Source organism: Danio aesculapii, chromosome 8 (assembly GCF_903798145.1).
Source record: "Danio aesculapii chromosome 8, fDanAes4.1, whole genome shotgun sequence".
NCBI lineage: Eukaryota > Metazoa > Chordata > Actinopteri > Cypriniformes > Danionidae > Danio > Danio aesculapii.
The window spans coordinates 21,987,282-22,059,370 of record NC_079442.1 but is presented as its reverse complement, the minus strand read 5'-3'; the positions used below and the strand labels follow the sequence as shown (position 1 = coordinate 22,059,370).

General features: G+C 34.3%; 4 protein-coding genes across 5 annotated transcripts; 2 read left to right on the top strand and 2 right to left on the bottom strand.

Moving 5' to 3' along the window:
- The first annotated feature begins 1,745 nt into the window (after nucleotides 1-1,745).
- On the top strand, nucleotides 1,746-27,520 carry c7a (complement component 7a). 2 transcript variants are annotated; one of them, XM_056463408.1, is made up of 18 exons: nucleotides 1,746-1,851; nucleotides 2,027-2,085; nucleotides 3,721-3,823; nucleotides 3,931-4,072; nucleotides 5,744-5,897; nucleotides 6,016-6,154; nucleotides 7,809-7,952; nucleotides 10,315-10,558; nucleotides 10,642-10,758; nucleotides 10,934-11,100; nucleotides 12,739-12,967; nucleotides 15,068-15,239; nucleotides 18,744-18,831; nucleotides 18,925-19,057; nucleotides 20,638-20,826; nucleotides 20,944-21,034; nucleotides 22,809-22,993; nucleotides 24,580-27,520. In XM_056463408.1, exons 1-18 carry the CDS (start codon nucleotides 1,846-1,848, stop codon nucleotides 24,762-24,764), a joined length of 2,547 nt encoding a protein of 848 aa, XP_056319383.1. In that variant the 5' UTR covers nucleotides 1,746-1,845; the 3' UTR covers nucleotides 24,765-27,520. The 2 variants fall into 2 exon arrangements, with proteins under 2 accessions (XP_056319383.1, XP_056319382.1); XM_056463407.1 differs by having other exon boundaries at nucleotides 20,941-21,034.
- A 615-nt stretch (nucleotides 27,521-28,135) lies between these two features.
- On the bottom strand, nucleotides 28,136-46,716 carry rgs7bpa (regulator of G protein signaling 7 binding protein a). Its single transcript, XM_056464353.1, is given in 7 exon segments — nucleotides 28,136-29,106; nucleotides 32,478-32,548; nucleotides 32,622-32,766; nucleotides 36,647-36,777; nucleotides 42,936-43,102; nucleotides 46,102-46,214; nucleotides 46,217-46,716. Coding segments are annotated over 7 exon segments (744 nt in total). The 5' UTR covers nucleotides 46,242-46,716; the 3' UTR covers nucleotides 28,136-29,014.
- Nucleotides 46,717-52,714: 5,998 nt separating this feature from the next.
- On the bottom strand, nucleotides 52,715-67,383 carry rnf180a (ring finger protein 180a). The gene is given in 9 exon segments (XM_056464320.1): nucleotides 52,715-52,917; nucleotides 54,834-54,932; nucleotides 54,935-54,958; nucleotides 57,595-57,802; nucleotides 62,516-62,545; nucleotides 64,446-64,675; nucleotides 66,797-67,057; nucleotides 67,152-67,235; nucleotides 67,314-67,383. Coding segments are annotated over 9 exon segments (1,209 nt in total).
- A 2,538-nt stretch (nucleotides 67,384-69,921) lies between these two features.
- On the top strand, nucleotides 69,922-71,643 carry htr1aa (5-hydroxytryptamine (serotonin) receptor 1A a). The gene has a single exon (XM_056464351.1). The coding sequence runs from the start codon at nucleotides 69,991-69,993 to the stop codon at nucleotides 71,185-71,187; it is 1,197 nt and encodes a 398-aa protein (XP_056320326.1). The 5' UTR covers nucleotides 69,922-69,990; the 3' UTR covers nucleotides 71,188-71,643.
- The last annotated feature ends 446 nt before the right edge of the window (nucleotides 71,644-72,089 follow it).

Below are 72,089 nucleotides of genomic sequence, written 5' to 3'. Positions count from 1 at the left end.
GGGTGGAGCTAATTATGAAGTGATGTAGAAGCATTTCTGTCAACATTGGGATGTGAAAATAAGAGATATGCCCACCATAACCCACCCAAACCCCCCTCCAAAAAAAAATTACTAAATATGTTCATCTGGAGCTGTTTCATTGTAAATAAACAGGTTAAATAGTCAGTAATGTGTTTTATTATTATTATTATTATTTACAAAAGAAAAAAAATATATAGTATATGCTACATTAGCAGCAAATAAATTAGCAAACAGTTTAGCTTATTAAAATTAATAGTTATTATAAAGAATGAGAATCAACTTAATAAATCTCATTAATCTTTTCTTCAATGTACAATTTATACATTCTTATTAAAGAGCCATGAATGAATTTCTCATTTATTTAGATTTTTCGTTTGATTACATTAAATAACAGAGCTGTCACTTTAAAAATACTATTACACAATAAAGAAGTGCATTACACGATCTTTCACTTTGACAGATTGGCTTCAATATAAGCTGTTTTTAGACTAACAAAAACATTTTAAGTTCATTAATTTATTTTCTTTTCGGCTTAGTCCCTTTATTAATTCGGGGTCACCACAGCGGAATGAACCGCCAACTTATCCAGCACATTTTTACGCAGCAGATGCCCTTCCAGCTGCAACCCATACACTCACTCACACTCATACACTACAGAAAATTTAGCCGTCCCAGTTCACCTATACCACATGTCTTTCGACTGGGGGGGGGAAATAGAGCACCCAGAGGAAACCCACGCAAACGCAGGGACAACATGCAAACTCCACACAGAAATGCCAACTGACCCAGCCAAGGCTCGAACCAGCGACCTTCTTGCTGTGAGGCAACAGCACTACCTACTGTGCCACTGCATTGCCATTTTGAGTTACAAAACTTAGTATAATGCCCAATTATATGTCAAATGATTGAGGGAATACTGATTTCTTCGTTCCTTAGCACCTTAAATGTTATAAAAACATATTAATAATTTCAAATACAGAACAAACATGGATGAATAAAAATAAACATAAATAAAGTCTCCAATATTACACATTTCATGATGACTTTAAGAGGTTTTCACGTACACATTTCAGTGTTTGTAAACATGTGAATGACTCTGTGACCACACAAATGGATTTTTGATGCATTATTACCTGCCCGCAGTACATGCTGCTAATAACAGCTTGGCAATAAGGGGCTCGCTGAGAAACTCAATTACCTTTTAATTATGCAAATGAGATCCTCAGAGGACTGTGGATCCTGAGGTCTAAGCAGCAGAAAAGCCTGCTGATTAACCCCTGACCCTGAGACAATGTATAGCATTATTATTCACAAATGCATGAGCATTTGCAGGATATTCACAAGAAACTTCGACTTTAAAATACAAAGATCCTTCCAGTTAACATTTAAATTTCAAATAAAGCTTTTATATAGTTCTTAATGGTGGACTTTGACTAAAATTGTGCTTCGTCTCCATCAAGTGTTTATTGTGAATTTAAACTTCAATGTAGATGTCGGATTCGTATTCAATACGTGACAAGCTAACATCTATTTACTCAACTGGACATCCATAACTGGCGGTTTAATTCTCGACATGCTCCATAAATCCTCTAGAGTCATTAGAGAGATTTATGTGCTCTTTCTCTCTCCTGGGTCTCGCTCACATTCCAGTGAAATGAGGATTGTGTTGTTACAGGCATTCTTTGGCAGAGAAATGATCATTTCCCGCTCACAGCTTGTTTTAGTGAGATAAGACTCGGATTGGGAGGGTTTCTCCGATTATGTTGTGGACTGTATAGACAGACAGCTTGCAGAGAAATGTGCGTGCTGCTTTAGATTGCTACAATGAAGGTAAGTACTCTTAATTTTTTAACCGGTATCTAAAAAGTTGTGCATTATTTGAACATGCATTGATTATAACGCAAATGATGCCCTTTAGTGAAAGTGTCGAGTTTAATGCAGTTTTACTTAAATGCTATTTTCATTCAGAACTGACTTATTAGGAGAAAAACTTGTTTGTTCTCAGTGTGTGTTTCTGCATGGAGTTTTTCTTCTCTCACTGTTGTCTTCAGCATCAATTACACAGTAAGTAACATTTTTGCATTTATTTTTCAAAGTCTGTTGCATTATCTGTCCTTTCACAGTAGCTTTTCATAGCATATTATGAAGTGTAAATATTGAAGTTGAGGCTTGCATGAATCTGGTTGACAGCAGAGAGCACAGGCTTTCATTGAGGAATAGGTTACATAAAAAAGTACTCATAGTGTAAACTTTAATTTGAACACACTTACAGGTGCCCTAGAATGCATTGATACAATATGTTAAATTGTTCTCTGCTACAGTGCATCTGGAAAGTATTCATAGCACTTCACTTTTTCCACATTTTTTTATGTTACAGCCTTATTCCTAAATGGATTAAATTCATTTATTTCCTTAAAATTCTACACACAATACCCCATAATGACAATGTGAAAAAAGGATTTTTTTTAAACTGTTGCAAATTAATTAAAAATAAAAACCTGAAAAATCACATGTACACAAGTTATCACAGCCTTTGCTCAATACTTTGTTGATATACCTTTGCAATGCATTCTGGTCGTGGTAGTTTGTGTGGTGTGTGTGAATTTTTTCCCGCGATCTCTGGTTTTAGGTCACTGGTGATCATGACAATATCAGTTTGAGCCCAAATCAGTCAGAAAATGATAGCTGAACCTCACGCCTGCTTCTCTAAAATAAAACCTGACAAGTGTCTTTCACATATATTCAGAATTAGCATGTGTAAGTAATATGAATCGTTCACATATCTTTTGCAAGTTATTTGAGATGTAGAATGCAGGGAAAGCGTCCGCATAGAGACACTTGCATCGCTGCTGAAGATTGTGGGTGTTTACAGCGGTTTGACGGAAAAATATGAATTTGTAGCTAAACTGTTAACAGTGCCAAACAGCATTTCCTGTTGTTTACATCCTTGTTTACGTCCTCGGTACAACATATTGCTAACGTTAGAAACTGTGCATGTAATAGATCAATTTTAACAAATAAAAATACTTACAGGTTGTGGCTCACAGTCCACAGCTTCTTTTATTATGGTTGGAGCTGCTCCTTTGAGGAATTTTAGCTGAATTCAGCACTGAACTGGGAGAGATTCTTTAAGCTGTTCTTTGTCAAATGCTAGCTGTATATTTTTTTTACAATTATCTGGAACTAAAATTATAATTAAATTGTAAGCACATCTCTCTTAGTGTTGTGGCCTTTGGAAACCCAAATACAGAAACAGAAGAAGCTCTGTGGAAATAGCAGCATTTGGACAGCATTTTAGCTTTCTCTGCTATAACATTATAGCACCTCTGGCCACGCCCCTTTGTTGCGCTTGGTTTATGCACAGAGTGGATGCGTGTAACTTGAAGCATTTATGATCTCATTCAGAGATGTTGTTTATGTTCACAGTTGCATTACACATCAACTAAAGTTTAAATTATGATATCGTAGTGGACCACCCCTTTAATTACAGGAGAATGAGGAAACAATTGTGTTCGAGGCTCATTATATGTCATTTCCACGTACTAAATTCTAAATTCAGCTAGGTAAATCACGATTTTTATTTTATGGCACCTTTAAAGTTGTCTGAATGTTTTGGGTAAATATAATCAATTGCGTAATTTTTGGCTTGACTGTATTCTACTGCTAATAACATGATTCATTGAGTTGCTCCTGAATCAGTGCAGGGTCAGTGAGGTCCATCAGGTCACCGTCTGAACCTGTGCATTGCCTGTGGGGCTCCTGGTCCAGCTGGTCAGCCTGTGATCGCTGCTCCAAAACACAGGTGGGGCTGGTGTTGATTTTTGATCTGCTATTGGATAACATTGTTTATCAGTTTTCATCAGTCTTGTGCAACTCCAATGTGTGTAATGATATGTGTGGTGACTGCAGACACAGATCCGCTTCATAGCAGTCTTCTCTCAGTTTGGCGGTCAGCCTTGCACTGGAAGCTCAACTCGCACACAGACATGCATTTCGACTCAGGTCTGTCCCCTAGAGGAGGGATGCGGAGGACGTTTCCGATGCCAGTCTGGTAATTGTTTTGATGTTTTTCTGTTTTTTTTTTTTGTTTTTTTTTGTGTGTTTGTGAAAGTGATTAAAAAATAAAAAGTTAAAAAATAATAATAATAGACTTCCCCATACAATACTTGCTTAGTTGACGGATTACATATAATCTTCTTCATTAAAAATGTAACACTTAAGTCCTTAAAGGAAAAAAAAATCCTGTCAAAAAATAAATAAATAAAAGGTCATAAAACGGTCATATATTATTTTGTTCCTACCAAACATATAACGACTTTTATTATATAAATCGCAGCTTGTTTACATAAACAGTGGTGTTTTTTCCATGCACTAATTGTATGGTTTTAAATCTTACATCAGTGATTAGAAACAACATTTGAACAATATTTAATTCACATTACAAAATCTACCTCTCACATACAGATTTTTTAGTATCTACATTCAAAACAAACTCTGATATCAATACCATTGCACTCACATGATCATAACTACATAATCTGAATTAATTTGGCTTACACTGCTCAAAATCAGAAAACAGGCATTTGGTCCATAAGTCAAACAAGAGAAAATGAAAACAAAATAGTAGAAGTAAAATAAAATTAAATAATTAAATTAAATTAAATTAAATTAAATTAAATTAAATTAAATTAAATTTAATTTAATTTAATTTAATTTAATTTAATTTAATTTAATTTAATTTAATTTAATTTAACATTTAATTAAATTAGCTCCTGTTTCTCCCACAGTCCAAAGACATGCAGTATAGGTGAATTGAATAAGTTAAATTGGATATTTCCCAGTTCTGTGTTGCACCTGTAAGGGCATTCGCTGTATAAATTGCTAGATATTGCTGGATAATTGCTGAACCTATGCAGGATAAATTGGCAGTTCGTTCCGCTGTGACAACCCCTGATGAATAAAGGGACTAAGCTAAAGGAAAATGAGAGAATATAATGAATAAAGGAATGAATATTTTTCTAACAAAATGGAAGCCCACTAACCCTTTAACTGCCCCTCCAAGAAAAAAGCTATTAAAAAAATGTTTGGATTGCAATTTCTAACTCCTAATGTCGCTAGTTAACGCAATCAATAATTTTTTTTCAACACATCCTATAATTTCTAAAATATCAACATCTACCTACATGATATGAAAACATTAGTTTTGCTTTTCTACGTTTACCATGAAGTGACAAATCCACCATTTGGTTGAGCATGTTTTTGAAAGAATATTACAAACATACTAAATATTTACCAAGTAGGCACCAAGTAACATCTTAGAGGGTAATATGTCAAAAAAAAAAATGCTAACCATGCCAATTTTCCTCAAAAAGAGTTCACATGTCAGGAGTGATTTCCTTGTTTTTTCCTTCAATGGTAGAAGCAATGTTTTGACAAGTGCTGTTGATTGAGTTAGTGACAGCTAGTGGATATTTTGTTATAACATACTTCAACTAGATGGTAGAGATGGCTTAATCAGGTTTAGTTAAGTTAGATACTCCTCTCAATAAGATATAGTCAGTCAAAATATGGTCAACCAGTGGTCGAGCAGGCAGTTAAAGGGTTAATAAGGGATGATTTTTTCTTCTTCTTCTTAAATGTTACAGATTAAGTACATTTGCAAATGTATTTTACCTTTAAAATAGGCACTGAATAGTTTATTTTTTTCTCTTTTTCTTTCAAGGGAAATGTATCAGCCTATCTTTAGTGTGCAATGGTGATCAGGATTGTGAGGATGGTTCAGATGAGCAGAGATGTGACAGGAAACCGATCTGTAAAATCTCTGAAAAGTCTATTCTGGAAAAGCCTCCACCGAATGTAGAGATCACTGGTCAAGGGTGATAAGACCCAATGATATTATTTGTTTCCCTCATATTCAATACAATTATACATTCATATACACTCTAGACTCCTGTGTATAAAGCCACTATTAGCGTGTGTATGTTTGCACTACAGGTTTGACGCAGTGAAGAGAGAAGCCAGAGGAACTGTCATCAACACTAAGAGCTTTGGGGGTCTGTGCCAAAAGACCTTCAGTGGAGACCACAAAGACTTTTATAGACTTCCTCAAAGTGTTCTCAGATATTCTTTCCAAGCAAGTGAAATTTGATCCTTTACTGTAATAAAGAAAGAGTTACATAATAATAAGAACAATTAATAATTTTAAATACTAATTTTGACTTCAACTGTATACACTCGCCGGCCACTATATTAGGTACACCTGTCCAACTGCTTGTTAATGCAAATTTCTAATTAGCCGATCACATGGCAGCAACTCAATGCATTTAGGCATGTAGACATGGTCAGGACGATCTGCCGCAGTTCAAACTGAGCATCACAATGGGGAAGAAAGGTGATTTAAGTGACTTTGAACGTGGCATGGTTGTTAGACGGGCTGGTTCTATTTCAGAAACTGCTGATGTTCTGGGATTTTCACACCGCAACGTACAATCTCTAGGGTTTACAGAGAATGATCTGAAAAAAAGAAAATATCCAGTGAGCGGCAGTTCTGTGGGCGCACATGCCTTGTTGATGCCAGAGGTCAGAGGAGAATGGCCAGACTGGTTCTAGCTGATAGAAAGGCAACAGTAACTCAAATAACCACTTGTTACAACCGAGGTATGCAGAAGGGCATCTCTGAATGCCCAATACTTAAGGCGGATGGGCTACAGCAGCAGAAGACCACACCGGGTGCCACTCCTGTCAGCTAAGAACAGGAAACTGAGGCCACAATTCACACAGGCTCAGCAAAATTAGACAAAAAGGATTGGAAAAATGTTGTCTAGTCTGCTGCAACATTCGTATGGTAGAGTCAGAATTTGGCATCAACAATATGAAAGCATGGATCCATCCTGCCTTGTATCAATGGTTCAGGCTGGTGGTGGTAGCGTAGTGGTGTGGGAGATATTTTCTTTGCACACTTTGGGCCCATTAGTACCAATTGAGCATCATGTCAATGCCACAGTCTACCTGAGGATTGTTGCTGATCATGTCCATCCCTTTATGACCACACTGGACCTACCTTCTCATGGCTACTCCCAACAGGATAACACGCCATTCCATAAAGTGCGAATTATCTCAGAGCAGTTCCTTGAACATGACAATGTACTGTACTCAAATGGCCTCCACAATCACCAGATCTCAATCCAATAGAGCACCTTTGGAATGTGGTGGAATGGGAGATTCACATCATGGATGAGCAGCTGACAAATCTGCAGCAACTGCATGATGCTATCATGTCAATATGGACCAAAATTTCTGAGGAATATTACCTTGTTGAATCTATGCCACAAAGGATTAAGGCAGTTCTGAAGGCAAAAGGGGGTCCAACCTGGTACTAATAAGGTGTACCTAATAGTGGCCGGTCAGTATATATATATATATATATATATATATATATATATATATATATATATATATATATATATATATATATATATATATATATATATATATATATATATTGGAAAAACTATTTTCTATCACAATTTTAAGTTACCATCTTGCAATTTATACAAAGTATTATGAGTTTTTATTTTTTATTTTGTTGTTTTTAGTATTCTGTTTACATTTACCAATTTGCTTTCCAGAAATATAAGTTTATTTCATACAACTTCAAATTAACGTCTCACTATTCTGACAAAGCCATCAATAAGTGAAAACATGTTACCAATTTTAGAGCAGAACCTTTCTATAAACTTTTTTGTCAGTTAGTTTATCTTTAGTTTAACTTGTTTTGTGTTTCCCAGGTAACAGCAAAAAACGATTTTACAGATGAGTCCTTTGCCAGTTCTTGGCACTACTTATATCACTATGAAAAACATGAAAAAACAACAGGCACAGACTATGGGCACGATGATTATGTCTTCCATGATGAACTATCACAGTCTAAGGTACTGTATACTACAGATTTGTACTTTCATGCATTACATTATTACCTTATGTTGCTTTATTCATTATCTCACAATACATCCTGAGTTAGGACTGAGCTCTGGTTATTTAACTACAATCCCAAGTCAGAAAAAGTTGGGACAGTATGTAATACACAAATAAAAAAAGAAAGTAGTGATTTCTAAATTTACTTTGACTTGTATTTCATTGCAGTTAATACAACAAACATTGTTTAATGTGTTCCTTATGATTTTTTTCATTTTTAATTGTCAAAATAAACACATATTCCAATTTTGGTTCTTGCAACACATTTTTAAAAAGTTGGAACAGTAAAGCATTTACCACGTATGTTGCCATTCCTTTTCACAATACTTAAAAGACTTTTATGGACTGAATACACCAAGTGATGTGGTTTCATGTGTAATTTTTGTCCCATTCTTCCTACAAACAAGTCTTAAGGTGGGCAACAGTATGGGGTATCTATGACAGACCCTGGCTTTTGGACTTGTTGCTGGTAACAGTCTGAATGATCATTTTCTTCTTTGGTTCAGAGCACACAGCATCCATTTCTCCCCAAAAAATCCTGAAATACTGATTCTTCTGTCCAGAGTACACATTTCCACTGTGTGATGGTCCATCCCTGATACCTCTGAGCCCAGAGAAGTCGATGGGGCTTCTGGACACTGTTAACATAGGACCTTCTTTTTGGCACAGTACCGTTTCAACTGGCATTTGTGGATGTAACTAAGTATTGTAGTACTTGACAAAGGTTTGCCAAATTAGTTCTGAGCCCATGTGGTGATGTCGCTTATAGACGAATGACAATTCTTGATGCAGTGCTGCCTGAGTGATCATGGTTGTTGATCAAAAAATCATGGTTGTTCAGCTTAGGCTTGCGCCCTTGTCCTTTAAGCATTGAAATTCCTCCAGATTCCTTGAAACTTTTAATTATGTTATGCACAGTTGAAGGTGAAATATCCAAAAGTCTCCCATACCTTTCTTTGAGTAGCATTGTTTTTAAAGATTACAATACTTTTCATCCTCAGCCCATCTTTGCTCCTAAAGGACTAGACTTTTCTTGAATGCTGCTTTTGTACCAAATAATAATTGCAATTATCTGTTGACATCATCTGTTTCAAATCACAACGTTATTCAACAAATTTACCTGATTACTAGCCCTAAATTGCTCCTGTCTCAACTTTGTTTGGATTGTGTTGCATTTTAAAACAAAACAGCTTTATAACAATACAACAATACAACAATAATTTTGAAGTGAATTGACAGAAGTGCTGAGAGATAATGCAAACATACAGTATTCACATAATTATGATTAGATGATTCTTTACTGCTTATTGTTTGAGAGTGTTTGGTTCTGTTTATTTTGTTATTAAATGGGGTGTGACTTTGAGAAAAATTTCACCAACTTGCTTTTTGCTTTTGTTTTTTTGATCAAACATACTTCAGTACTAACAGTCTACATAACAAAGTTAAGTCAAAATTAATTTGAATGTAATTAATTCATAGAGCGAAACAGAATTTTGATTGCATATAGCTTAATTCTTTGCTAAATCAGTTTGCTCTCCTTCCTTGTTATTAATTTAAACATTTACTGTGAATTTCAGTTAACTGTGGCCAAACGTTCATTAAAAAAAATCATGTTTGCTGCTTGTTTAAACTGCTTATTTAATATGAGTTGAAACAACATAATTCTTAAGTTGTTTTTGAGACAACCTAATTGTTTTATTCTCAATCCATTTACATTTCAAAAAACAATTAAGTTACTTAATCTATTTGTGTTGGGACAACATCAAGGAATTGAAACCCAGCATTTAACAGTGTACTGTATAAAAAGTCCAAATCACATTATTAAATAGTTGCTTACTTAAATCTAAACAGCTATTTTTTGTTTACAGTACAATAATAACAATAAAATGGCTTAGAGATTAATTATATGTAATGCATTAGCAAGTCTGAAAATTAAAAGTCATATACTTTTTAAAAGTCATTAAAAGTCATATACATGTGTGCATATAACCCATTGTTTTTAAATCTTAAAATTATAACTTTTTTTTTTTAAGAATTTTTAGTTTGCATCTTACAATCCTGACTTTTTTCTCTCTCCATTAGACAGAAGTTAAAGCATGATCTCTAAGTTATAAAATATTCTGAATATTCTGAGTCTGAATAATTTTTAGGTATTTTTAAGTACCCACAATATTAGTATTGTGCATACTTATCATCACATCATATTGTATTACAGACTAGAATTTCTGTATTTGTGGTGGCTTTGAATTATTTTGATATCATCGAGAGCAACACAAGCCAACACATTGAAATAAATGTGAGACTTTGTTCACTTTTCAGTCCAAAAATCTGATGATTTTAAAGAGTGATGTGGAAGTGGGCCAGTTCAAGAATCAGGACCCAGAATATCTGCCACTTTCAGAAGACTTCTGGAAAGCTCTGGTGGCACTGCCTGTTGTATATGATTACGCTGCCTACCGCAATGTGCTGGACAGATTTGGCACCCACTATATTTCAGAAGGCACTCTTGGGGGCCATTTTAAATTATACCTGATGGCCAGCGAAGATGTTATTTCTAAACTGAGTAAGTGTCGCACATGTTCGATTAACTTTAGATAAGTGTTTGATATTCTAAATCTGCCCAATGATTTATTACTTTCTACACAGAATCTGAGAAAAGAGACTATGAGGATTGTGTCGTAACGAGCCATTCAGTCATGTTTTTTATTCGGTGGTCCACAACATCTTGCACGATAGACACTCTTGATAAAAGCGAACCATTTTGTAAGTTTTGTAGGACAAATAAAGCTAAATAAAACCATCAATTCTTGCTTCCAGTTTTAGGAAACTATGACTTAATAGAATTATTATTATATATAGAATTTTATTACAATTATGCAATATATACTCTATAGAGCAATGTGTTGTACAGTGACATACAATTCTGTGTCCCAAACAGATAGAAGCATACCAGAAAATGATATGAAAACAGATATCATTGGTGGAGATCCTGGATTTATTGCAAAACTGTCAATGTTTAACAAATACGCTGAAAAAGAGAATGCCAGGACCTTTTCCCAGTGGTCTGGTTCACTGAAGTACTATCCACGCATCATCAAATCCAAGGTTGGTTTGGAAACAAATGTTAATATTTGGTCATTTTATACATAAGAGGTTGTTAACAAAATAGAGAGTCTAATCTTTAATAATCAAGAGATATAATGCTAATGAAATACAGCCTTTTCAGGATTTTTTTTTAAACAGTTTAAAATTATAGTGACGCATTGGAAGATCTCATTAAAAAATATTCATGCTTTTTTAGAATCACACACTGTGTGTACACTATACATTTTGCAGATATCAGAATGATTGTTTGGGAAATTATAGGCATGTTGGTACAATTGGCCATATGAGTTTATTTGCAAAAATATATATATAACTCAATGTTACTTTCAGATATTGTGTTTTTTATGTTGTGTATTGAAGAGTACAATAGCAAAATAAATAAATAAATAAATAAATAAATAAATAAATAAATAAATAAATAAATAAACATGAATGATGTAAATTATTGGAACTGAACTTGCATGGTAATTTCCAGAAAATTAAATTGAGTATTGAAGCTTTGAATTACCTCGACCGTCAGTGAATATGTTCAAATCCATACTTACATCCACATTCATATCTGCTTGTCTGTCACGACGTGGTTTGTCCGTTTTGTGAATGAAAAAGGGTTAGTATGCTTCATAAAAAGGGTGTAGTTTCTGTCAGCTTAGCGTTTTTGATAATATATTATTATATGATAATAATAACGCGCAGGTTATTGTATGCTTCATCAGCTCTCCTTACGCAGGTTATTGTATGCTTAATCAGCTCACTTTACGTTTACGTCAGCTTAATATACTAAGCTAGAAAAAGCGAATGATAAACTATTACACTAATAATAAACTTTTAGTTAATAATAAGTCATCCCAGGCACAGCTCAGAACAATGTTTTGTCTAATTTTTATAGTTTGTGTCAACTATAGTCGTGTAATAAGCAGGATACAGTATCATCAGCCCGACTCAAAGTGATGGTATTGAATACTATCTTATTCGACAGTATCTAGCAAACAAGTAGGCTACTATTTGCTAAAAATAAATGGTGACACTTTAGGTCACAATTGATGCTATTAACTACTGGCTTATATTATCTGCCTATTAATAAGATATGAACTGTTCATTAGCAGTTATAAAGTATATTCTTATTTCGTGGCCCTAATCCTACCTAAAACCTAAACCAAAATTCTACCTTACTATCAATAAACAGCTGATTAGTAGTTCGTTTAGCTAGAAGTCTTAATTAATGGTTTGTTAATACGCTGAATTGTGACCTTAACTAAAGTGTTACCAAATAAATAAATAAATAAGCAGAAGTAGCCAATGATAAGTACCACTGGAATAGTATCTAGCATAAAAAATAGACGTCGCTGTGTCTTATAAATTAAATGTTAAAACAGCTTGCCACAATTTCGGTATACGCTATATCAGAGGATGAAGTCATCTTGAGTATTGTGGATCCATATTTAAGAAAAAGCGCATACTGAAAGCCTGAAAGAAGTAATGTGACCTATTTTCCAGAATACATTTAAATAAAGAACCATGGATTTGATAAAACAATTGACTATTAACAAGCATACGGTAGAAACAGGAATTATGATTTGCATGAGAATGTTGTATGAGAGTTGTTATGAGACTGAATGTGTAAATTTGTGATTTGTGCAGCTCAGATCTCTACATGAGCTGGTGAAAGAAGTGCCGTGTGCAGGGCTGAAAAGGTTTCTCTTAAAGCGTGCAATTGAGACATACCTCACAGAGAAACACTCATGTCAATGCAGAGAATGCCGGAATAATGGGCTGCGTGTGCTGGATGAAAACGTCTGCAAGTGTGTGTGTAAACCGGGAACTAGAGGCCAAGCCTGTGAACATGGGACGCCATATGATGAACAGCCAGGTATTGAAGTTAGGAACTAATAATATTTATTGAATACATATCAGCTGGATTAAGTAATCAGATTCCAAAAATGTCATACCTGCGATTACTTTTGATAACATCTATCATTTTAAGGCAATTCACTGCAGGTACATAGGGTGAAACAAAAAAAAAAAGTTATGACCATATTTCCGCTGTTGATTTATTACATTAATAATTGCAAATAATTGTCTGCAACATTCATTTTGATGGTCCATTTGAGTATTAGTAGAGTGTCTGCGTAATATCTGTTGATATCGCTCCTTCAACAGGCATTTAACTGACTATAAGAAACTTTGCAAGTGCATGTCAACTTACACTAACCCTAACCCCAACCCCAACCTAACAATCTATTTATAATCTAATGAGAATTAGTTGGCATGTAGATGCAATGTAACTAAATTCAACAAACGGACCATCAAAATAAGGTGTGACCCAATTTTCTTTGTGGTATTTCTAGTTTTTTTTTTACTTGTATGTTTAAATCTGCAAATGAGGCATTCTTTAATTAAACGTGTGCTTATTTGCACCGATCAACACAATCTGAACATTGTATAAAGTCAAACTCTTGTTTCATAGTTTTCATATTATTGTCATGTCATGCTTTTACAATTTTTCAGAATATACTATATGAATATAAAATAATACAAAATAAAAAAGTTAAGTGTAAAGTTAAGTTAAATGAATGTATACCATAAAGCAAATTATAATAATAATTATTCCTTACATTTACATTTTCTGGACACTCAAAGCACTTTACACAAAAACGCTTTACACATAACAGTTTAAGATTATAGATATGATCACATCTTTAATATTGGCATGAAATAGATGTTAAGATAGCCCTTTTTTCCCATATCATGACGTACATCGGATTGAAACGGTCCTGAAATACGGAAAAAAAATAGGACAGTGTATGATTTCATTCTTTGGATCATTGCAAGATGGGCGTTACTAACAAAATGGAGGAAGACTGATAAATGTCGGAAATCCAGGCAAAAACTAGACCTTATAGCCCCTCCTTAAAGTACTGATAGCCCCACCTTAAATGCTTTCCATGTGACCAGAAGTGAAGAAAAGGGAAGGTTATGGTATATGGTCAAAGTTCATGAGGACAAATACATTTTTACTAAATAATAGACTACACAGTTACGTCCTTTATAACATAAACTACTATATACATCTCAAAATAAGAAAAGTATTTTGATTTTATCTTGGCTTTAATGTTTAATGCGGCTGAAAGGGAGACTTATAGTTTAGAGCAGGAAAAATAAACTCTATTTGAGAAAACAGCTTTTTAATATATGCACTGCAATTGAAATTTACAGACACAAACTGCATTAAAATAAACACAATTTTATTTTGAATGTTTTCTTTTCATAGACTTCAATGACACCTTATTTAAAAACCAAAAAAAAAAATGTTTGCCTGCAATGTCTTGTCTTAAAAATCTTAAATTATATCTTTAGTTAACTACATGAGGGCAAATTATTTACACATTAGTGGTGAATTACTTATCTTTCTTTCTTTCTTTCTTTCTTTCTTTCTTTCTTTCTTTCTTTCTTTCTTTCTTTCTTTCTTTCTTTCTTTCTTTCTTTCTTTCTTTCTTTCTTTCTTTCTTTCTTTCTTTTGTTGTTCGTTTCTTTCTTTCTTTTGTTTGTTCGTTTCTTTCTTTTTTTCTTTCTTTCTTTCTTTCTTTCGTTTTGCTTTAAATATTTACACGACATTTAAATGACCTTGTGAATGTCTTCATTCTTGATTTTACCATTAATACTTTGGGAACAAAGTCGTGCCTAAAACATTTTATTTTAATTAACTGAACTTTTATAGTCATCTCAACTTCACCTAATCAATCAAACTGACCTAAAATAATAATTAAATTTTTATATAAACAAAAAAGTTGAAACTTGAAATGAATTGAAATGACTGAGTAAATTAGTTAAAGTAACAAACCGTGTTGACCTTTTGAAATACCTTTTTTTTACAGTGTCAATAAATTTTAATAATGAATAAGGACAATAATTATGCAAGTTACTAAACACACAACCAATTGTCTGTAAAATTGAACTTGTTGTGTTTCAGGAGTGATTCACGGAGACTGGGCCTGCTGGTCTTCATGGAGCAGCTGCAGTGGAGGACAGAAGAGCCGCAGACGCTTATGCACCCGTCCTGCTCCTTCAGGCGGCCGCGACTGCCTTGGGAACACTGAAGAGAGGACAGCCTGTGAAGATGAAGAGGAATTAAACCACCTGCGGTGAGGAGGGTCTACAACCACTTCAACATGAATATAATGTAGGCCTATAACATCCTTAACATTATTAGTGGGGTATTATGTGTAAACAAGGGGTGACAGCAACGTAAAAAAAAAAAAAAACAATAAAACTTTAAAAAATAAAGAATTATGCGGTTATTAGCAACATAGGCGCATTTTGAAAACATAGCCCTATATACGTTTTTGGAGATCGTGAATTATGTAGCCTGAGCTACGTAAGGCTGCATTTCATTTTTAAAATGAACGCTATTGGGCGGTATGATGCCATTCCTTTATGCGCTTACCAGCTGACCGCTTACCTCCGCATGAACAGCTTTCCCGCTGTTACCAGTTTGTCCCATTAGATCGGCGGACTTGATACGCAGAGAGGAAGGAGTTGACCATGACAAAGGGGTTCGAGTCAGGTGAAGAACAGTTCCAGAAAGCGGGTAAGACCAAAACAGAATCCAAAAAATATTATAAACAAGTAAATAACAGGGTGATAAAGTTGTAAAATTTGAAATCGTGGTAAAAAATCAGATGAGGGCTTTTCTTTTTCTGGATTGCTTTTGAAAACTTGTTGGTTGGGGTAAGGGAAGTGGGTGGGTAGGTCAGTCAAAACAATTGGTTGGGTTTAGAGAAAGAGGAGGGTTTGTCAGTCATTCAATCATTCAAACAGTCAGTCGACAGCCGCCTCTGGTGGGTTTACGTGAGAACAGCAGGCACGAATGGAACTTGCAAGAAAAATTTTAGATCTCAAAAAATGTACACAGTGGCCTCTGGTGGATTCGCGAAAACAAAACTGCAAAAAAATGTAGCTCCTGGGATGTATTTGGTGCTCTCCAGAAACGCTTATAGAGGTATGTTTTCAGAATCAGCCACCAAATGGGTTGGTTATTAGGGTATTGCTGTTGACAACAGTCGTTATTTGGCAAGAGCAGACCTGGAATGTTGCAACTGACCAATCAGATTAGAGCATTTTAGGGAGCTATGCAAAATACAAATACTTTTCAGATTTTGTGATAAGGTTTTTACAAATATAAGTGTGTGGAATCATTCTGCAAATTACTAAATATAAGAGAATGTAAAAATGGCATGCTTTTTCAAATATTTCCCAAGTGATGTTTAACAGAGCAAGGACATTTAAAAAAATACTTGCTATTATATTCTTTCACTTCTTATTTCTGTTAGTTTTACTGTAAATACTTTTTAAAATATTTTTAGAAATAATAATTTTGAAGGTCAGTATTATGAGCCACCTAACAGCTGTTGTCCAATGACTTGCTAACGTAATAAAACGAAATAATGTCTCTAAATCTACTGTAATGTACTGCCATCATGGCAAAATAGTTATTAGAATTGGTTATTATATAGGTAAACTATTGTGTTTAAAAATATTCTCTTTCTTTTTTATTTCTGTTAAACATCATTTTGGAATTATCTGAGAAAGAATTTAAACTTCACAGAAGGACTAATAATTTTTATAACAATTAATAAAAAATAATTATGGTAACATTATTATAATAAGTATAATGAATATGGTTAGCAACGTCGCCTCACAGCAAGTGAGTTGCTGGTTTGAGTCTGGCCTGGGCCAGTTGGCATTTCTTCCTCAAGTTTGTATGTTCTCCCTGTGTTCACGTGTTTTTCCCACACAGTACGTGGGTGCTCCGGTTTCCCCTACAGTTCAGACATGCACAATAAGTGAATTGGGTGAACAAAATTGGCCGTAGTGCATAAGGGTGTGTGAATGAGAGAGTGTATATGTGTTTCCCTGTACTGAATTGCATATGCCAGAATAGTTGTCAGTTCATTCCGCTGTGGCGACCTCTGATAAAAAAACAGACTAAGCCGAAGGAAAATTAATGAATAAATGTATTTTGATTAAATATAAGTAATTAGAAGCTCAGTACTGTAATGTTAAAACATGTTGTCCTTGCTTAATGGTTTTGTAGAAACAGATACATTTTACTTTGTAGGATTATTTGATTTAAAATAACATGTATTTGAAATAAAATAACAACAAATCAACTAAGTCCCTTGATTATTATGCCGGAATGAAAGTATACTTCCTAGTGATATCGACCTAGAAAACAGAAATTTTTCATTTTCCATCCGATTTTGTACACAAAGTAACAACAGAAGTGTCAAGATTTAAATAGGAAAATGATCTAAATCAGATGTACTAATGCCAAAATGAATGTACATATTTATTTATTTATTTATTTATTTATTTATTTATTTATTTATTTATTTATTTATTTATTTATTTATTTATTTATCTAAACACTCCATATGATTGTGTATTTTAAATAGGCATTAATTTTATAATTATTTATATTTAATATATTTTTATACATAATATAAACATATTATTTTTATATATTTATGTTTTATTTAAAACTCTTATTTTTTTACTTTCATTTGTTTTGTTTTAACTGTATGTAAAAATATAAGAGTGGTTGCTTATATATTTATAGGTAAAGTCAAACTCTAAACTTCCAGTTCTCATTCTGTGTGACATCAAACAATTTCCCTTCGCAAAGGATCATGGGTGCCTGAAGTGTTCATCAGTTGTACCCTTCAAAATGTTTCATTCCGAAGGGCCCTTCGAAGTGACGATATACAGTTGAAGTCAGAATTATAAGCCCTTTGAATTTTTTTTTCTTTTTAAAATATTTCTAAAATGATGTTTAACAAAGCAAGGAAATTTTCACAGTATGTCTGACAATATTTTTTCTTCAGGAGAAAGTCTTATTTGTTTTATTTTGGCTAGAATAAAAGCAGTTTTTAATTTTTAGAAACCATTTTAAGGTCAAAATTATTAGCCCCTTTAAGCTATATATTTTTTCGATAGTCTACAGAACAAACCATCACTATACAATGACTTGCCTAATTAACCTAATTAACCTAGTTGAGCCTTTAAATGTCACTTTAAGTTGTATAGAAATGTCTTGAAAAATATCTAGTAAAATATTATGTACTGTCATCATAGCAAAGATAAAATAAAATATAATCAAATAAATCAGTTCATAGAAATGAGTTATTAAAACTATTGTGTTTAGAAATGTGTTGAAAAAAATATTCTCTTCGTTAAACAGAAATTGAGAAAAGCTAAACAGGGGGCTAATAATTTTGATCTTAACTGTATATTCCATTTGGAATGCACTGTGAATGTGCATGGGATCCTGCATGCACATAATTTCATACACCTGAATTATTTTGCGCGCACACACATTTACAGCTTTGTTCGTATGCATGAACTAAATGCAAGTCTTTGTACACTAGACCCCTGGAGATTGGCTAATTGGATTTAAAATGGTAAAACTCAACTGTTTAACTCTAGAAGATTTGTAAAATGAGCCTATTTCCAAAATAAAGTGGTGTTTCTTTAAGGCTATTTTTAAGAGCAATTCTGAGACGTTTTATATACCGTGAATGTTACAGTGCATCAACACTGCCACTGTGTGGAAACTCACTGACTTACTGATTCTGGCCTGTTTTCAGCTCAATGGAGCCTCACTGCTTTGATGATTCAATTAAACCCAGGGAAAGCTGTAAAACGCCGCCCTACCTTCCTAATGGCTTTGTTTTGGTAATAATGATTATATGAAACGTTCTCTATTCTGATGTTGTTAAATGTGTTTTTGTGATGTGTTACAATGTTATTCTCTTGTGTCAATTGCAGTATCCTAAAGATGTGTATCCGGTGGGAAGTAAGATTGAGTATACTTGTATCGAAGGCTATCATTTGATTGGTAATGCTATAGCTAAATGTCAAGAAGATCTGAACTGGCTGCAGTACCCAGTGGAGTGCAAAAGTAAGTGTGGAAATGAGGTTTTTGTGCTGACGTTTTCGGCTACTCCTGATTTTAATTTAATTTAATTATTTTTTTTTTTTTTGGTGGTGTGTTTATTCAGTCGGTCAGTATTGAGGATGTTGAAAATTTTAATTCTTAATTTATTATAAATCACATAAAAATTAAATATTGGATAATACAGATGATTATCAGTATTATCACTTAATATTGTATCTGAAATATTAGATTACCTTAGATTACTGAAATATTAGATTAAATTGTTTATAATAATCATGTTATAAATTTAACTCTATGCATATAATTATTTGAAATAATTAAACATTTTAGAGAAACCATGTTTTTTGTGAAAAACTTTCAGATGTTTTTAATTCAGAGGAATATTATTTAAAAATAAGTATAATAATCATAGTTTTGTAAGATGTGTTTTATCATATATTAATCTTTTTGTTTATTTGTGTTGTTTTAATGTTTTAAAAATGAGAACACATTCAGTTTATAAATATTAAAAAAAGTTAGTATTACATCAAACATTTTAATATAGCAATGTATATTATCACAGAACTGTTTATAGACATACAATATATAGATTCGGTATATATTTGAAATACTATTTTTTATTAGAGCATCATGGTGGCGCAGTGGGTAGCATGATCGCCTCACAGCAAGAAGGTCGCTGGTTCGAGCCCTGGCTGGATCAGTTGGCATTTCTGTGTGGAGTTTGCATGTTCTACCCGAGTTCGGGTGGGTTTGTTCTGGGTGCTCCAGTTTCCCCCACAGTGCAAAGACATGTGCTATAGGTGAATTGAATAAGTTAAATTGGCTGTAGTGTATATGTGTGAAAGAGTGTGTATGGGTGTTTTCCAGTGTTTGGTTACGGCTGGAAGGGCATCCGCAGTGTAAAACATTTGCTGGATAAGTTGGCAGTTCATTCTGCTGTGGCGACCCCTGATTAATAAAGGGACTAAGCCGAAAAGAAAATGAATGAATGAATGAATGATTGTTCATTAGTGAGAAACTTATTTGAGATCATATATTAATCTAAATAAGGAATTATATATATGTATATATATATATATATATATATATATATATATATATATATATATATATATATATATATATATATATATATATATATATATATATATATATATATATCACTTTTTATTGTTATAAAATGTACAAAACATTTCAATTATGTAATATAAAATATATAAAATAAAATGATAAACAATATTTTATGTTTATCATTTTATTTTATATATTTTATATTACATAATTGAAATGTTTTGTACATTTTATAACAATAAAAAGTGATATATATATATTGAAATTGTATTTATTGTTATTTTTATATAAAAAAATCTTGCTGCCTTAAATTTTTTAATTGAATTAAATAAGCTTTTCTGGTCATCTCAACTTAACTTTACATAACATAAAAAATCTAGTTGACATTCGATTATCTTATTAAGTTAAGGTACAGTAACATAAGGTAAAAACAAAAATATTTGTTGTCATGACTTTTTGGCATATCATTTTTTTTGCAGTGTATAAAACATATTGCTTTTTAATGTCTGCAGAAACACAATGTGATCCTCCTCAGCTTCCTCCAGATGTCACCGCAAACCCCTGGAAACTGAACTATAACATCGGTGAAGCCATCGCTCTCTCCTGTCCTGAAGGCAAAGTCAAAGAAGGTCTGGATGAGATTCAGTGCAATGCTGGCCTTTCCTGGTCACCACAACCAAAAAACATCAAGTGTCTCACAGGTACAAAACTCACCCTCACCCTAATCCATTTCTACAGCATTTACTCAACTGTAATAGGAAGTGGAAAATCATTGATGCTTAATAATAATTAAAATAAAATGATGTTGTTCACAGCAGTATTAAGGCCGACGGTTGCGACAGTAAAATGCCAGCCATGGGAGAACCTGGCAAAGGACAAATGTGTGTGTAAAGTTCCTCACCAGTGCAAGTATGTTCACTAATGCTCCACAGAGAAACATTCATTCATTCATTCATTCATTTTCTTTTCGGCTTACTCCCTTTATTAATCTGGGGAGTTAGAATGCAGAATCACAGCAGAATGAACCGCCAACTTATCCAGCACATGTTTTACGCAGCGGATGCCCTTCCAGCTGCAACTCATGTCTGGGAAACAACCATCCACACTCATACACCAGAGACAATTTAGCCTACCCAACAGAGAAACATCTTTCACTTAATTTTCTTTTATCTGATTGGATAGTTAACCTAAAATAATAAAACTTCTGTCATTATTTACTTTAAAAACTTATGTGAGAGTCTTCCCTCTGTTGAATACAAAAGAAGCTATTTGAAAAATGCTGGTAGCTGGGACCCATTGACTTTCATAACCATTTCTTTATTAAAAATTATTTCCAAATTTTTTTCGACTACGAATATAAATGCCATCAACCAGCATTCTTCTTTAGTGTTCAACTGAAAGAAAGAAACTTACATAGGTGTAAAAGTACATTAGGGAGAAAAAATGTATAAGGTAATTTTCATTTTAGGCGATCCCTTTATTCATTTTAATTTTATATTATAATTTTCTACCCTAAAAGTAATGGCTCTGCCAAAACCTAAAAGTCTTAAAGTAAAAAAAGTAAAAAAAACATGGTATGTGTTTGTTTATAGGACCACCACAATACAAGTTACAATCAAATTTTTTCATCAATGCCTCCTCATCCAATGATTCCAGCATATATTGCAGGTTAGTTAAAATAAACAGACATACATATTTGTCCTTTGTAGTATAATTAAGAGCACTTATAGTCAAAACAATTGTGAAGTGAACCCCCTACCCCCTTTTTTGCAGTCCCACCATGTACAAAATTATATTCATTTTCTTTTCGGCTTAGTCCCTTTATCAATCTGGGGTCACCACAGCAGAAAGAACCGCCACAAAACAATATATTAATTAGATTTGTTTTTCTATAGTTTGGTACCATAGATTTTGGCTCATTATCATGGGCAAAATAAACTTCAACAAACATGCTTCATATTGACCATTTCAATATGGTAATGTCATTGGCCCTTGAACATTTCCTGCTTATTATCATTCTATATCATAACTGTAATAAGAGGCAATTCAATCATATTTTCACATGAAACAGCTGTCATAACATTATTTATCAATATGTGGACCTTTTTGGATTCTCAGAAGCTATAGAAATTAAAAATATAACAGAAAATACATTAGGACCAATGTTATTGTTTACATTCTTCAAAATGGTCTATATAGTGTACACTGTATATTGTTCCCAATAGACACAAGGTTACTACAGTAAATGAATGGTAAAGTAAAAGTTTTGATTTATGTAACAATTCACACCATTTACTACTGGCTAATTACCTGCTTATTATTAAGATATGACCTGTTTATAACTATGATCTTATTTTACATCCATAATCCTACAATCCTAATTTATGACAATATCTACAGTAAACCAAACTACTAATTTACTAATTATTAACAAAGACTATAGAATACACGTGACTATAGAAAAGACGTGTCACTAGTATAGTTTTGAATTTGGAAAAGTGTAACGTCAACATGGCGAATAAAGCCCACCTTCTAGTACAGGAGTCAAACAGCGATCGATATAGACTGACGATTGTCAAGACTTGATCCATGACTTTCCATCAACAGTTACTCGGTGGATTGTGCTTGGATGAACGCTGCTATTGGCTGTAGTGATCTGTTTTTATTTTTCTGTCCTTCACAGGTCTTCTTTAGAAGTGTGTGTGACTGATGAGAAACACGGTCGGACACAGAGGCTGAGTGTGTGTAAAGTTCAGGCCATGCGGTGTCTGGGTCATCAGTACAGCCTTGCTGAAGACTCTGCCTGTCAGTGGACAAAACCATCAACCAATGACTGTACACACTGCACACTCGGAGAAACGTGCGACGGTGAGAGACCAAAATAACCACACAACATAGCGGGATTTAAGTCAGTATGGGGTTAGGAACATAAGGAAGGGTATTTTTTTTTTTCAGCAAAGTGTGGATGAACAGGAAATTCAGTTTTGGATGATTTCAGAATATATTAGGATTCTTTTTTTATGTTAATAAGTCTCTTATGTTGGCCAAGACAGAATTTTTTTTGATAGAGTAACAACATAAGTATTGTAAAATACTTTTATAATCTGAAATAATTGAAGAATTTAGATGCAAAAACCTCTAAATGCTGTCTAACATTTCATCTAAACCGAGCATTTTTAACAAGCTCCTGTGTGTATTCTCAGTAATATCACTTTTATGGCAAATAATAAATCACTTTACTAGTCTTTAAAATGAAATATCTCTACATAAACAAAAGAGGCTGAGAAAAATGTTCATTTTCAATGGAAATTTCATACGGCATTTAGAGGTTTTTGCATCTGAACTCTTCAATGGTCTATTATTTGATCTCTGGGATTTCTAATTTTAATTCAACGTGTTTGAGTAATATGCAATTTAAATAAAACATTCATGGTGAAGACATTTCTTCCAAATTGAAAATAGAAATGTCACTAAAAGCTATTTTTTGCATGATTTTTTTTGTCACAAAAATAAATAACATTTTAAAATATACTAAAATATACTAAAGCTATTTAAAATTATTATATTTCACTGAATTACTACATTTTTCATCAAATAAATGCGGTCTTGTTTAGCATTAGAGACTTATTTCAGAATCAAAATGAATAGTATTTATTTTTCAAAATCTTTGACAATAGTAACTTAGTAAATAACATAAATAACACAGCATAAAACATTTTACAACATAAATTACCCACCCAAATGTAAATGTGACGTAATTTGTTTTATCAATGTAAATCAATGTTTTTCAAACTTCACATTTTAAAGCGACTGAATTTCATGAACAAATGATGAATGGTTCTTCAAGTAATGCTTGGAAACTGTTCTTTTATTTAAAAGAAACCTTCAAAATTCCTAATCGAACTTGTGGCATAAAAATGTAAAATCTTAAAATAACTGTATTCTGATATGTGTCTGTCTTTCTGAATTCCAGTGGGCATATTAATGTCAAGACGGCATCAAAAAAACACATCAAAAATTGCAAATCGATATCATGCCAAACCTTGATGTCCATTTGACATCCACACATTGATGCCATTTTGACCACCAAAAAATCAACACAAAAATTAATATAAAACAAGAAAAGTTTATTAATCTGAAAGCTTCAATTTCAAATTTACAGCAGATTTTGTATCCCTGCCTGCAAACTAACGTGATGTCAAAACAACATCAAATTGACATCTAAAATTGGGGTCAAAAACACATAAAAAATCGGTCACAAGACATTCCTGTAATAGATTTTTGATGCCATTTGAAGCCATTTTGACATGAAGGTAGTCATCTGACATCAAAATGATTAGCATTTTAGGCGTGTTTTTTTAATGTGGTTTCAACATTAAGGTGCCCGCTGGGATGTAGTTGGGAAAAAGTAAATTATTCTGCAATGTTTGGCTTTAACAATTGTGTTGTTGTAGAGCAAACGAACAGCTGCCGTTGTAAGACGAGTGAGGAATGTTCATCTCCGGACACCTGGATCCATGTGTGTGCTCAGCAGGACAAAGCGTCTGCTCCAGTGACCATGACTGAGTGTGAGGCGGCCATGAGGAAGTGCAGAGGAGAATCCATCCACATTGTCAGCATTCAGGCCTGCCAGTCATAAACGCAGAGCCTCACTGACAAATTAAACATTCAGACCACAGTTTATGGTGAAATGAGGGTAGCATTTCTGTATTCGCTTTCTTAGGCTAACAAAAGATTGAGGCAAAATCCCTATGAGTTTGCTTAAGAAACAATGAAATAGTTTGACAGGTGAAGTTGATTGTGCTTCTTTTGTTATACAGAAAGTTTGGACAGAAGTACAGTATCAGTAGCATCAGTGACATTTTTGTAGAACAATCTACATCACCCTTGTTCCCCCCAAAAAATCCAACAGAATTTGTAAAATGGCTTTGGATTATTGCAGAAGATAAGCTTTGTGACAAATAAAACTCATGAAATATAATGATAATTTTGACAAAAAATGTTATTTTTATTTTTTTAAATACAACAACACATAATAAAACAAATTACAAAGGTTTTTCTAATTAACTTAACTAAATTAAATCTATGACATGTTATATGAAACTTCCCTCTCCCTATTTCAAAGTCACAATGTTTTTAAATAATCATAAAGATTTTAGAAAATAAATATAATTTGGAAAACAATGTATCTAAATATATCTTCTATATAAAGTACTGAAAAGTCCATTTAACCCCCTTATCCACAGGGTAGTGAAACTTCAAGAAATATGAAAATGGCTTCTCTCTCTCTTTTTTTTTTTAAATAAGAAACTAATAGAATATCAAGTTAATGTATTCAAACTGCAGGTAATGCTGTGTCAACTTAAAATTAGATTTAAAAAATCAGCAGAAACAAATTAAAAATATATAGTCACAATTTAGTGCCACCTTCAATCAATTTTCAACAACTATTTCAATATTGAAACATTATTTTCCCTTAAAGTCTGAGTAAAGGAATAGTTTGCAAGAGTGTAGTCAAACACAACAAGAATGCAGACTAGTGAGTTGTTGTTTTTTTTACCCCCATTTATGGTTTATTGGAAGCGCTTCGAAAATTACTACAGCAATTTTATTATATCATGTATTTTATTACGCATAAACATGGTAATATCTTGAGCTTATATTAACAACAGACATATATTTCAACCATTTAAGAAAGAAAAAACTAGACAAATAACTCTAAAATGCTAATTCCTTTTTCCAAATTTCTAAACAAAAATACAGCATCCTTTCTGCAGTCCAGTCATCAACATTTTTGGTCTGCTTTCCCATAAGACTAGTGTGTGATAAAATTGTTAGTTTTGACTATTTATTTACACAACAGGGTTATTTTTGCGACCTGAAAATTTAATCGCTTTCAAACTTCAAGTATAATGTAATATAATGATAATTATGGAGTCAATCTAGGGCCATATATACTTGTAAAATAAAAGAAAGTTTTATGAACAAAAAATAAAGTATTGAGCAAAAAGATATTAAATAAAAATTGTAAAAAATAAATAAAAACAAATCTCCAAAAATCGCAAAGCAAAAATTAAGTTTTGAGAAATAAAGATAAAATTTGCTAACAAAAAATAACTGCAAATAAAAATCAGGCAGTGCAAAAAACAAAAATATTTACAATTAAAAAATATATATATATATTTATATTTGCAAAACATTTTTATAGCATTGCCTTTACAAACCCCGTCTAGTCAATTCTAATGCTCATTTTGATTTGCTTGTCAGTCATGCATGAGTTTGCAATGCTGTTTTCATTTTGCACTTCACGTTTCTGCACGTTTCACTTTGTGGCCCTGATTTGACAAGGAGGTGGAATCAAGGAAATTTGGGTGTTTACAGTAGGCCCAGACCTGCCTCCATTTAAGCAATGTCATCACCTGGAGACACAGTATCACCGAGGTGGTCTTACAGCTCAGTAGGTCCGGGCCTGCCGTAAACGCCAAGTTCCCTTGACTTCGCCCTCTTGTCAAATTATGGCCACATTATGAAACACACAGTAACATGAAGTGCAAAGTGAAAACAACATCGCAAATGTACAGTAAACTAAAAAGCATATCAAAATGAGGCAATGCTATAAAAATGTTTTGCAAATATATATGGTTTTTTTTTAGCACTGCTTGATTTATATGCAGTGCTTTTTTTGTTTGCAAATGTAATTTTATTTCTAAAAACTTAATTTTCCCTTTGCAAGTCTTTATTTTTGTTAGCAAAATTTATTTTTATTTCTCAAAAATTCATTTTTTGCTTTACGATTTTTGGAGATTTGCATTTATACATATATTTTTGCTCAATACTTTATGTTGTTTGCAAAACTTTGTTTTATTTTGCAAGTATATATGGCCCTAGCTTGACTTCATAGTTAATACTTCTCCCAGTATAAAAAAAAAAAACATAAACCAACTCATAATCACCAGTAAAGGTCATCAATTTGCTTCTGGAAATGAAGTCTGAAAGGCTTAGAGGCTGTTCAATGGTGTGCAGCTCACTGATTTTTCATGTGCGTGATGATGACACATTGATTGTACAATAACTGAGGCTTCAAAATAAAATGTTTTTACAATTTTAAAACTTAAAATGTTTTTAAGTGTGCAAATATGGAATCAGCATGTGTGCGATAGCACTTGTCACAATCTTGATTGTTTTTACCCTTCACTCTGTCAAGAAATTTGCATGTGATTAGCAACATAGTGCTTCAATACAAAGTAACATCGCCATCTACTGGCCTGGCATGCATAATACAGAATTGATAAGTTTTTATGTGGATTTTGTATGCAGAACCTTTCTGAAATGCTGTTTTTTGTGCATTGTTGTTATGTAAACAATGTACAGACAAGAATAAAACTTAATAACATATCTTCTCCATCCTCTATTATTTGCACCCCCCCCCCCCCCCAAAAAAGTCTTCCAGTAGACTTGATCTAGACTTCTACTAAGCTCAGAACAGTGTCACATTGAGCCAGATCCAGAAGTCCTGCCAAACTCCTGACAACCAGCCCAGACTCCGCCAACAGCTTGTCCAGCGTCAGCATCGCAGCCAAATAATTAACCTGAAAACCATGTCTGTTCCTATAAATGCCTTTTTTTTACACCCTCCATTACTGCTTCAACATTGTTGTGAGGAAGTAAAAGGCTAGGAACTGCTGCCAGGTGCAAATTTCACAGCATCCCTATTAATGTGCAAACAAATCCAATTACCCATAACTGACTGAGATCCCAATGTGATAAATTTAATGGGAAACGCTGTTTGGGTGTTGAAATCGGAGCTTGTGACCTGTAAAAGATTTGTTCTGAGAACTGTGCTTCAAATAACACACTTTATGTTCAGGTTTGTGTTAAAAGATGATGATATCTATTCACATCAACGTAATTATACCATGAATGTCCTTCATGTTCATTTTCTGAACTCATCATAGTGTTTTATGCTAAGTAAAAAATGACACAAAGTTCCAGTCTTTTTAAATCGTTAAAAAAAGGTTTATTACCAATGTAAAACGACACTGCGCCTTTTCATAAACACTACAGTATCTTCACCATGCCTGACACATTTAGAACTGTTATTAATAAGCAAGACCCATGCTGAGCCCCTCCAATCTGGACTTATATCACACCAGATGGATAGACATGCCACCCTTTACTGACAATCTCTTTAAAGGAATCACAGTTTCGAAAAATAATTCAGAGCGCTAGGTTTACATTGGATATGTACATCTCTAAAATGTCCATTTATAGATATATTCTTATTTACAAAGGCTTCTTCAGGTATTGTATACTCCTAAAGGCTGAAACAAAAGGAACAAAAATAAAAAGTTACAGGATTTTCGGTTTATGGAAGACTAAATAATACCCTTGTAAAAATATGGTAACAGCCAAAGAATATGTATATAAATAAAATCGGATCCAAAGAACCAACAGTTACCGCATTTGATCGTGTTGTGCAGTGTTTAAAAAATAATAAGCATTATAAAGGTTTAGCATCGTAATCCTTTGCTCTATTTAGCACTCTCGGACGCCTCAATACAACACCTGTCTCGACAAAAAAGCACAGCATATGAATGATGTACGAACATAGCAGTATTCATACTACAAACCTTTACTAAGCATAATGTAGATGAACATTCATTTCAAAATGAAAATCGGTCATATCGATCAAATATTATAGTGTTTGTATGACTACTGATGTTATTACACAGATATTACAGGTATTAATGTTAATTGCAGTAAGAAACTGGACAGAACTCACCAAAAGAAAGCACTGGTTTGGGAAATGGCAGTAGTACTGTTGATTGGTGAGTGTCACACATTGTGATAAATCGCAGTCGCTCGTGACTGAATTGTGAGAGAGAGATCTTAACTGGACACCAGACAACAGAGACCGAAGAAACGCCGCTTTCTCTGCCGGACCATCGGGTATGGCGCCAGATTCAACAAACTGCTGTCATCTGTATTCAGACAGAACAGATAAATGTAGAGATCAATGATGATTTGTTGTTTGTATAGGGATAGTTCACCCAAAATCTACAAAAAAATTCTGTCATCATTTCAACCCAGGCTCATTATTGATACGTACCCCTGGACACATTTCTGGACAGCGTGAAAAATATCCCAGGAGGTACGTTTTTTTTGCAGATTTTGTTTTTGCGAATCCACCAGAGGCCGCTGTGTACGCATTTTTCTCTCACGAGAGCCATTTGCGCTTGTTGTTCTCATGTAAATCCACAGAGGCTGCTGTCGACTGACTGACTGATCGTGGTCAACTCTCTAGCTCAATTCCAATTCTACCTTTATACCCCTACCCCTTTCTCTTGGCCCTTAACATCGAGTGTGAAGGCAAAGAGCTTCAAAATTTAGCCCTAAGAAATGAGACTAAAGCACCTGTACACGTCATCAAATGTCATCGCGATCTCTTGCTTCATATGAGATCAGACGACCGCGACTGCTGTAGTTTTTTTTTTGGTATTTATCTTCAAGATCTTCCCTGAAGGCATATATTATTTTATCATAACGATATAATGTGGCAATAAGATCGTAACTATACTGTGCATTTACACAATGGCCATATTTATCTATGTAAACACACCAAAAACAACATTAACATTATAGCGGACACTATGAAAAGCTTATTCCCAGTTACTAGACTTTTCTGCCAGGGTATTCGAGTGTCATCGAGTGACAGAATGTTGTGGGACTGCTATACAGGAGTTATTATTAGAGATTATAGATAGCGAAATTTAGAGGTTTTTATTTTAGTGTTTTTTTAAGAGCATGACGGTAAAACATGAGCGCTGTTATGAGCATATTAAAACATGTGGTTGTTTGTTGTAAAAATTCATAATGACAAAAAATACTAATTTGTGGATCTCCTTACTTCCGAGTGCAAGTTGTGCACTGCCGTTGTGGCTGATATATTCTGGGAAATTTTTGTACCCCTTGGTTTCGAGTGTGAAAAGTCTCAGTTCGAAGGGCTATTCACCCCTTCCCCGTAGGCCTACGCCTTCAAGCTAAAGATAATTGGGACACTCAAGGGGAAGGGCTAAGGGGTAGAATTGGGATTGGGCCTCTGAGTCTCAAGTCCACCGATGATGAGCCACTGGGCAAACTGGTAACAGCAGAAAAGCTGTTCACATGGAGGTAAGCGGTCAGCGCGAAATGAAACAGAAGCCATTAGCCGCATCATGCTGCCCTGTAACGTTTGTTTTAAAGTAGCTTTGTCTACAAAATGTGTTCTCCAGAAATGTGTACGGGGTACATTTTCATAAAGAGCCTGAGCTGCATTATTTACTCACCCTTGACTTGTTTTAAACTTTTTTTTATTCTGTTGAACAGAGTGTTGAAAACCTTCTAAAGTCAATAATCTTTAGAGAAAATCCCCATAATTTTTAGTGCAAATTATATTGTTTTACATGCACACGCATTAAAAAAAAATCCAATATTAGGTTTGGTTAAAACATCCACTCGCTTTTCATATTAATTAAAATATATTTAAACAACTCATATATGACCTATATTTGTTTCCATTATTGAGAATATTTATTGAGAACATTATTGAGAATATTTCATATACTATCACTAACAAAACACATATTCTAATCTCTTTATATATAAAGTTAATGGTTGTAGGCCTAATTCACAGTAGGCTATTTATTAAGAAATAAAATAAATACTACTTAATAAATAATAATAATAATTATAATTTTTATTATGATTATTATTATTAAGTGGCTATTGTTTATTTTAATTTTTTTAAAGTCTACTTTTACAGTTTGATACATTTAAACCACTGCAGAAATGTTCTAAGCAACAGGCCTATGTCATATACAGTACAGGTACATTTCTAATATATAACCTACTACAAATTAAAACCATTAGCGTATGCTATATATTTTTGTTTTCACAAGCTTTGGAGACATAATGCAAATCACGCTTTTAAATAATAGTCACCTATAGCATAAATGTTTTCAAAGTGCACTATGAAGGGAACGTAGTTGTCAATATGAAGATCGCTAAAACTGAACTGTAAAAATACTTTGAAAGCAAATTACACTTTCTTTTTTTTTTTTTTTTTTATATTTCCAAGTTTAAATACTAGAATGTTCTAAATGAATAGGGCATGGGGGAATAATTGGGAATAGAACACAGCCAGGAATTATGTTTCTAACTACAGCTTTAGAGGTGTAGTTACAAGCGTACAAGTTTGCGATGCAGTTTGCGAATGTTTGTTGGAAAGATGGATTTGGGAACCACCAAATCAATGAACTATGTTTGTAACGACAGAACTTGCGACCTTAGTTGTAACGATAGTTTTCGGAAATGCACCCCTGATTTGGTACAAGTCAAGGGTGAGTAAATAATGGTAGAATCTTCAATTTTGGGTGAACTATCCCCTTAATTTACACTCATTAGTTCATCCAAGTTGTAGATGGCTTTTTTCTTCAGTAGACGAATAAAGATCATTTTTTAATGCTGTAACCGTGCCTCTCTGTGATTTATAAAAGCAGGTACAAGCACTGGGTGTTTATTTGAAAACTAATTCAAAAGGTTTAATATCATGTCAAGAAGTTGGATCAGTCTTGTTTTTATCAATTAAGACATCCTAGTGGGCAATTTGATGTCAAAACTTTACCTCATTTTGGGTGAGTAAATCAAGGTAATGTCAATTGACTACCTTGATGACAAACAACATCAAATTGACATCTAACATTGGTGTCAAAAGCACATCATAAATTGAATACAGGACTGTCTATTATTGGATTTTTGACACCAATGTAAATGTCAATTTGACATCAAGGTAGTCAAATCGATTTGCATTTTTGACCTGTTTATTGATGTAGATTTAGCATCAAGGTACCCACTGGGATATCTCTAATGTGAGGGTCTATTGAATTTGAATGATACAGAGAAGCTTATTTATGTTCAGATTTCTTCCTGTAATTCTTTGTTCAATATTTTGAATTACTGTAATGTACTGCATTTTCAGTCAGTACACATGCCTGCTCAATGAATGATTGATTTAAACATTTTATTACTGACTTCTATAGTTTTAAACGTCTTAGGTACATCTACTGTAGTACTTACTTAGCTGAGCTTCAGAGACCTTACAAAACAGGTAGGTGTCTCAGATCTTCTCTTTAACTAATTGCATTTACAAGAGCTACAACTAAAACTAAAAGGAGAAACCCAAACTTTTGAACGCTTGTGTAAATGTACAACTGAGGCCTCGCTGTTATTGAAAGTTTTGAAAGCTTAATTTTTTTAAGCTTTCAGTGAATTAGTCTGTAATATCAGCAAGCGAACTTGTGTAAGTGAACATTACCTTGGTTCTTCAGCGGTAAAGGCATTGTCTCCCTGAGTTTGCTTAGCAGATTTTTCATTTCTGTCATGTCCCTAGAACATCGAGAATGTGTTTGAGATTTAAACTATCAGTTTAACACTGAGCGATTCTGCTCTGACTATTTACCTCTCGATGTTCTCGATGTCTGTGGCCACCAGGAAGTACGTGTGCGAACAGTCCAGTGGAGTGGAGGATGTGTCTTCCAGGATCGGAATGTCAGAACTGTCCTCCTTCCTGCTGTCCAACTTTGTAGCTCCTAAGTAATGTTTTCCTGAAACACATACAGTAAGACATCACTTTCATAGTAAGCACACTCTAAAAAGTAACGTTTGTTGTTTGTTCAAACGACATATTTAAAATGAGCTGAAACAACACATTTTTAAAATTTTTTTGGGGGGGACAACTTAATTGTTTCATGTTCAATCCACTCAAATTTGCAAAAACTAACAAGTTAACTTACTGTCATTTCTTCATGCTGTCCCAACACAAACCGATTGTGTAGAACTCAGGTCTTATCCTCTCAAAGATTATATATAGACTATAGGGCTGTGCAAGCAATTTTAGTCAAACACTATAGAATACACAAGACATTTCACTCGTGTCTTTTTGAATGAGGAAAATTGTAACTGTCAATATGGTAAATAAGGCCCCGCCTAATAGTACAGGAGCCAATCAGTGTTCGCTATATGGTGAAAAAAAAACGCCTCTAGTACAGGAGCCAGTCATCGATCGCTATAGACTGACGTTACTTGGACTTGGACCAGATGTGTGTTTCTGCAGATTTTGTGTGATATGGATGTTTAGAAATGAAACTAAAGACTCAGTTGTTGTTTAATTTAATTGGTGATTCCTAATATGAAATTCAATTGTAAGCTCGCCAAGCAATTTTGTAGATTTTGATGTTTCCCCATTCAAACAGAATGCCCGAGCATACCGCCCGAAGGGTGTTTCAAAGATGGCCTCCGAGTGAAATGACTTGCCCTAAAGGGACTTTGTTTTAGTTTATAATTTTTTCATAATCATTAAGAGAACACTATGAAATTATTATGAAAATGCTACATATTGTGTCTATCCTTTAGCACCTAAACTGGAGTGGCAGCTTTATAAATCAGTTTTATCTAAACAATTTTTGGTAACACTTTACAATAAGCTTGTATTACATAATGTTAATTAATGCATTGCTTAACATGAATTAACAGTGAACAATACATGTGTTAAGCATTACTTAATCTCTGTCAATGTTAACCAAACATGTATTAATGTGTGACTATAATTCAGCATAACAAAATCTTGGTTAATGTTAACTTACTTATATTCTAATGCATCTCTTTACATTAACAGCCTGATTAGTTCATGTTTACTTACACATAAACTACTAGATTTGTTCATGGATTGGATAGCATGACCTAACAATGATCAGTGCATTTATTCAGCAGTACTAAATCTGATGTGTAAACTAAACAAGTATTTATGTGTGAATTAATACATTATTTAACACATTAGTTAATTTATTAGTCAACATAAACAAATAATTACCAAATGTTAGTAACATGTTAGATAATGTTGAAGTAGTGTACACATTACAGTAATGTTCATAATTTCATTAACAAATGCTTTGTTAATGATGATAAATCAGTTTAATAAATCATTTTTAAGGTTTCAACTTTAACATTCCAAAAGAAATGTTGTTCATGCTTGTTAACCATTTATTAACATGATTTATGTTCACTTAATTTGTGTTAACTAATGCGTTAGCTAACATTAACTAATACACCCTTAACACTTTGCCCATTCTACCAAATGGTTGACCATGTTTTTGCTGTTTTAAATAATGACTGTTAAAGTCATTTAAAGAATGACTGTTTTGAATAATGGTTTACACACACAGCATTGTTGGTTTACAAAGAAATCAAACAAACATAATCATGTTGCCCTACTACACTTGATATAGGTTTTATTGTAAAAAAAAAAAAGCATATTAAATGAGAATCTAAAATATTTTTATGGCATACTTCAAAAAATAAAGATGATTTAGTGTTCAAAAATGTTTATTTTGAATATTTTCATCATATTTTCATCATATTTTCAGATTTTTCATAGTATATGTACTAATTCCGGTACTTTTACCATAAACCCACATATCAACTATTTGGTAGAGATTGATATTTTAGAAATAGAGTGTGTTAACTAGCAACATTTGGAGTTAAGAAATGCAATCCAAACATTTTCTTTCTTGGTGGGGCAGTTAAAGGGTTATTGAAAAGTGTTACCCAATTTTTTACAACAAGGGGTTGTATATATATTGGATATTTTGTAGAAAATCTGAAAAACAGCTGTGGGATTTAGGGTTAAAGTCATGGACTGTTGTCCTTCCAATGTACACTCCAAATCAGCCAAATCACAGATGATTCATCAATGGTAATTATGTGGATTTTAGGCTTCAGATGTGAACTTAATCAGAAAAATACTGTACACAGAAATATATATCGGAATGTCTGCCTTTCCATGTTTTATCTTAAAATAAGCAAAGTAAGCAGTTAGGAAAGTAATCAAATGTTTGTTAGTATATATGCATTCAGCCTTAAAGTGACACTTAATACATGTTAAATTGTTAGTTCACCCCCCAAAAAAACAAAACAAAAAACAGCACAGTGCTGTTTGAGCGCTAACAGTAAACGCATATTGAGCGCATGCAGTAAACTGACACTGAGGAGAAGAAACTGTGGAATCAAATTATTTTTGTTTTATGTGCACACTAAAATATTTTTGTAGCTTTATAATATTCTGACTAAACCACATATGGTTTGAGGATATGTTTTAAAAATGTATAACACTTTAGTTTAGGTCACAATTCACAATATTGACTACTGGCTTATTAGCTGCCTATTACTAAAACAATAACTGTTGATTAGTAGTTATAAAGTAAGATTTTATTGTACTACTGTAGGCTCAGAAGGCTACTATCATCCATCCACATGGTTAATCAGCTATAGATCACATACGGCTGCAGCTGCAAGTTAACAAGAATTATTTATTTAATTTTTCTGTAAATTTTTTTTAAATTAACGTCTACCCCAACCTTAAACCCAACCGTCACAGTGATGTAAAAACAGATCTGTATCTGGAGTCTTGTCTATTAGTATAGCTGATTAACCATGTGGATGGATGTTAACAGCCTTCTGAGCCTACTAATAGGCGCAGAAGGCCCCTACTGGCCCATATCTATCAGCTGATAACTACTATAATAATGCCCATTTAATCGAGTGGTAACATTCGAAGAGGGTGACTTTAATAAGAATGAATGTATAACTAAATCATACTACTAAAAAAAATGCAATGAGATTTGATTCCTTGATTCAATTTCTGTATGTTAGAACATTCTATTTACCAGGCTATATTGTTTATTTCTTTGGTATATGAGTATTATCTACACCACTACAAATGCCTGCTCCCTCACACAGTGTACTCTTTAACAAAATTTAACACTATTTCTACAAGGTGCAATTTCGGATACAGCCAAAGTCTGACAAGTTTGTAGTATATTTTCTACTCTGTCTGGTTGTGCTTAAATCCACAGTAAGAGTGTTACATATCACACATGCACACTTCAATTAACTGACAGACAGCAGGTTTGCTATTACACGCTGCTTAAAATCAACGTAAGAGGCAAAAATCTAGCAATAAAATTGGTTTATGTTTAAGACTTTATCTGATCATGTGAAATGGGTACATGATCATGGGCATTGTCATCTGAGGCATAACTGGTTAAAACTGTGCACTTTTTTATTGTATTTATTCTATTATTTGTCATTTTTACTGACTGTTTCAACTGTCTATAGTCTGTTGATTGTAAAACTACTCTAAAAGAAAATATTAAGGGGTTTGGAGGCATTTGGGTTTTTTTAGTCAATGCACTGACTCTTGAAGTTTTCCTTCAGGGATCTAGAAGTCTAGGACCGCCTCACCTCTGACTGGCAGAAATGACCATCTCAAGATTTGACCTCAAGGCAACAGTCAGCGTGTCCATATTTACTGAGCTCAAATCACAGACACAAACAAAAAGAACTCCAGCCAACATAGAAAGCTCGAGATTTGGACAAGCCAGGCTTCACGGACAGCGGTTCCCCCCCAAGGCATCCTCTCAGCATTACCTTTCCTGTGGAGCTGCAGGGACCCCAGCAGACACACAGATTTCAGCATCTCCGTCAGGTACATCTCTAGACAGCACTGCAGCTGGATGAAGAGGCGGCAGATCTCCGGATGGATTTCTCCATCTTCTGGGCTGTGAAGAAAAAGCATCAATAATGCATTTTAGATCTGGATTCTGCAGAGTTCTGGCCCCGAGCCCTGCGCTTCAACCTGTCTAATTTCTCATGAGTTAACATGTCCTTGCATTTCTGCAGTCGACAACGAGCCTTCACTGAAAGCATACTGTATATCATGCTGGATGATACTGTATAGCTTAATGTGTTTGTCGCATTTTTAGATTGAATATTGATATATATAGGTTTTATTGGTTATTATTTAAAAAAACATGTCTTAAAAAACATTTTGTAAATTTAAAATAACATGATCAATGTCACACATTTTTGTTACTTTAAAGAGCCCATATTATGGGTTTTTGAAAATGCCCTTCCATGTAGTGTGTAACATAGCTCTAAGTGAAGTGAAATATCCAGCTAAGGCTTAAATCTGTAAGTGTACAGTGTTTAAAACTATTGATTCATCTATAAAAGAGTCGACTCATAGTGCTTCAAACGAGTCGTCTTGATAACGAGTCATTAGGTGTTTCGCGATGACGCAGCTACGAAACACAAGTAGTTGGGCGCGCAAACTCGGGAGATTTAAAACCTGCGGCCCCGCCCACTAACAGAAAAAAAAGTCTCACACACACACACACAGACAGACACTGGTCGAATGAAGTCACGCTGTGCAGATGGATATTATGGACAGTCGAATCAAAGATGAAACATCAGCAATATAGCCCAGCCTTGAGCAGTTCTGAGTGCTTCTGAAAACTATATGCTTTCAAAGAAGACTTCTTCAGTTTGTTAAAGGAAGGATCAGTGAAGACTGTCTGAACATGGATCAGTGGATCATGAATCAGTTTCTACCCCCATTTCACAAGTGTAAGTACGTGCGATTAAAATTATTGCCTCGTTTACTCTAGCTTGCAAATTCTGTATTTAGTTGTGTTTTGTTACTTGTAACCGCATGTGCTGTATCAGGTTAACTCTTTATATTCTCATATCGCGTGTAAAGCCATGTTGAAAACGCGACGCGTGCCGCTTTGATTACGGATCGTCAGCTGTTTACACGCACGCAACGGTCAAGTTTCAAAATATTTCAGCTCAGGTTCGAGGTGAGGTGTCTAAATTGCACCCAGCAAGCTGAACTAGTGCTCTAGGCGTGTGTGTTGTGTCCTCGGGTAGGAGTAATGTGTCTGTGTGTGTGTGTCTGTGTCTCCTCGTGTGTGTAATGCACGGGTATTCGCGGATATAACTGAGCGCCGCGCCGCGCCCTCTCAATTCAGCCGCTCCTCTATGGACGCGCCGGCCCTGTGTGTGTGTGTGTGTCTCCTCGTGTGTGTAACGCACGGGTATTCGCAGATATAACCGCGCCGCGCCCTCTCAATTCAGCCGCTCCTCTATGGACGCGCTGGCCCTGTGTGTGTGTAACGCACGGGTATTCGCGGATATAACCGCGCCGCGCCCTCTCAATTCAGCCGCTCCTCTATGGACGCGTCGGCCCTGTGTGTGTGTGTGTCTCCTCGTGTGTGTAACGCACAGGTATTCGCGCATATAACTGAGCGCCGCGCCCTCTCTATTCAGCCGCTTCTCTATGGACGCGCAGGCCCTGTGTGTGTGTGAAAAGAGCAAGAAGACTGTGACTAGGAGGCTAGGAGATCTCCTCGCCAGTTCTTGGACTTTTTGCTCAATAAAATAGTTAGTCGTCAGTATTTTCTAGTCCATCGTCTGTGTTTACATTCACCCACAGGCAGCCAAAATCCACTATGAAGCGTGTATGCACTGTGACTACTTTTATATTGTAGATTAGCAGCTGAGCATTTCACTCTGTCTCACGCTGAAGCCTTGTCCGTGTCGACCAATCGCAGCAGGCTGTCATCGGTCCAATCAGCGCAGATTAGTTTCGCGCTGAGGAGGGGTTTGGGAACAAATGAATCGCTGAACGATTCATATGGGAGTCGCTGGGATAATTAGGTAAAAATAAATGCAGATTATAAGACCATCAAAGTGTTTTTTGACCTTGCATGCATATTAGACTGTTGTTGGAGACCCTTACAACCAAAATATGACCATATTTCATGTATAATATGGGCTCTTTAAAGGTTTCACTTTTTTTGTGCACATAAACAAAGTGTACATGAATGTGCACACTGATCTGACACTGCAAGAAGAAACAGCTGAATAAAGTCATTATTTTTTATTATGTGTACACAATTGTGTTATCGTAGCTTCATAATATTCTCATTGAGCCACTGAAGATGTATCGGTACCAATGTTGTCTATGGAGGATGAGAGAGCTCTCGGATTTCTTCTAACATATCTTAATTTGCTTTCTGTAGATGAACGAAGGTCTCAAGGGTTTGGAATGGCATGAGGGTGAGTAATTAAATGATAGAACTTTCATTTCAGGGTGAGCTAACCCTTTAAGTTAACTAATGTTAAAGTTTTACAATATTTAACATTTAAGTGCAACTCATTTTAATTGTTCTATTTTATTTGTGGATGTGTTTCAGCCTTATTTCTTTCCTTATTTTATTGTTTTTTAAATGTATTTTTTTTTTACTTTTTTGATTTAATGTAAAATAAAAATAACATTTTATTTGCAACTAGATATAAAAGTTGTAATGTTTAATATACTGTACATACATGGTTTTATAAACAGGGCATCATGGTGGCTCAGTCGCCTTACCACTGTCGCCTTACAGCAAGAACAACCCAGGCTCATTCTGAAAACGTACCACTATATACATTTCTGGAGAGAACCAACTACGTCCCAGTGGGTACTTTTTTTGTTTATGTTTTGTTTTCGCGAATCCACCAGAGGCCATTGTATACGTATTTTGAGATCTCAAATTTGTGCATTCTGTTCTTGTTTTATTTCACCAGAGGCCGCTGTCGACTGACTGACTGAATGACTGACCAACCGATCGACTGACACATTCTCCTCCTTCCCTAAACCCAATTAATAGTGTTTTCAAAAGCACCGATTGACCAGATTTTACCACATTCTCACCTTGTTATTTACTTGTTTATTTTTTTAATTCTGTTTTTGTCTTACCCACTTTCTGGAACTGTTCTTTGGCGAGCCCTAATAAACAAGGGACTAAGCTGAAAGAATGAATGATTGAATGAATGAATGAATGAATTTATAAAAACAAATAACAAAAAAGATTTTAGTTTTTGTTTGAATTCTATGCACTTTAATTAAAAGTTTCCTTTTTCACATCTGAGAAATGTAAAAACAAAATGACTAAATTTACCAAAAGCTTAATATTTATACAAAAAACTATTTACTATATTACACATTTATGCCATCTATTAATAAAACACCATGTTTGCATATTTGAAATTCCATTAACAATTGCTATTTTGGAATTTCTTTTTAGGTTTGAGTAAATTCTTTGTCTGTTTGCCAAATGCCAACATAACAACATTTAATAATAATAAGTTACATAATATATATATATATATATATATATATATATATATATATATATATATATATATATATATATATATATATATATATATATATATATATATATATATATATATATATATATATATATAATATTTATTAATTTTCTTTTGGCTTATTTTCTTTATTAATCAGGAGTCGCCACAGCGGAATGAACCACCAACTTATCCAGCATATATTTTTATGCAGTAGATGCCCTTCCAGCCGCAACCCCGTACTGGGAAAATATATTATATTAATACGGTAAATGTATATTTTATTGAAAACGTAAATGTTTTAAGCTTTAAGATTTTTGTTTACTATAACAACCCTGAATAAAACATATAATGTTCTAAAGACCAAACACAAAGCTCATTGAAATCTTGGCAGTATTCAAGAAGCTAACAATATCATTGTGAATATATGATGAATATTCAATATACACCCCTGTTTGATTTTTTTCTGAGCTGCATGTTTACAAGGTTGTACAGACAATCTAGAGCTCTAAATACATTAGCTCGATAGCGAGTGAGAATTCATAGAAAATCTGATTTCTCAGAATCCTACGCATGTAATTACTGCTCTGTAATTCCCAGGTGAAATGCTGTGGCATGGCGGAAACTTCATTTTCCTGTTCTTCAATTACCTGGAACAGAAGGATGGCACCAAACCCATCCAGGACAAATCATGTAAAAGGTCTATCAAGCACAGCATGGCCTTGGTGGTAAATTGCCAAATTAACTACCTATAACAGTGACTACATGTTGAGCAACACTCAACACTGAATCTATTTGACCAAATTGCTTCTATAAAAATGCAGTCAAATTATGTATAGTAAGAAATTTCACTCCATGTCCATGCGAAGGTCAAAGTTACATCTATGTTAATGGAAAATAAAGCTTATATGTATTCCTAAATAATGCTGTGAAGGTGAAGCTTCAGGTTTATAACATATACTAAAGTAATATAATTATATATGATATGATTTTTTAACAGCTCACATGCTCATAAGATCCTTATATAAAGCTATCAATGGTTTTATTACAGTAAAAGTGCAGTAACCACTATTAGTGTACACTGTAAAAAATCCAACTTGAAAAAGTTACAATTACTTGTTTGTTGGTTTTTTGTTGCTTTGGCAAAAATCAGTAAAAATGTCTTTACAGCTACACTCAACACGTTTACTTAATCTAAATCAAACTTTTCTTCATTATGTCAAAAAGATTAGTTTTGTGAGCAAAATTTTGCAAGTTCACCCAAAAAAGCTTCTGCCAACCTATTACTTTAAGTTAACCTCACTTGATAAAATAAAGATTGCAGTATTTCTAACCCTAACAACAAGGACTAAAATAATAGTAACACCAATAATAAAACAAATGTCATTATTATTGTCAGCAACAAAATGCTACTGCAATAATCCTAAGGTAATTTTAAATTATTATTCATTATCTTTTTTTGTGTGTGTATGTGTGTATTTAACTGTATATATATATATATATATATAAATGGAAGATTTTTCCAAACAAAATTCAAGTGAAAACTGTAATACCTAAAAAGATCAAGTAATAAATCTCGAACTTTCAAAACAACTACCCAGACGAAAAATCAAATGCTCAAACGACAATAAATAAAAATGCATTCTCAAATGAGAAATCAAATGTATTTGATATTTAATTTCAAGTCAGTAAAATCAGTAAAGTCAGTAAAGTCAGTAAAATCCTGTAATAATTAAATGACAAATCAAATGCTCAAACTATAATTCAAATGGAAGAACCAGTTTCTGGTTCCTGATTACACACACACAGCTGGAAGCCATGATGGACTGATTACTGGTACTATAACGACACCTCATTCACACAGACCTTGCTGAGTCTTGTTTTTTCCGTGTGAAGCATTACAAAGCATTTTTCCTGTTTGTCCTGCCATGTTTTGATCCTTGTCTTGTTTACGGTTGTTGTTGTTTTGCCTTCTGTCCTGTTTCTAATTCTGTGTCTCATACTGTAAATGTTTTGTTAAATTTTGTCTCTGTTTAAGTTGTTTTTTGTTTGTTTGTTTGTTTTTTGTTCTGATAATGTATTATTTCTTAGTACTAATTTACAAATGAGTTTTTTTGTTCACTTAACTTCAGACATTTTAGGTCAGTGCAGCTGATGTTTTCAAAAATTGAGTAAACAAGAAAAAACGAAAGGTGATAAGGATTATGCTTAAATCCATGGTTAATCTGTGGTTATCAGAGGTTAACTGGAAACACAATTTTTATAATTGCTTAAATGTTTGGTCCTGCTTTACATTAAGTGGTCTTTATAACTATGTATCTACATTTAAAATTTGGTACAAAGCTCTTATTGTGTACATACATGTTTTTACATTGTACTTATATTTAAAAAAATGTTTGCATGTAATTACATTTGTAGTTAACCCACCCTTAAACCTACCCATATCTCACCTCCGTAGCACCATGAGTGTTGTTTAATATAAACACAACAAGTACATTGCAGATATTTTGATGTAACTGAATATAAAGTGGGACCAAATGTTTTTATTTAGTTTGTAGTAAAATTATGTTTCATTGACATTTTCAAGAATGGGGCCATGACATCTATGTGGTCCGCAAGGGTCTGCAAGGCCAAATATTGTTTATATATATTTACATATTGGTAAAATTTCTCATTCATATTCCCACACATTAACATGCAACAAACAAATACATCGAAATTGTGAGAGTGCACATTTTACCCTGATATTGCAGAAAGGTTCTGATGTGCTGTTCGTGCCATCTCACAGCCTTTTGTGCGTGTCTTGTGCATTTCCGCCCGAAGAGAAGGACAATCAGCGGAAATCTCTCCAATAGAGATAACCAACTCCCTATAGAGGGCCACAAGTGTATTGAACTCCTGGACAACCTTTTGAAAGAGAGGAAAACAAAGGCGAACAAGCTAAGAAAGTACAGGCTTAACAAATACATTTTAACCTTGAAAATGCATCAAGCAGATAAATGAAACATGCTTTAACTTTGAGGAGATGACATGCATCCAAGTTGCCAAGACATTTTTCATTCTTAACATTGAAACATCCAGACAGTGTCACAAAGGTAAAACAGGCTATTTGCTGGAGAGCAATGCCTCAGGCGACAGATGCTCATGCCATTTTATCAATATTTGGTATAAAGGATAAGCGTTCAGTGGCAAGCAGTTTTAACATTTATGCTTTACATTTACAAGTAGTAGCATCCATTTTTATGCTATGAGGACTTTTCATTTACAGTATATTTACATTTACTCATTTAGCTCATTTATTCAAAGTGGCTTATAATATAGGTGAGGACAAAATACGTGCTTCACATAATCCATAGGGGTGCAATATATAAATGTTATATCAAATCTGTCATTTTTTTCTTTATTTAAAAAAATCAATTCACTCTCTGAGCATTCCAGGATAAAAAAATCTGTCCTACAGGTTGTCAAGCCCACTCACCTGTGTTAAGCACACTTAGAACTGCATGATATTTACAGAAACATGGAGTGTTTAAAAAAGGAAGTGTCTGGTGCATACGAAGAGGAGAAATTGGGTCCTACAAGTGGTTTGAGGTTTTATAATTTGATCATTCATAAATAATCTCCTGTTGTCTACTCTATTATGTTGCTTGCCGGCGATGTTCCTACTTACAAGTTGAAAAGTCTTAAATGTTTTCACACCAACAGATTATCCTAGATGTGGGTGCCTTTCTTTCTTCAGCAAAACATTAAAGAAGATCTACTCACATAAAAGAAGTGTTCCTCTGAAAAAAGAAAGGCATGTACATCTTAGATGACCCGTGGGTAAGTAAATTAACAGGAAATTAACATTTTTGGGTGAGATGTCCCTTTAATGACAACATCAGGTGTGCTCAAGTCACTTTCATCGGCAAAAGATGCTATTGCATCTACTTTACATAAATGATATGAAAACACAGCAGGGTTTGTTAACTCTGCTTATAGAAAATGAAATGATCTAGACACGATATATATATATATATATATATATATATATATATATATATATATATATATATATATATATATATATATATATATATATATATATAATTCTCTGTCATGGATTAGGGATTGCACCATGTTTTCACCATTTTCAGTCTGACCATTAGCTTCCACTTTTGGAGTGGCAGTTCTTCTCTGTTTATTCAGCCATTTATGTATTATATTAACTTTTCATAAAGATAAAGAACACAACTGGTTTAATTTAACTTTTTTTACATCAATCTGATATATGTTGTCCTTAAAATGTGACCAAGCTTAAATCTTGCACCAAAGTATTGACAAATAACATTCATTTAAGTTGAACGTCCCATTTTCCAATCTATGTTTAAAAAGTTGGGGCAACAGTTAAGGGGTTAAAGGAATAGTGCATCAAAAAATAAATAAATTACACCATAATTTACTCACCCTCAAGCCATCCTCTGTGTATATTACTTTCTTCTTTCAGATAAACACAGTTAGTAGTTTTAAATTTTATCCTGGTTTACCCATGCTGTACAATGGTTCCAAAAGCTTCCAAAAGCCCATCAATCTGTTGTAAACTTACCCACAAGCTGCCAGGGGTTTAATGCGTGTCAACCACAAAGTTGCAATAAAATCACTGACTTCGGATGGCTGCCAAATGTGTATTCTCTACTTGGCTGACCTCTAACATGACTACTGTGTTCGACTAACAGTAAAAAAGCCATATATACACAGAAGGTGGCTTGAGGGTGAGTAAATTATGGGGTAATTTTTCTTTTTTTGGGTGAAGGGTTCCTTTAAGCTAAACAGTTGATCAACTGCTGAAAATGTTTGTCCATTACCCCAGTTTTGCCAGGCATATAAACACACTAACCTGCATTCAGTTAATTTACTGTATTGCGCATGTGTGATACGTGATATGTGTGATATGCATCAATGAAAGTGCGCTCATGCCAAATCATGTAAGCACATCCAGGCAAGCAAGGAAAACAAATATCTAAAACTTTTTTTCCTTAAACAAATGGATAAATAATACTGGACACATAGCAGGCACAGAAATGTAGAATATGATGGGAAAATGTAAGACTGATATTTGGAACTTTTGATTCTACATTTAAAGTGAGAACTCATGGCGAATGGGTTAAGCATGCAAAAGACAATCCATTTTGAAAATTAACCATGCAAAAGACAAGAATCCTTTTTGAAAATTAACCGTAGCTATATCAAGCATAGTAATTACAGATTTACTACTACAGTTACCACAATTAAATCATTGATAGAGTTGCAAACCCATGTGTGATTTGTGCTTATCCTAATTTAACAAAAAATAATAACATTAAACCAAACTTTCTGTTGATTTATCCTAATTTTCACTAGGGATGCTTGCGTTTTGATGTTAATAATTTAAAAAAAGTATTTTATACTATAATGAAGTTACTGAATTGCAAGTAAACTATTAAAACAGTTAACTTAAATAAACCATTTTCAGATAAAATGAGCGTACTTGAGTTCATATAAACGCCTTCAATGCTAAAACGGCTTGCCACACGCTTTCTGCCTGTTAATGGGGCAAAGACTCCTCAAACACAACACGCGAGCTTCCAGTTCTCGCCCAAAATAGAGCACTAAACCACATTGCTCACTTCACGCCGTAATCTGTCAAACGAAATGGAAAAATCAACCCGAAAAAAGAGGAAGCGGCAATTACAGCCGCACCACAGGAAAAAGTCACAAACCTCCACGCCAAAAGCGTTCATTATTTAACCTCCCCAATGTCGCATTATACATTTAGAATGTTTGCACTTGCAGAAGCCAGCGTAAATTTAAAACAGCGGTTCAACAATCAGCGGGATAATAAAAAAAAGAAGAAGCTGTGGTTCTTCATGACGCAGGCTTATACGCACCATTCTGCAGTCCGAGACGGCACGCAGAGCTTCGCTGCTCTCCCGGCGCTCCGACTCTCTGGACGGGGCTTTACCGCCGATCTGGAAAATGGTCCCGGCAGCTCTGGGGCGGTTTTGCGCCCATTCGGTGCAGAACTCATGCATACACATCAAGTGAAGAAACTGTCCTGATATAAAATGCTGATTGATCAATATACTGCCGCCGGTTTGCTAAACGTCTTACTCAATTGATCGATCTGCTCCTGGATTCTCTCCGCATTGCCGCGACGCAGAACCCGAGTCACCTTCATTCACTCCAGCAGACAGTCGAAGTGTCCTTGCAGGGCTTCGTCTTTTTCAGCAAAGAGAAATGCGATAACAAAGAACCAGATGCAAACATGTCTTGATGCCCCGTACAGTCCTTCAACAAAGAAAGAATAGCTGCTGCTCAAAAAAAAAAAGCACCTCGCCGCGAGAATCTTCGCTCCCCGAAATCGACTAATATGCGCCGCAAGTGTGAACGCTCAACTCTGTACGGCGTTTATTGAGAGTAGATTGCAGAAGGTGATCTAAGAGCGCTATTCTAACCTTGATAGGTGCAGTTGCTTGAGGCATGACGTGGTTGAACACACTGCACTCTCATAGGATGAAGAATACTAATGCAAACAGATTCACCAACTCCAGTGTGCACGGCTTCATCAAATGTGCCACTGAAGGATGGAGGCACCAGAAATTCACAGATCAAATGTACCGAAGAACCCCGTAAAGGCCAAACTAAGATGATTTTAGGGTGTTAACTGGTCTTTTAAGACTGGTCAAGATTGAGTTTGGCATGTGGAAAGTGCACAAAACCACCAATCTAATCTTAGCGGGAGATTGAAAATAACTAAACCGTTTTAGACTGGTTTAAAAGTGTTTTGGCACAATATGCAATTTATCAACCTATTTAAAATACTCATTACTTAATCTGTATATAATCAATTGTATCATTTAGAGTGAGGCAGCATTGACTTTAATTTACAAAAGTGATATAATAAATTGAAATCATATTAACTGCAAGTAAACAATGTAATGACAATAATGAAGTAAAAATGTTGGTGAATAGCCTTCAGTGTAACATAAATGGTACAACATTTTATTAAATAATTAAATACCCTTTGCTGATAAATTGGTAGCGGTTTGAATTGATTTGAATTAATTTTATACAATATATAATATAAAGATTTAAAGTGACAAATAATTAACATTTTTGGATTGTGATTTCTATTCATTTATTTATTTGTATATTTTTGAATGATATTTTTGTGGGTATTTTTTGTAAATCATGGTAAAATATACAGTGCTCAACATTATATCCCATTTTGAAAATTTATATTTTTATCCATTTCTCAGTGAAAAAGTAATATATTTTGATACATTTAAACAAGAGAGATTTATTAAACAGGCACTGTATATTTATAAAAATAATAGAAATAGAAATCTATTTGAAATAGAAAGATTATACATTTAAATTCTTGTGAAACATTCATGTTTTTTTCAATTCATTTTTATTTATATAGCACATTTACAATGTAGATTGTCAAAGCAGCTTAAGTTCTAGTAAATTGAAACTGTGTCGGTCCAGTTTTCAGAAATATTGGTGGAAAAAAATTACAAATTACAACATTTTTTTTGTTGTTTCTCGAGAATTTTGCTCTTTTAATTTTTTTAAAATATTTTTCTCTAACATATACACATACATATGCATACAAATCTTCTCTCCGTTAAACAGAAATTGGACTTCAACTGTATGTTGAGCACTGTATATTACATAAAAAATATTCTAAAAATACAAATGTATTTATTAATTAATTAATTGAAAGTGACATTCAGATTTTTAAGCTGTATTACAGTTGTATCTATTACATCTCAAGATTAATCTCAAATGCATCTCATTAAATATTCATCAATGGAAATCAGCTACTTATGGTTGATTATCAGAAATTGTGATTTTATTTATACATAGAAAGCATATTAAAGGCAAGTAATGTTTCAAAAAACATATTGTAAAAATATCTAAATAATATGGTAAAATAATGTTCCATCATCAATGTGTAATAAAATATGTAAAAATTATAACAACGTTTATTAAAATAAATAAAAAAACAATTGATACAATTTTTATATTAAAAATGAATAAATACTTATACCACACAAACAAATACCCCATGTTATTTATTAAATAATATTACATAAAACAAATTAAAATAAATAAATTAAATGTATTAATTCTGATAATTAATTTGAATTCAAGCTGTGCTATTTTATTGTTTGTTTTTATTATTTTAATTTAAAATCTTTTATTTTTTGACCCATACAGAAGTAAAAATAGTTTCTCACGTCACTTTCTTATGTAAGCCATCTCAAATGAATCGTATTAAATATTCAAGAATGGAAAGTACTGTAGCTACTTATGGTTTGTTATCAGGAAATGCTCTATCAGTGGTTGAATCATGTTGTTTGTTGTAATAAATCCTAATTGTATAAAAAGCAAGGAAACAAAATTAGACCTAATATCGGACAAATTACTAATTGCAAGCCTTGTATTAGGTGTTGCATTCTGCCAAACCACTATAGAGAAACCACAGCGTTTGACATTTACTATGCAATCTATCTGTGTGCTGCTGCTGAGATGTGAAAGTGATGTGATGGAGCTGATATGGAGGACACTTGTTTTAGAACAAGACAAAATATCTAAACGAAGAATGACAAAAGCTTCCAATTTCTAAAACTTTATGCTTTCAAAACTGAAATGTTTATTCAAGTGTAAGGGGGGTATCTCTGTTTTTTAAATAAAATAATGTCATTAAATATTTACAGATAGTTGCACAGTGATGTGTAGCCAGCAAATGTGCTGCAACTGCGTGATGCTAACATGTCAACATTCATTCTTTTTTTTTTTCAGCTTAGTCCCTTCCCCATTAATCAGTGGTTGCCACGCAGAATGACCGCCAACCTATCCAGCATATATTTTACCAGCAGATGCTCTTCCAGCTGCAACACTTCAATAGGAAACACGTCAACATATAGAATCTATCTTATATATATTTATCTATGACATAAATAATCCATATACACATATCCATATACATTGTATATTAATCCATAATTCAACCCAATACAAAAAAAAAATTGATAATTTAGATAATTTGTACCTATAGTCAAATATAAACTTTATGTGATGTTAAATTTGCTTTACTTCATAACAGGGGTGCTCAAATATTATACTTAATTGAACACTCCACTTTAAAAAAGGCTTTTTTTACAACTCCCTTAGAGTAAACTGTTGTATTTTTTATTTTATTTTTTAATCCATTCAGCCGATCGCTGTATCTGTAGTTATATTCCTTGATTATTAAGTCGAAATGAGAGTTTAGTTACATATCAGCCTAAAACAGTAACTTGGTACATGATGTACCTACAGTCAAGCTTTAAATAGGAAAGTTATCAAAACTCTGGTCATTTTCAAGCCAGGTGCTAATGGTCTAATCCGATTCAATGATTTATGCTAAGCTAAGCTAAAAGAGCTCTTGCTAGACCCAGAGATCAGCTGCTGAATGGATTAAAAATGGTTAAAACTCAACAGTTTATTTAAACTCTCAAAGTATAGATGGTGAGGTAAAATTTCACTCCATTTGTTCAAAAATATACCAGAGTAAAAGTAAAAATTTGAAGTAATCAATCGGCTGAATGGATTAAAAAATAAAATAAAAAATACAACAGTTTACTCTAGGGGAGTTGTAAAAAAGCCCTTTTAATTGATCTAGCATACAACCAGTTTCAGATTTGGAATATCCTTTCAAAGAGCAATATATGATTACACCATGTGAAACAGCACTTTACCTGATGTAGATTCAAACCCTCACTGCAATTTACTCTTTTAATGGGGTACAGTTGAAGTCAGAAGGTTTATTTTTTCCCCAATTTCTCTTTGATGGAGAGAAGATTTTTTCAACACATTTTTAAACATAATAGTTTTAATAACATATTTATAATAACTGATTTATTTATCTTTGCCATGATGACAGTAAATAATATTTTACTAGATATTTTTCAATACACTTATATACAGCTTAAAGCGACATTTAAAGGCTTAACTAGGTTAATTAGTTTTAACTAGGCAGGTTAGGGTAATTAGGCAAGTTATTGTATGAAGATGGTTTGTTCTGTTATCAATCAAAATAAAATATAGCTTAAAGGGGCTAATAATTTTGACCTTAAAATGGCTTTTAAAATTTTTTAAACTGCTTTTATTCTAGCTGATATAGAGCAAATAAGACTTTCTCCAGAAGAAAAAAATATTAACAGACATAATGTGAAAATTTCCTTTCTCTGTTAAACATAATTTGGGAAATATTTAAAAAAGAAAAAAACATTTCCAAGGGGGCTAATAATTCTGTCTTCAACTGTATATGCACACAGACTTTTATTTTTTAGTCAGCCAGCCCCAGGGCTTCCGGTGAATTGTCATCCCAGCATACAAAATCACCACGTTTAAGATCTGATTTCTTTACAAAACAGCGATCATTACTGCTTGCCTGAGATACAATATAAAGGGGGTCTCAGACAAAACGAGAAGCACTACATTAAATTCCATTTTCCACACCATGTCTTTAAAATACATTAATTAATTTTACCCCAGTATTTTCAATAGAATTTCTGCGCTAGCCTGCTGCTAATGGCGGCATCTGTTTTTAAATGTCTTCAATTTCTTTTTACTCTAAAACAACCAAATGAATGCTTAAGTCTATTTAACTGATTACATTTTAATTACATCACAACATGGATGCTGTAAAAGGAACCTTATGAAATTGAAAATAGTCACATGAAGCTCTCACGGAATTTCCTCATTGGTTGAAAAACACCAGCTGTGCATATAGCCCATTTAAGGGCCACCAACCTTGTTCCTGGAGGGCCAGTCCCCTCAAAGTTTAGCTTTAATCTTAATTAAACACACCTGAACAAGCTAATTAAGCTCCTACTTGGTATACTTGAAAGCCAGGTGTGTTGAGGCAAGTTGGAACTAAACTCTTCAGGGACCAGTATGATCTGCCCTATAGACCATTTTGAGGGATGTAAACAATAACAATGGTCCTAAAGTGTTTCCTCTTTTACATTTTTCATTTGCATGGCTTCTGAGAATCCAAAAAGGTCCACATGCTGTTAAATAATGTTATGATAGCTGTTTTAATGTAGAGTTATGATTGAATTGCGTCTTGTGACAGTTATGACTTAGTTTGACAACAAGCAGGAAATGTTCATGGGCCAATGATGTCACCACATTGAAATGGTCTATACATGAACTATGCAAGTTACGGAAATTTACTTGTTAATTTAAATATAGTTAATAAATAACATTTTTGTACAATTCAAAATGACAATTAAAAATTCCTGATATAACATGACTTGGACAAACAAACAAACAAACAAACAAACAAACAAACAAACAAACAAATACCCTCACTTTCAATGTCTGGACATTTTAAGATATATTCCTGAAGATTCCATGTGGGAACAGGCAGCTAACAGCTAAATTATAAAAGCTTCGAGGACAAAACTTTGCTACAGCAGCGCTACCTCAGAATTCATGGTGAACTTTTGAGTCCAGAAATATCTTTGATATTTTAGGCTGAAATGTGTGTCTTCATGAATTAATTCTTCATGTCAAGCATGATGTTTAAGTATCCATTTACAAAATGAGCATGAGCTTAAAAAATGGTAAAGAGAAAAAAGTAATGCTTTTTATTTCAGAAATGTAAAGTAAAAGTACAAATAGTCAATATAAATGAAGTAAAATGAATAAGCACCCTGCTTAATAATGATTTAACAGATCAATAACAATAAATGTGAGCATTTATTATCGGGACCAGGCATAGAACCATAATGACAAATACTATACCATATTGAGAAACACTGTAAAACAACAATTAAGACAGGTTTTAATAATCAATTAATAATCAATTTTAATACTAATTAATTTTAATAATTCAATTAGTTTGACTGTATGTGTATTTATTTACCTGACAATTGCACTTTGGAAATGGTTTTAGTATTTAGTTTTAGTGTTGTATCATGTAAGGGTAACACTTTATTTTGATGGTCCATTTGAGTATTAGTAGACTGTCTGCTTAATATCTGCTGATACTGCTGTTTCAACAGACATTTAACTGACTGACTGTTTCAACTGATTTAAATGAAACTTTGAAAATCAACTTACACTAACCCTAACCATAACCTCAACCCTAACCCCAACCTAACAGTCTATTTATAATCTAATGAGAAGGAACAAACGGACCATCAAAATAAAATGTGACCCATGTAACAATGTATTCATACAGAATATAGAGCATGTGAATTCATCTTGTAGTAAACTGAATAGTCCACTCATGTGATTATCCATCCAAAGCAGTCAAAATTCTGCATACATTCTGCACAAAAATCATTCTCATTGAAACAATATGAATTCATTTGGCTCCATGATTGGTGGTTTTTCATGTAAATCCAGGAGCAGTAGCAGAACGCAATTCCTTTCGTTCAGACTTCTGTATTGTCATAAAAGATATGAAATACTGTGACAGCTTCCTGTGCTTTCGTTTTAAAAGGAGAGGAAGAAGAAATAGCAGAAGAAGCAGAAGATAATGAAGCCAATGACCCAGTTGACGGAGTATATATAGATGATCACCATGTCCATGTCAAATCGCCAGCCATGCGAATCATCCTCAAAGTTGAAGGCATCAAGCCGGTAGCTGCCGTGAGGGAACTGGCGTCTGCCGATTGGACTTGCCTGCCTTTGAAAGCCTCATACACACAGAAAGAGAACAAGAAGTTTTAAGTATGACAACTAAGTGTACCAACTAAGTAAGACCAAAATTAAAGAACAACCTTCAGTATTCTTTGAAGTTGAGACCACTGCTAAGTACTGTTTGAAGTTATCCTAACAGGAGTAAACATGTCTTTTATTTTAAGTCACAAGAGAGACTAGTGAAATCACAGGACATTATTAGTTTTTCTCAGGACATCAGTAGTCTCTCACAGATAACAAGTCTTTCTCAGGACATAACTAGTCCCTCAGACATCACTAGTCTCTCATACTTCTCACTGTGTTCTTGATCTGCTCTTCTTCAGTCTCTTCCACAGCTCATTGACTGTTGTTCATAGCTATAACTTTATCATCAATGATTGTTTTAGAGATTTTCAATAAGGTTTACATCAGGACTCTAGGCTGCCATTTCCCTATGTCAATGTTTTCTGCTTCAGAAAGCTACTTCATCTATTTTGCTGTGTACTGGGGTTCATTGTCCTGCTTGAAAATTGATATTTGACTGGGCAATCAATGCAGGAAAGGAGCCACATGTTTAAGTCTCCGCATTGAATCTGGATAAGATGCCGAACTCTTGCTGCAAAATACATCACCGAACCATGACATTCTATAACACCTTTCACTGATCTCTGCATACACTTTGGGTTCAGTCTTTCTTAGTTTGATGACAAATATATTTCCTATTTGGGATCAAGTTCACTATCTTAAGTACATTTCTCAGTCCACACAACATGCTTCTCAGCAAAAGGTTAGCCTCACCTTTTTGTTCAGCATTTTTGAGGATGTTAGGTAGTAATAATGCAAACATGCAATATTCTGATTTGGTATGACTAGATTTTCTTTTGATTACTTTAAGCCTTGTCCCTTTGATCTTCATCTGAACAACCTGCTGTCAGAGAGTTTCATTAACTTCAGAATAGTTCTCAATCTTGCAAAGTCAATCAAACCAGGTGCCGGATTAACAACAGTAACTGAAATTATTCCCTAATTTAAATTAGTGCTCCTTTTCCAGACTTTATATACACTACCTGATAAAAGTCTTGTAATCGATCCCAGTTGTAAGAGCAAAGAATAAAACCTAACTGCATCCCAATCGTCACAAATACTGCGGAACCCGCATGGACCCAAGATTCTCACAGAAATCAGTCAGGTTTGGGGTTACATTCAGTTTGGGGGCATGCGAGAGATCTGCAGAGTTGATAGCAACATCAACAGCCTGAGGTATCAAGGCATTTGTGCTGCCCATTACATTACAAACCACAGGTGAGGGCAAATTCTTCAGCAGGATAGCACTCCTTCTCATACTTCATCCTCCACATCAAAGTTCCTGAACGCAAAGATGGTCAAGTGCTCAAGGATTGGCCAGCTCGTCACCAGACATTACATTTTTGCGCATGTCTGGGGTAGATGAAGGAGGAGCATTGAAGATGAATCCAATAATCTTGATAAACTCTGGGATTCTGCAGATGCGTTCTTTGCCATTCCAGATGACTTTATTAATTTATATTCTATACTGTAATTATTTCTGTTAAGTGACAAGACTTTTGTCTAAGCAAAGTCAGACGTTACTGTCCTTATTAAATAATTAAAAATCAAGTCATGATCATATTTTATTTTGGTAAAATAAACATAATCTAGAGGCCTTTGCCTTTCATATTAGCCACTTCTGATACCAAATGATCAACTAGAAGTCAAGCTATTATTTGTTGTTCCTAAAACTTAGATAGGTAACAAGACATTAGTCAGGTAGTGTACAGTAGCTCATGAAATAGGCTTTAAAACAGTTCTTTCAACACTGCTAGGAAACCTGACCTCAGAATGTATGAAATTGTAGTTGTTCTCTAATTTTGATCTCTGCTGTATTTGTAATCGATGCAACAGAACATGATTCTACCTCCAAAAATCCGAAAGAGTTTACGACAGCTTGGAAGAGGCCATTTTGCACAGTTCGCTTTCTGGAAATTCTGTTTCCGAGACAGGTATTCCTTTGGAAGAAGGTACGAGCTGTATGGTTCAGTTCTGCGGAGAGTGGGATGTGTAAATTTATTAATCTGTGAATCATTAGAGTGCTCAGTCCAATGTGCTTTACTTTCAGAAGCCCTGACTCAATTTATATGGATTTATTTACATATCTGTCTTGAAATATATGTTTTATATATGTAAAATCCAAAGATGATAATATGTTAGTTGCTTATATTGCCATATATCAGATTTATATATCTTCAATCCATTAGGTTTTACCTTTTTGTCAGCAAAAATGTAAAAATATATAATAATAATTAGTGGTTACCCTCAAATGTTTGGTTACTAACCTTTTTATGTAATATCTTATTTCATGTTCAAAAGAAGAAACTCTTGCTGGTGCAAATGCTGAGTACAATTTTATTTCCTGGGGAAAACTCCATCAAATATGCTTTCTCTATATCTGAAATTTAAAATGTGTGATTTAAAATCTTGAAAATCCTTATGTGCAAAATAACGGAAAGAAGTATCCCCAGAACCAAAGCCACTGAAAATGCTGTTCAATCACTTAAGAGGTCTGTAATGTGCAGGAAGGATGTGAAATGTGAAGCTCTCATTAGCTTCATTCATTAAATATCTTCATTACATCATGTTTTACGAAAGCACATTATAATTATTCCAATTAACTGCACTACCTTCTAAAACTATTATCAGACTCAAACATATATTCAAAACTCAGCAGCCAATAAATATATACAGTACATTACAAAATCGTCTTTTTGACTCATCTTTTTGCATTCATCCTTATAAGCTTTTACTCTCATGTGTATAAGTTCAGGTTTTCTTAATTCAGTGTTGTGAACTTTCTCCATCAGATCTCAGCTTATGTTTGTTCTTCTGCTCTGGCTCTGTTAATCCTATCAAACTATTTGAGAGTAATTGCAGAATGCAGAAGGCTAATATTAAGTGGTGTTCTGTGGGAATATCTCATTTAAATTTCTCTAGCCTCTGTTATTGGTTTTATACACATGCTGATATAAATGTTCACATCTCAGCATTATAAAAAAAACATGTTAAAAATGCTAATCAATTTGGTCAAAACCTTGACGGATATTTAACATCTAAACATTGATGCCCCTTTGACCACCAAATTAATGACACAAAAAGTATTACAATATGGGTAATGTTTTGTTCATATAAGCTTCTATTTCAAATTCCAAATTTACATGGGTTTTGTTTCCCAGCAATAATTGTAAACTACCATGATGTCAAAACAACATTAAATTGACATTTAACACTGCATGAAAAACACATCAAAAATCAATAGATTTTTGACTCCAATATTAGATGTGAATTTGATGTCATTCGGACATCAAAATAGTCAAAATACATCCAATCAATTTGTGTTTTTGATGTCGTTTTCAAATTAAAGTGCCTGCTGGGTGTGTTTCTGTTGTCAAAGTCAAGTAATGTGAACCACAAGCTCTCAAAAAGTTTTATTCAAAATTGTAGAATTGTAGGTTTTAGGACTGCAAAGTAAACAGCTCTATTGTTCTACTGTTCTTTTTTTAGTGTTGAGTTATTGTCTAAAACAAAACAGTTAATTATAAAATAATTTGTCAGTGAGTCAGTCAGTCAGTCAGTCAATCAATAAAACAGCAAATTAATTCATTAAAAAACATAATACTACTTCTAATATACTACTACTACTACTAATAATAATAATAATAAATAATAATAATAAAAAATATATATATATTATTATTATTATTTTATTATTATTATTATTATTATTATTATTATTATTATTATTATTATTATTATTATTATTATTATTGTTATTATTGTTGTTGTTATTAATATTATTATTATTATTATTATTATTATTATTGTTATTATCAATATAATTATTGCTGTCATTATTATTATTATATTTAAATTATTTAATTGTCTGAATGATTGATCGATGCAAAATTGTTTGACAAAAAGGCAAAATATAGATAGATAGATAGATAGATAGATAGAGTAGATAGATAGATAGATTAGATGATAGAGAGATAGATAGATAGATCGATAGATAGATAGATAGATAGATCGATAGATAGATAGATAGATAGTATGATAGATAGATAGATAGATAGATAGATAGATAGATAGTGTACTGTAGATTGTTAGATAGATAGAAACAGAAAGAAAGAAAAAGAAAGAAAGAAGAAAGAAAGAAAGAGAAAGAAAGAAAGAAAGAAAAAAGAAAGAAAGAAGAAAGAAAGAAAGAAAAAAGAAAGAAGAAAGAAAAAAAAGAAAGAAAGAAAGAAAGAAAGAAACCAGCAACAATTTGTGTGTAACAGACTCTAATAGACTCTAAACTTAAACAGCTTGGCTAAAACAAGGCTAAACTTGGGCTGTCAGTAAAAATCTAATAGACGTCTAAGAATAGCCTAAAACTAGAGTAGTCATCAAATAAACAGATTAGACAGATTTTATATGTGTAGTCATGTGTAGCCAAGTTGACTATGTTTAGACGCTATTAGATGCCTATTTGACATCTTTTAGAAAGAAAGAAAGAAAGAAAGAAAGAAAGAAAGAAAGAAAGAAAGAAAGAAAGAAAGAAAGAAAGAAAGAAAGAAAGAAAGAAAGAAAGAAAGAAAGAAAGAAAACATTTTTCTAATGTAATATTATTGTATGAGACCGACCCTTCTGGAAGAAGACGTGTGTGATGGTGGTTCTGCAGAGTGGGCAAGGTGTGTTGCTGGGGCAGTTTTTGGCCAGTGTCCGCAGGCAGGGCTCACAGAAGACGTGGCTGCAGGGGTGACACATGTACGGGCTGAAATAAACATCCAGACACACAGCACAGATGAAGCCCTCATGCTCGTCCTCATCCTCACTGCTGCTGCTGGACGGCTGTCCTGTAGAGCCCTTCAGTGGAGAGAGAGAGGAGAGCAGAAGATCAGACCAACAGCCTAATCAGCTTCACTTTGATACTTGACCATTATTTTCTCCGTAAACAGTACTTTAACACTAAAAATACCAGGGGTTGTTGTACAGCATAGTGAAAACCACCAGCAGGTAAAATACCCACGCAGATGATTACTGTTTTTATATGCCTAAAAACATGGTATAATGTCCTGATTTGAACCTGGTTTTATTTAAACAGTTTTTTGCAACAGAGGACTGTACAAAACATTATTTTACTAGAACTCAATGAGTTGGATATTTTATTATGTACAGTGGTGTAAAGCAACAACTTACAAATGCTCAGGTTACTGTAATTCAGTAGTTTATGTTTTCTCAGGGATTTTACATTACTAAGTACTAGTAGTTTTATTAATTTGTACTTTTATTTTACTTGATTACATTTTTGTTACATCATTACTTGTTCTGCCCTATTTTCCTTCAACTTGCACTCCCTGCTTATATGTTAATTTCAACCCAGGCTCATTCTGATACCCGCCATACACATTCTGGAGAGCGCCAAATATGTCCCAGGAGCTATGTTTTTTGCAGTGTTTGTTTTTTCGCTATGTGTACGTATTTTGAGATCTCAAATAGCTCTTGCGAGTGCCATTCGCACCTGCTGTTCTCACGTAAATCAACCAGAGGCCACTGTCGACTGACTGACTAACTGATTGATTGACTGACCGATCAACTCATTCACCCTCCTCCTTCCCTAAACCCAACCAATAGTGTTTTCAAAAGCACAGAATGACCCGCCCACGCACTTCCCTAAACCCAACCAACAGTTCTAAAAAGCAATCCGGAAAAGAAAACCCTGCGCCTGATTTTTTACCACATTCTCACCCTATTATTTACTTGTTTATTTTATTTTTTGCTTTTCTTACCTGCTTTCTGGAACCATTATTTGCTGGACTCAAACCTTATTGTCATGGTCAACTCCTCTCTGCATCTCAAGTCTGCCGACGTACATGGCGAGCTAACTAGACAAACTGTTAACAATGGGAAACTATTTCCCATTGTTAACCATCCATAAGGTGGTAAGTGGTCAGCTGGTAAGCGCAAAAAGGAGCGCCCCGTATCGTTCACTTCAAAGATGAAATGCAGCCATATGTACTTCTGGCTACATCATTCGTCATGTCCAGAAATGTATATAGGGCTACGTTTTCAGAATGAGCCTATGTTGGGCTTTTTTTTTGTCTTGTCTACAGTTATTGGCTAAGTAGAATAATCAGTCTTGTGAATCCCATCCAATTAAATCATGAAAATTCAGGCAGAACAACTTCAAGACAGATGCTTTATAAATGCAGCCAACATGTGCAACACAATGAGTGTTTAGAATGTATGATGAGAAGATGAGAATGTCTATGATGACAAATCTCCAAAGGGGCTTAAACAATAATAAAATGCACTACAGAATGCTACGTTTTCAAACACATGCAAAGATTACATTCTATCAGTGTTGCAGGAACTTTACTCAAGCTTTAGTATTTTTACTAAAGTAAAAGTATTACTTGCCAAGACCTGTTTGAGTTTCTTTCCTGTTTTAATAATTACTAGTGACTACTAACTAACCAATGACTGCTGGTTTCTAACATTCTTCAAAATATCCTCTTTTGTGTTCAACAGAAGAAAGAAACTTTAAGCTTTGAAATCATTTGAGGGTGAGTGTTTGTATAGTTGAAGTCAGAATTATTAGCCCCCCTGAATTATTAGCCCCCCCTGTTTTTTTTCCCCAACTTCTGTTTAACGGAGAGAAGATTTTTTCAACACATTTCTAAATAATAGTTTTAATAACTCATTTCTAATAACTGATTTCTTTTATCTTTACCATGATGACAGTAAATTATATTTTACTAGATATTTTCAAGACACTTCTATACAGCTTAACGTGACATTTAAAGACTTAACTAGGTTAATTAGGTTAACTAGGCAGGTTAGGCAATTAGGCAAGTTATTGTATGATGATGGTTTGTTCTGTAGACTATCGGGGTAAAATTGTTTAAAGGACTAATAATTTGACCTTAAATGTTTTTTAAAAATTAAGCTTTTTTCTAGCTGAAATAAACAAATAAGACTTTCTCCAGAAGAAAAAGATATCATCAGATATACTGTGAAAATTTCCGTGCTCTGTTAAACATTAATTTGGACATATTTAAAAAAGAAAAAAAAAATCAAAGGGGGGCTAATAATTCTGACTTTAACTGTGTGTTCAGTACTGAGGGAACGGTCTGTTTAAAACTCTTGCTTTGATTGCTCTTGTTTTGGATTGTTACAGACTGACAAGTGTGATCAGTCTCCTTTGGGACCCTTCCAGTCATAAAGAGCTCCAGAGAGCATGAGTCGACTTCCCTAGGTGTGTCATTATCACCAAATACACATCGCATTATCACCAAGACTCCACAATCCATCTGGCAACTCAGCAACAACATCCACAAAACATTCCTCTGTAAATGGCAATAATAATAATGCATCCATCCACTTGTTCATTAATAAATAAATACATATATCGAATAAATAGTTAAAAAAATAACATAAATAAAAAAAATCATATAAAATAAATTGGACATACTAACTAACTAACTAACTAACTAACTAAATAAATAAATAAATAATAAATAAACCGATAAAAACAACTGTAATCAAGTAATGCAAATCTATCAACAATAAATAAATAAATCCATCAAGATAAATAAAGGTTTTTAACTGGAATTTTTGTTGACAAATAATAATGGCAAATGTTTACCACATCTACTTTCCATAAATAAAACATTTCTCATTATTATTTGTCAAAATTGAATAATTGCAAAAATTATATACACCTTATAATATTGAATATAATATATATATATTAAAAATATATTGATATACTTCAGTTATACTGAAAGGCCAGTGCTTTCTAGGAGCAGACATTTATGGTTTGTAATTTGTTGTGCATTAATCAAGATCAGAGATACAATTACATTTTAGTAGAATTTAAATATTTTATGTCCTTTCACCAGCGATGCAGTGAGTTACTGCCGGTAAATGAGTTTACTGCATTGAACTGAGAATCTCAAATGCAGGACCTGTTGACTGTTAAAAGGTGCCCTCTGCTGGAAAATTATTCATTTTGGGTTAATGATCTAAGAATGATCTGCTGGCTTTGTTTTGTATTGTTTTTGTATTGTATTGTATTTTAATAGAGAGAGAGAGAGAGAGCGAGAGAGAGAGAGAGAGAGAGAGAGAGAGAGAGAGAGAGAGAGAGAGAGAGAGAGAGAGAGAGAGAGAGAGAAGAATGAAGTTATGAATTTATTTGAGAAATGTAAGTATAACATAACGTTTTTTATATATTATAAATATATAATAGTAAATAAAACTTAACATGAATTATACATTTTATTGTATTAAGTATAATGAATAAAGTCTGTCTAGCAATAACAATAATACACAATTTCTAATATATTATTTATTATTATTATTAATCTGCAATCAAATCTATTTGTTCACTCTAATCTCTTCTTGGATGATAATTCTGCACATATCAAAAGATTCATATACAATCGAAAATAACTTCACAAACATAACCCCCTGTTAATATGAACTAGTATTTTAAGAATTTAGCAACACATGTACACATTTCTGTGTTCAATATTTCAATATTTTTTGTGAATGTTTTCTGCTATGGGGCAGTGCAAACGAAACAATTTTAAATAACTATAATCTGTACTGGTATGATTACCAAAGTTGGTACTGACAAGCTAACTAACTAACAAACTAAAAGACATATTTAAGCATACTAAAAGACAAAAAACAAAAAACAAAACAAAAACATATACGTATATAGAACTGTTTTTAAACTGCCCATGTATTAATCTCAATGTCAACAGCGTTCAGACGTCTCAAAAAAAGCAGCTAAAGTTAATCTGACAGAAATCTTTTCATCCGACACTAATCAAAATACTGTAAGAAACACACTTTGAGCTGCTCCTGAAATCAGACACAATGGTCAACCAAGGTTCAGTCAACTAAGGTAAAATCATGTTGCTGAGTATATTTATCTCTGACTTTTAGCAGCTGTGAGACTCATGCTATGTGCTCTAGACTAGAGGGATCTGCTCCACCATGTTGCCAGATCTAGTTATTATAAGCATCATGTCGGTATTTAATACTTAAAGGTCCCCTGAAAGTAAAAGCTACCATCAGCATGTTAGTCTTAAGGTTATCAATAAGCTAGTGTTCTCCAAAATAGACAACATTTGCATTCAGAAAATATAAACATTCAAAACTTGCAACTTCACTTCTTTCAATAAAGGTCAACAATTTTTATGACATCACCTCTCATCAAATCACTAGTCTCGCAACTTCCCATACAAAGTGACTTCAGGATCAACTAGAATTTTCCAAATTAATGTCAAATCAACATCAAGTTAACATCAAGCATGACATCAAAAAACGCAAATTTATTTGATATCAAAACGTTTACGTATATGTGACATCCACACTTTGATACCCTTTTCACCACCAAAATAATGAAACAAAGCATTATAATATATGTTATATTATATAATATATATGGGTCATACTTTACAATAATGTTTCATTAGTTAATGTTAGGTAATGTATTTACTAAAATGAACTAATTATGAATATTTGTACAGCATTTATTTATTATAGTTCAACGTTTACTAATGCATTATTAACATTCAAATTCTTGCTTGGTAGCATTAGTTAATTCACTGAGTTAACAATGAACAACTGTATTTTCATTAACTAACGTTAACTAACGTGAACAAATACTGTAATAAATGTATTGTTCAGTTATGGTTCATGTTAGTAAATGCATTAGCTAACATTAACCAATTATACAACGTTGTAAGGTGCTGCTGAAAAATATTATTCATTTGAAAGCTTCATTTTCAAATGACAAATTTGTACAGGATTTTGTATTCCTACAATGGATGTTAATTACATTGATGTCAAAAGGACATCAAACGTACATCTAACAAAAAAAAAAAACACATTAAGAAAAATCGATTACAGGACAGTTGTTAGATGTAATTGTTTTGACTTTTCACTGGACCCTGGGGAATAAACAATTCACAAAATTCAGACAGACGGCATGCACTAAAAAAATGATTAATTGCAAATTGTGGAATTTAAACAAACAAATTAAGGTGAACATTACTATACTTTTAATTTGTTTGTTTAAACTCAGCTCAAATAAATTATTTGCAACCACTTACCTTAAGAAATTAGTAAATGCTATCAATAATGTTTTTCAGTGTGTAAATACGCTTCTACACAATAAAAAAAATCTTTCTGCTTTAGTTTTTGTAACTGAATCAATCAAAAATTTCTAGTCATCTCAATTTACATTAGTTAAACTGACTAAAATATTAAGTTAAACTTATTAACTTATTAAATAAGCTGAAGTAACATAAAAAAACATTTGCTGTCGTGATTGTTTGTCATATCATTTTTACAGTGTACTGAATATTGGCTATGCAGGATTGTTCCTGGTAATATATTTCTAAAGAAGTTGTTGACATGAAATTGACCCAGATTTTGGTAAACGAAACAAACAAAACAAAACAAAACAAAACAAAACAAAACAAAACAAACACAAACAAAACAAACAAAACAAAACAAAACAAAACAAAACAAAACAAAACAAAACAATTAATTCATACAAAACTGTTATGTGTAATAAATGACACAAGTCATTGTATGGAGGATGGACTCTCATGCATTGCTTAGGCGTTATTTTTTCTCAGACTTCAACAGTTTAAATATCTTGACAGTTTTTTGCATCTCTGATCTTTAGTTCTTATTTTCTATTGTATTTTCTTTTCTGAAACAAGTTGAGAGTTTCTTGGCTATGTTTGGGATCATTGTCTTGTTGAAATGATGACTGGTTTCATCTTCATCATCCTGGTAATGTAGCTGTTTGGACTGAAGTAGCAAATATTCATTTACAACAGCGGTTTCCAATTCTACTCCCCACCCTGCACATTTTGCATGTCTTCCTTACGTAAAACATCTGATACAGATCCTCAGTAAGATCCATGAACTGATCCTTGTGTGTCAAATAAAAAAAGACATACAAAATGTGCAGGGCGGGGGTCCCTGTGGACCGATATTGAGAACCACTGATTTACACTGACAAGGGGGAAGGTTACTTTCTACTACTGCGAGATTGCGGCTGCTGTCTGGGCTGTCCATGCCTTTTTACAACTCTCTTTCTTCATGTGTTCAATACTTTTCTCCCGATGTCATTCCATTTTATTTCATATTATTTAATTTCTAAACTAATTAGTTTAGTTGTATTTGTATAATGTATATATATAATTATATATATATGTAAATATTATATAATTATAATTATAATAAGTCAACAGAACCTTCAGAAATCTGTTTTCAGCGAGTAATGGTTATAGCATTTAATGCTTATGTTGCCCGCTGTATACTGTACTGTATATAGCACATTTGTAGTCATTATTACTGTACAATACTTAACTCCATAACCCTGGCTATTGTCATGCCTGAACTTCCAGCTGCTCAGACGGTGTTTATACAGTATACGGTATGTTTGACAGTGTTCGTGCTTCACCTGCAGATTCTCTAGTCGGCAACGCTCTCTCCTTCTCTGTCTCCTCCTCAGGCTCCTCATCCTCCTTCTTTCTATCTTACTCAGATGTCGTTCCCCCGTGGGAGAGATGGTGAGCTGGGATGAAGCCCCGTTGAGCCCTGCTGGAGCTCCATCAGCCTCCAGTTCCTCCTCAGAGCTGCTGAGAGATATCAGATGAGCTCTGCGGCTCAATTCCTGATCCTCGCCAGAGCCTCCAATCACCAGAAGTGGGGAGATTAGACAAAAATAAAACTACTCAAGAAACAGTAAATGTAATAACTTTAATAACTGAGTTAGAGTAATAAAGTGTCCAATGAGAAGACTGCTGAGCTGACAATTTACGAAGTTACTTCTGTTTTAGTGAAATGAAGAGAAAGCCCTGATTTTTAGTCACATCACACATCTCATTGAAAGTCTGTGTGCTCAGTTTAAATAATATAAAATGTAGGTTAAATATACAGTGTACACTCACTGGCCACTTTATTAGGTACACCTTACTAGTACCGGGTTGGACACCCTTTTGCCTGCAGAACTACCCTAATCCTTTGTAGCATAGATTAAACAAGGTGCTGAAAACATTCCTCTGAGATTTTGGTCCGTATTGACAAGATAGCATGACGCAGTTGTTGCAGATTTGTCCGCTGCACATCCATGATGTGAATCTCCCATTCCACCACATCCCAAAGGTGCTCTATTGGATTGAGACCTGGTGACTGTGGAGGCCATTTGAGTACAGTGAACTCATTGTCATGTTCAAGAAACCAGTCTGAGATGATTCGCGTTTTTGACATGGCGCGTTATCCTGCTGGAAGTAGCCATCAGACGATGGGTACACTGTGGTCATAAAGGGATGGACATGGTCAGCAACAATGCTCTGGTAGGCTGTGGCGTTGACAACGATGCTCAATTGGTACAATGGGCCCAAAGTGTGCCAAGAAATAATATCCTCCACACCATTACACCACCAGCAGCAGCCTGAACTGTTGATACAAAACAGGAGATCCATGCTTTCATGTTGTTGATGCAATATTCTGACCTTACCATGTCGCATAAGAAATTGAGACTCATGAGACCAGGCAACGTTATTCCAATCTCTATTTTCCAATTTGGGTGAGCTTGTGCGAATTGTAGCCTCAGATTCTTGATCTTAGCTGACAGGAGTGGCACCCGGTGTGGTCTTCTGCTGCTGTAGCCCATCCGCATGTCCTACATGTTGTGTGTTCAGAGATGCTCTTCTGCATCACTCGATTGTAATGAGTGGTTATTTGAGTTACTGTTGCCTTTCTATCAGCTCGAACCAGTCTGGTCATTCTCCTTTGACCTCTGGCACCAACAAGGCATTTGTGCCAACAGAACTGCCGCTCACTGGATATTTTCTCTTTTTCGGACCATTCTCTGTAAACCCTTGAGATGGTTGTGCATGAAAATCCCAGTAGATCAGCAGTTTCTGAAATACTCTGATCAGCCCTTCTGGCACCAACAACCATGCCATGTTCAAAGTCACTTAAATCACCTTTCTTCCTCATTCTGATGCTCGGTTAGAACTGCAGCAGATCATCTTGACCATGTCTACATGCATTGAGTTGCTATGTGATTGGCTCCTTAAAAATTTGTGTTAACGAGCACCTAATAAAGTGGCTGGTGAGTGTATACTGTATATTTATTTCAGTCATGTGATGGAAACATTGTCATCACAGAACCTGTCATTTTCAATGAAATCTCAGTTAGGAACGCACAGAGCCATCTTATTCACGTTTTAAAATTATAGGCTCATGTTCCACTTTATTCTTACACATCCACATACTGTAATGTGCTGTATTAAGCAGTTACATATAGTCCTAAATGAAAAACAGTATGTGTGTTGCTTCATCAAAATGTCTGAAAGGACGGCTGAGCGACAAAAAAACAATTACAAAAACAAAAAAGAAATCTCATGAGACTAGTTGTTAAAGGTATAGTTTACCCAAAAATAAAACTCTGTCATCATTTACTCACCTTTTACTTGCTCTAAACCTTTTTGACTTTCTGTCTTCTGTTGAACACAAAACAAGACAGTATTTTCAGGAAAGCTGAAAACCTGTAACTATTTTTTTCAGAATGTCTTCTTTTGCTTACCTTCAACAGAAGAAAGAAACTACTAAAAGTTTGGAACCACTTGAAGAGGAGTAAATAATGAGTAAATGTTCTTTTTTGGGTGAACTATTCCTTTAAAATCTGTTTATTATTATTCCACATGGAACAGAGGAATACTGGAGTTTCAGTAAAGTTAAAAATACACTTAAAGTGCACTTAAAGAATACTTACTCTAGTAAATGTAATGCCTTACTACCCACCTCTACCAATAACACCAGACCTCCTGGAAAGCATCACGGGAGGGCATGGGGAATCAGAGGCCTGCTGATTGGTTCTAGACCTCAGTGTATGTCCATCCCAGAGCTCACAGTCTGCCTGACGATGGGTGTCCGTGTAGTCCAGACTGAAAGTCTTTCTGTGGGCTAGTCTGACCCCGAGTGTAGCCCTCTGCAGGGGCCGGATCTCCAGGCACAGGGCCTCTGCCGTTCTCCCGCTCTCTTCTCCTTCATGTGAGGCCATATCTGAGATCAGACATCCCAAACTCTTTCACCCCCAGCACCACTGCGGGCCAGCGAACATTAGAGTTCATTGTTGAAGAGGTGAGCAGGAACATACTGGCCCCTCTGAGGCATTCGGCACTGTTGACAAAGGTAAAGCCCCCTAAATAGTGGCCGTTCAGCGAGCCGATTGTCTCTGGGCCTATAGAACTCAAACAAGACACAATGCTTCCATTGTGTTATAAGGGTGGCAAAATTTAGGTGAAATAACGAGAGCAACCTTTTTCAGCAGACGCCGTCAGCTCTTTTCTGACCGAACAATCAGCAGCATACGGGACAATGATGGTCATGAGGACTAAAATGAATTGGGCAGTTCATAGTTATAGTTATAGTACTTTACGCAAATTTAATTTAATAAATGGAGTAATTTAGTATAAAATATATAAAAATACATAAAAATAAATGTTTTAAATATATGATAAAAATATTATTATTTCTAACTCATTATCTTTCGGCTTAGTCCCTGATTTATCAGGGGTCACCACAGTGGAATGAACCACCAATTACTCTTAAATGTGTTTTATGTAGCTTCCAGTCACAACCCAGAACTGGAAACATTCTTTCATTCTTGCACACTCTCATTCACAATGGCCAGATTTGTTTACCCAATTTACCTGTACCACGTCTTTGGTGTGTGAGGGGAAACCGGAGCAGCTGGAAGAAACCCATGCGAACAGAGAGAACAAGCAAACTCCACACTGAAATGTCCCATGGCACAACTGGGACTCTTATATAATATAATATCTTAAAATGTATTTTAAATCTATTTAATATTAAATTACAATATTTTTATTTAATGTACACCACAATGGATAATATAATATTTCAAAATTCTATTTTATATAAATTTTTAATAATGGTTTAATTTATTATATTATATCATAGAACTAGTTGTTCACAATTGTTCATGCCAGCTTTAAAAAGTTTAGTTATAATTACAAGTGCAAGTTGCCAAGTTATACACACAGTATTAGTCTGTAGTACCCTTACTGCAGACCCTAAAATCCTTCGGGACTTCTGTCCTCCAAGGGTTCAATGCTAATGTCTCTTTAATTGCACCGTGCAGCTCTTGAACATGCAGCCTTTTCTTGACCTGCAGTCAACGTTTTTTACTCTCTCTCTCTTCATATTCCTCCTCTTTCCATAAGGATATATAAGATGAAAGACACTGCATAATGTATAAGTTATGCATTACACAATGGAATGTTTGCTAATATTAATAACGAAAGATGCCACGATACGCTTTTATGTGTTGTTCAATTGTGAATGTTGTTGGTTTTGTAAATGCATTATTGTTATTAATATTCCAGCCTTTCTCGGCATTAAATAAGGTAAGAGAGGTTATGCTACATGATGTTAAGTGTTATCTGAATCGTTTGTTACCAAGAATTCGTGCAGTCATGTGTTGTTTCATCTTTCTGCCATGTTTTCAGCAGATGGCAGCAGATTTCCTTTCTGGGGAACGGGGAGCTGTCCGCGGTGCTGAAAGCCTATCACACTGATGCAGTGCTACAACAGGAGTCATAGCGTGTACAATATTACCATAAATCTAATAATCTTAGAGATGTTTATGGAATTTAGAATAACATACCAAGATATGGTAAATCACTCGCCTCAGTTTCATAGTCAGCATATAATAATGAATGCATTATTACTAACGATGAATACATTATTTATGTATATTCATTTATTACAGCCCTTTATGTTCAAATGTATTATACATAATTGAAATAAACAAATATATTATAAATAATATTTATATTATAAAATCACATTAATATCATATTTTTTCACATATATTATAATCATATTTAAATATTCTAAAATTAGAGAATTTATGATTTTCATAATATCAAATCACCTGCCTCAATTTTATGGTCAGCATAATAAGAAATGATTTATTGCAAACAATAAATACGCCATTTTTTACATTCATTTGGTGTAGCCTATTATTGCACAGTGTATTGTTCGTATTTGAAATTTGAAAGTTCAATGTAAAAGACTTTGTGGTGTACAGTATATGTTGGTTTGTTGTAGGTTATTTCAGGCAAATGTAAAGAAATTACTTGAATTATCAACTATTTAATACATTGTAATTATTCACAACACGAATGGTATGCTATGTAAAGTATTTTTTTCATCATATTTTCATTCTTCTTTAATTCCAACAGCTCTACTTATAAACAGTCAGTAGTCTTTCTACGGTTTAACATATGCTTTTCGAAGTGTTAAAGGAAACAAATATTATTAAAGTACATCTCACAAGACATTTGATTATCTGTCTGTATTTCCCTTTTAAAGAATCCACATTTAATTTGTTACTTTCTATTACTGTTCTTTATTAATAGTGTAATTTCTGAATTAAATTTGTTTCTACTTCAATTTCATCTTCAGTGTAAGTTTTTAAGTCGCTTTTTTTTCCAGTAATGAGATTTAAAAAAAAATGTGTATTACTGCAACCAAGAAAAAAAAGTTCTGGAGGGCTGAAGAGGGGGGAAATCGATTTTCAAATAACATTTGTTGGCAATGTGCCTTTGTCAGCAAAACAGGCAACCTGAAACAATTGAACAGATACAATCACGTAGCTGAATCTATGTGCGCAACATCCTTAACAGCAAATGCTGAACATCTGAAAACATACTGTGCCAGAACAGCTCATTATTCAAAAGGACAACTTTGTCCTGTCTGTTTTAAAGCTTGCACGGCTTCTCTGCAAAGTGCGCGCGCCTCTCTCTGCCATCTCTGACGCACTTAGCACGACTCGTATAAATGAATTGACTTCGTCACTGAGCGCCAATGATCGCGGTTCGAGCGCGCGGCACTTCCTGAGCCCGGAGCCCGCCATGCGTCTTCAGAGCAGCGAGGTGACCGGCGCGAGGAGCTGCTTCTGACTCACCATGGAGAGCTACAACAACACCACAGAAAGCCAAGATTGGAGCGGAAACGCGACGAGTGTCAGCGAAGTTGCTCTGAGTTACCAAATCATCGGCTCGCTTTTCCTGGCCGCGTTAATTCTGTTTGCCATTTTGGGAAACGCGTGTGTCATCGCAGCCATCGCCTTGGAGAGATCGCTTCAGAATGTGGCCAACTATCTCATCGGCTCCCTGGCCGTTACAGACCTTATGGTGTCGGTGCTGGTGCTCCCCATGGCAGCCCTGTATCAGGTGTTGAACAAATGGACTTTGGGACAGGAGATGTGCGATATTTTCATCTCTCTAGACGTGCTGTGCTGCACCTCTTCTATCCTGCACCTGTGCGCAATCGCTTTGGATAGGTACTGGGCCATCACCGATCCCATAGACTACGTGAATAAAAGGACGCCCAGACGAGCGGCTATCTTGATCAGCCTGACTTGGCTAATAGGATTTTCCATTTCCATTCCGCCCATGTTGGGTTGGAGGAAACCGGAGGACCGGGCAGATCCCGACGCGTGCACAATCAGTCAGGACCACGGGTACACCATCTACTCAACTTTCGGGGCGTTCTACATCCCCCTCATCCTCATGCTGGTCCTATACGGGCGGATATTCCGAGCGGCGAGGTTTCGCATAAGGAAAACGGTGAAGAAAACGGAGAAGGCGAAAGTCGCGGATAAATGCTTGGCGGTGTCTCCAGCGCTCTTCCCGAGGAAAGCGAACGGAGAGGTGGGCAAAACTTGGAGGCGAAGCGTGGAGCCATGCGCAAACGGCGCGCTGAAAAACTCGGACGACGGAGAGTCGTTCGAGATTACAGAAGTTCAAAGCATCTCCAAAAACCACCTGAGCCTGCCTAACAACCCTCAGCCGTGTTTTGAGAACCGAAATGAGAAAAGCACGGAAGCGAAGCGCAAAGTGGCTCTGGCCAGAGAGCGCAAAACAGTCAAGACTCTGGGAATCATTATGGGCACGTTTATTTTCTGCTGGCTGCCCTTCTTCATCGTGGCGCTTGTTTTGCCTTTTTGTCAGGACTGTTTTATGCCCGAATGGTTGGGCGCTGTCATAAACTGGCTCGGATACTCCAACTCACTTTTGAATCCTGTCATATATGCGTACTTCAATAAAGACTTTCAGAACGCATTTAAGAAGATCTTGAAATGCAAATGTATTAGACAGTGAACGAAGCCAATCAGCGGATGTGCAGATATTGATTGTTAAAGATTGCTCTAAAGGCATTAACAATAATGGGACCCAGAGCAGAGCAGAGCAGGACAGTACAGCACAAGAGGAGGTAGCGCTCTGTCCTTGTGTCTTTGTTTATCTGTGAAGTTTATCTGCTTCCATCACATAACAATGTGCATATACCATTGGGTGGATTCAGATTAGACCAGGACTCTCAGACCAGCTGCGTTCGTGCATTCAACAATAAAGCCCTTAAACAAAAAATGATTTTGTTTTACTGTACAGGATGAAAGGCACCTTTCTCCGAGCAAGGAGCTTGTGGTGGGATTGTAAGCACACAAAGACAGAAGTCCAGCAGATAATCTATGTAGAGAAAATGTAATGTGAAATCATTTATCGTCATTTCTATTTATTTTCAGCAGAGATTTCTTATATGACATGGACTGACTGGAATACCTTGAAATAAAAGATGAATCTAGATCACAAAAATGGACTGAATCATTGGATTTGGGGTGGGAACTTTAATTCCCATTGCGTGGGCTCTTTAATGAGGTTTGAAGTGAAATGTACATGCTAAAAGATATACTTTTTAGGTGTACAGAAATAGACATCCAAAGGAGTACAGTGCAGCTGGCATTACGCTTCCTTTACATTTGTCATATAAAGAATCTACTGAGAAGATGCATATGAATGTGGACATTAAATTCACATATAGGTAGTTAGGCTGTGAAGCAATGTGAGACCTGTTCACTCTAAGGGCAATGACAACAAAGTTTTACAAATAAAAAATAGTCCATATCAGAACTAAAACAAGAAACAACATTGTTAGAACCATTGATAAGGATATTTTTCCCTCAGGTGTTAATTATCCATCCTTTTTTACAGCTTGCAAACATTTA

Coding starts and splice junctions, on each gene's coding strand:
- c7a (XM_056463407.1), top strand. Junction 4,073..5,743: donor ACGTTTCCGATGCCAGTCTG/GTAATTGTTTTG, acceptor TTTTCTTTCAAG/GGAAATGTATCAGCCTATCT. Junction 6,155..7,808: donor TTCTCAGATATTCTTTCCAA/GCAAGTGAAATT, acceptor TGTGTTTCCCAG/GTAACAGCAAAAAACGATTT.
- htr1aa (XM_056464351.1), top strand. CDS start 69,991: ATGGAGAGCTACAACAACACCACAGAAAGCCAAGATTGGAGCGGAAAC.